Source organism: Lolium perenne, chromosome 2 (assembly GCF_019359855.2).
Source record: "Lolium perenne isolate Kyuss_39 chromosome 2, Kyuss_2.0, whole genome shotgun sequence".
NCBI lineage: Eukaryota > Viridiplantae > Streptophyta > Magnoliopsida > Poales > Poaceae > Lolium > Lolium perenne.
Genome location: NC_067245.2, coordinates 102,558,574 through 102,629,681, shown reverse-complemented (window position 1 = coordinate 102,629,681; position 71,108 = coordinate 102,558,574). Strand labels below are relative to the sequence as shown.

Sequence of the window (71,108 nt, the reverse complement as noted above, 5' to 3'; positions counted from 1 at the left end):
AACGCATCTATTGCTCTCTCGTCAGATATATTTTCTGCCGAGTTTTTGATGATGTTCCACCTTTGGATGTACTTTCTCATTGGCTCATCTGGCTTTTGTCGACATGCTCTCAACTCCTCTAACGACGCGGGTTTTTTGCACGTGGATTTGAAGTTCTTGACGAACACATCCTCGAAACTTTCCCAGCTGTCGATGGATCCTGGAGCGAGTTTCTTTATCCAAGATCGTGCGGCTCCACTCAAATGTACCTGGATGCTTTGCATAGCTGTTGCCCTGGTTCCTCCTGTCAGCTTCACCGTCTCCAAATATTCGACTAGCCAATCCTCTGGATCTTGGAGGCCGTCGAACTTTTTGAAATTATCGGGTAACTTGAATCCTGAGGGGACTCGAGTTTTTCGGACTCTCCTCGTGAAGCATGGTAAGCCGCACATATCCTCGTCATTAAGTTCTGGAGATTGCCGATGATCCCTTCTGCTTTGCCGCGCTCTGTCGACCCTTGCTTGTGCTGCTGTGTCTCTTGCTCCACTTGGTCCTTCAAAGCCGCCGCCGTTGCTGCCGCAGTCGTGGACTATTTTGCCTTGCCGTTCCTTCGGGAGGCGTTGATACAAACGCTGTCCCCATAGCTCCAACTCCTGCTACCGCCATATTGTACAGTGTTTCCCTTGGATCACCTGGAGGTGGTTTAGATGCAAGGATAAAAGCATGTGTCGCCATATACCCAGCCTCTGGTGTCTTAGGGATGATGTTTCCTCTTGTATCTATCGACATGAAGGACATGTCGAGGTTTTGGACCAAGTGCTCTCTTTCTGCTTCGGGTATATGTTGCAGCCTTGATCTTGCTCTGTTCCGCGCCTCCCTGTGGCTATCACCCGTAGTTCTCGATTGTCGACTTAGATCTGCCCTTCTCCTGCTGGATGCAGAAGCTGCCTCCTTCCTCATGTTCAACTCAGCTGTCTGTTTTTCCAATTCCCTGGCAGCTCGTGCGAGCCTATATTGATATGCTTGTAATTCCTCTGGTGTGGCTGTGGTAGCCATTGGTTCTGTACCGTTCATAGCTCTCGCGGCTCTGTCCCACGCTGCTTGCGGAAGTTGAACTCTATCTCGCGGCTCTGGCCTGACGTATTTGTTGCCCAGGCCTTGGCGCAGATTGGAGGGATCGACGTATGGATTTCCCAAACTGTCGAAAGCCTCAGATGTTTCCTCTTGATCTTCAATGGCATAAATCTGATGATACTTTGTACTCAGATCTATGTTGGGTTTGGTGACATCATCATTGAGATTGATGAAGACCTTGCCCACTGTGAGAGATTTGTCGATGAAGTCGTAACTGTCGACATCGCTTGAGCCATCGCTTATATATGAGTCCGCGGATGACTCAAACGACATGTCGTTGAAGATCTTGGCGAGTTTCTCTCTTGCTCTGGTGCTGACGTAGCGTGTTGCCGAAGTTTCTTCTTCTCCTGACTCGGTTGACGATGCATAGCTTGAAAAATCAGAATCGACCGCCGACGATCCCGACGAAACCGGAATCTCGACACGATACGATCCTTCCTTCTCGACGCGAAAGTGAAACCTTCCGAACGTCATCTCCATGGGCTCCGCCAGATACGCATATGCATCCAAACGGGAGGGTGGGTGAGGAACAAAATCGACAAGACCAGCAGCGATCTGTTTACCTCGATCCATTGTGTTGCTTGCGATTGACGATGTCGAAGATCTTGAGCGTGCCATCGAGATCAGATCCTTACGCCTCTAGTTCCCACAGACGGCGCCAATTGACAAGGTATCAACTTGTCAATGCCTATGGATTGTAGGCTAGGGTTTAGTTGGAAGTAGAGGGCAAGTAGATCTCGAAGGTTTCAGTCGAAAAGTACTCGACGATTATGAAAACTAGAGTTTGCAGACAATGATTCGATTATTTCTTCGTCTCTCGGCTCCCCCTTTATATAGGAAGTGGAGCCGAGGGATTCGTGCTATACAAGTTACAGAGTCCGGGACGGTTTCTAACTCATCCCGCCAGATTACAAATAACACTTCCTATTACAACTCTTGACTTTCCTTGATATATCTTGGGCTCCCGAATCTTTCTTATTCTTCGGGTAGTGGGCCTTCAGTAAACCCCGGGTACTATCTTCGGCAGGCCCATTTGGGATGCCTATGTCAGAGAGAGAGATTGAAATATATATATCCCTAAGAATATATATGTTCAGATTGTTATCACCAGATTTTGGCCAAATCAGGAGATGGGCCGTAACTGAGATGGGCTTGAAGGATATAGACGTGAAGTGTCTCTAAATCGGCCTTGTACGAGAGTTTGGGCTACATGGCCTGTGTATCTGTATATTATGTTAGATTTAGTTTAGAATTAAGAGATAGAGTTTAGCTCGTACACGGTTAGGTGTATTCCAAAGATAGAAAGTCTACGGACTATAAATATGTACCTAGGGTTATTGAGAAAGGAGGACAATCACGTTCACAACAAACACAATCTTGGCGCATCGCCACCCCTTGTTTCGAGGGTTTCTTTCGGGTAAGCATCATGCTGCCTAGATCGCATCTTGCGATCTAGGCAGTATAGGTTTATTCGTTATCTGGTGTTACTCGTACTGAAGCCTTGTTGATGGCGAGTAACACTACTTATCGTAGATGTTTTGGGGCTTGCATCAGTGCTTTTCTGATATGCTTGCTTAGCTATGCTTCCCCTCGATATCTAGCTGCCTTTACACCTATCTTAGGTGTAAGGGCAGCATCTTGCTTCGTCTTTATTTAGTAGATTTGATCTGTTATAGTTGCTCCTTGTTCTTCAAGGATTAGTTTGATATCCGTATGGTTAGGCCTTGCAAACGGGTTGAACGATCCGGTAGTGCGTTAGGTATGGCTTGCCGATCCTAGAAGGGATGTTCCGGGAATCGACTCCGTGTTGGTTTTGAGGCCTCTTTTAGGGTTAGTTTTCCATCATCTTTCGTATCTACTAGGCTCAACTACGCGTAGGATGCTCCGGTTATACGGTGAAAACCCTAAACTGTCGTAGATCGATTTAGCTTAATATTAATGAAGCAGGACACCCATGTTATTGCAAGATCTAATGTGAACCATGGGTCAATCGGCTCTTTGAGCCGATGAGCAGGGTAACCTGAGAGCCGATCGAGGCTCATTTAATGTTTACGTGTCTACCATGCAGGAGATTAATCGAAGCGATCCAACACCTCCCTGACCAGGTATAGGTCAGGTGGCACGCCCTTGCGACCGTCAGGACGTGTGCCAGAGCATTGCGGGCCGTTGACCGAGGGACCAGGGCCCACCAGCAGTCCTGGGAGCCTCCCGGCTCTTCGTGTTGCTCGTCGCTGCTCGCCGGCGGGTTTTGGCAGGCAACACATTCTGGCACGCCCGGTGGGACCATCTGCAGCAACCACGTCAACATCTGCAGTTGAGATGTCAGGCGAACCAGTCAAGTACGAAGATCTGCCTGAAGAGCACAAGAAGAAGTATGATGAGCTTAAGGCTCTCTTCGAAGCCGATCTCATCGGCTCTTTCGAAAAAACCCGTTCACATGGCATTAGGTTCAAAGGATTCACACCCGAAGGCGTGCTCGATGGAGTAGATCTGTCTCTTCCTTCGGAGGAGCGCACCAGAGCCCTGCGCCAGGAAACCAATTATATGGTGGCTCATTCTCTACATCGTCATTCTGAGAGCCTGGTGAACGCTTTCGAGCGTGTTGCGCTTCGTGTGGTTCAGGAAATCATGAAGCATCAGTACTCTCCGCCAGGACCTGTCCTAGGGACTCACCAAGGAGAGATACCGTTCCACACCAGACCGCAGCTGCCGTTCACGCTTGCAGCTCCATAGCAACAAGGTTCACCAGCATAAGTCGTCTACAAGGTTGGAGGTGATCCTGGCGATTACCAATTCCTGTATGAGCCGCCCAAAGAGATCCCACATGGATACGTGTGCACATACGTGCCGGACTGCAACAACTGGGCGCACACGAACCAGATTACAGCAGGAGGGAGTTCTGGAGCAGACGCTGAGAAACAGGCGTGGCTAGCTAAATATGCCACCGGAACGAGTCATGAAAGCTCAACCCCTGCAGCTCATACCGTGAATCAAATCAGTGCAATCTTGAGAGACCAGTTCGGTATCCTGCCAAAGAGGAGAACAATCGGCTATTCCAAGCCGTATCCCAACGAATATGACCTGATCCCGCTGCCGCCCAAGTATCGGCTCCCTGACTTCACAAAGTTCAGTGGATCAGAAGGGTCTAGCTCAATTGAGCATGTGAGCCGATATTTGGCACAGCTGGGCATGGTTTCAGCATCAGACCCGCTACGTGTAAGGTTCTTTGCGCAATCTCTCACGGGTCCAGCTTTTGGGTGGTACACCTCGTTGCCACCAGATTCAGTTCGGACATGGAAGCAACTGGAAGAGCAGTTTCATGTACAATATCACTCAGAAGCTACCGAAGTTGGCATTGCCGATCTGACGTAGGTGCGGCAAAGGCGGGGAGAGACGGTGTCTGAGTACATTCAGCGTTTCAGAACTGTCAAGAACCGATGTTATTCGGTTCGTTTAACTGAGAAGGAAGCAGTAGAGCTGGCAGTGGCAGGCCTTGCAGCGCCGCTCAAGGATCTGACTTTCCAAGTGGACTACAATTCCTTGGCGCACATGGTCCAGAAACTGACATCGTATGAGCAGCGCCACCCAGAATTGTACCAAGACAAGTTCAAGCGACCGATAGGCCTGGTCGAGGCAGAAGAAGTTGAAGACTCTGCAGAAGATCAGGAGGTCGCCGTGGCTGAATGGGCTCGGGGGGCAGTACCCGTGTCCTGCAAATGGGTGAAACAACCAGGGCCTGCGAAAGGGTTTGACTTTGATATAAGCAAAACTGAGCAGATTTTCGATCTGCTGCTGAAGGAAAAACAGCTGAAGTTACCCGAAGGCCATAAATTCCCTACGGTGCAAGAGTTGAACGGGAGACCGTACTGCAAGTGGCATCACACGTTCACCCACGTCACCAACGACTGCAAAGAGTTGCGTCGACAGATTCAAATGGCAATAGAGCATGGCCGATTGATCTTCGGTCAGTTTGCCATGAAAGTGGACATGCAACCGTTTCCTGGCGTCAACATGGTGGAGCTCAACCATTCCACTAGGCGTCAGCCGGGTTTCTCTTTTGATATCAACATGGCAGGGCCTGTAGACCGCCATGGTAAAGATAAAGAGGAAAGCAGTCACTCCCGTGGCAAGGATAAGAAGGAGGCCGATCCACGCGACCGGCCCCAATATGATAACAGACGGTACCTCACCGAGGAAGAAGTGAGAAGAGTGCGGTACCAACGACCCCTCTCCGCGCATCTCCTCAACAAATATGAGTATCAGTATGACCGACGCCAGCGGTACGACGTAGATGACGACAGATATCGTCGGTCTGATGCAGACAACAGAAAACATCGTCGATATGACAGAGACGGCGAAGGATATGAACACCGCGCTAAAGGGAGGTCAAGAGAGCAGGAAGACATGGACAGGCACTGGGATTGTCCTTTCTTTAAGCACTGCTGGGACTCAGGAATGAGCCGATTACCTACAATCAACAACTGCCCAGAATGTAGACAGCAGAGGAAGGGCACAAGTTAGGTTTCAGTGTTCAAGCGTCTAGGGCCTCTCCCACCTCAGAATAGACGAGCTGAGTCATCTCAAGATGAAGACTTCGAGGAGTCAGAAGATGAAGAAGAAGATAGGTACCACCGGCCAAGGTGGTGCCCTGATGGACTCAGTCATTCCCAGAAGCGTAGGGTTCAGCGGCTACGTAACTTGGAGGAAGCCGAAGCGCAATACATGTACACGTTGAGGAAAGCACGGCCCGATCTGGCCGTGAAAATTCAGCAAACATTGGAGACGGAGACGCGCCCGCCAAAGAAAGAATGGCGCCCCAAGCAGACAAAAGCCGATGCAAAGGCATCGGCTGACACAAACATGGTGTTCATACTGCCGTCGGAGTTTTATGCTCCAAGAACTGAAGAAGTGCTAGGGGCACAGTTCGACTGCGGTCCACGGCCAGTCGTCTTTGAGAAGCCACGAGAGAGGAGCTACAAGCACTTGAAGGCCCTATACCTAAGAGGTTATATCAATGGGTAGCCTGTCAACAAGATGTTAGTTGACACGGGAGCGGCAGTCAATATAATGCCATACTCCATGCTACGGCGTTTGGGACGCTCTAACGAAGATCTGATCAAGACCAACGTCACACTAAGTGATTTCAACGGCCAAGCATCAGAAGCGCAAGGCGTTCTGAACGTGGATCTAACCGTAGGCCAGAAAACCATCCCTACGTCATTCTTCATCGTCGACAGCAAAAGCACCTACGCTGTCCTGCTAGGGAGGGATTGGATTCACGCCAACTGCTGCATTCCATCCACGATGCACCAATGCCTGATACAGTGGGATGGAGACGAAGTGGAGGTCGTTCATGCAGATGACTCGATTGAGATCTCACTAGCTGGCATGAATATTTGGGATGCAGACGACCAAGAGCCGATCTCTGGAATCAGTTTGGACGGCTGTGAGCGTATCGAAGCTTCAAAAAACGGGGTGAGGCTGGTCTTATCCACCGGCCTGACAGAGTAGCAAGACCCGAGTCAGTAGACGTACGTGGCAAGGCCGATCCCTACGATCGGCCCCAAAAAATAAAAAGCGATGATCTCACCTCAAGCATGTCACGTAGTCGTCGTAGAGCACAAATAAGTTGTAAACCCTCATTGAGAAATGCAATGGAAAAGGAGGCCGATTCAGGCAATCGGCCCATATTATCCTCACCATATGTTTTTCCCGTGTTCAGCATTGATCTAGAAGGAGACGGAAAGCTAGGATATGGGTTTACATCAGCTGATGAGCTAGAAGAAATTGACATTGGTCCTGGGGATAAGCCACGACCAACAATTATCAGCAAAAAGTTAGATCCGCGCCTGTGGGGCCTGATGATACCTTTGTTGAAAGAGTACCCTGATTGCTTTTCCTGGGATTACACGGAGATGCCAGGGTTAGAAAGGAGCATCATTGAGCATCGGCTCCCTCTGAAGAAAGGATTTCGGCCGTTCCAGCAGCTAGCACGACATATGAAGGCCGAAATTCTTGTAGAAGTCAAGAAAGAGATCGAGAAAATGCTGAATGCCGGATTCATCAGGCCATGCAGGTATGCTGAATGGATTTATAACGTCGTACCTGTAGAGAAAAAGGACGGCCGATGGCGTGTCGCCATAGATTTTCGAGATCTCAATAGAGCCACTCCAAAGGATGAGTACCCAATGCCGGTAGCAGAGACATTGATCAATGCAGCTGCTGGTCATAAGGTTCTAAGTTTCATGGATGGCAATGCCGGCTACAACCAAATTTTCATGGCTCCAGAAGATATACACAAGACTGCATTCAGAGTACCAGGCTCGGTGGGCTTGTTTGAGTATGTAGTCATGACATTTGGGCTGAAAAATGCCGGCGCAACGTACCAAAGAGCCATGAATTACATCTTTCATGATCTGATCGGCAAATTGGTGGAGATTTACATTGATGACGTGGTGGTCAAGTCTGTTGCAGTGGAAGGACACTTGGAGGATTTGCGACACGTCCTGGACCGAACTAGAAAGTTCGGACTAAGAATGAATCCAAAGAAGTGTGCTTTTGGTGTAACGACCGGTCAATTCTTGGGTTTCTTGGTTCATGAACGCAGAATTGAGATCGGCCTGAAAAGCCAAGAGGCAGTGCGAACAATGAAGCCACCTACCACGAAGAAAGAACTCCAGTGTCTCATCGGCAAAATCAACTTCGTCAGAAGATTCATCTCCAATCTGTCAGGGCGAATCGAGCCATTCATGGGCTTGGTGAAAATTAAATCTGATGAGGAGTTTCGCTGGGGGGCAGAGCAACAGCAAGCATTTGACGAGATTAAGGAGTAGCTAACGAAGCCACCTGTGTTGGTTCTGCCACAGCAAGACAGGCCATTCTACATCTACTTGTCAGTAGCTGACACCTCCATCGCCTCAGTGGTGGTGCAAGTTTATGATGGTCTGGAGAGAGTGGTTTTCTACCTCAGCAGAAGGATGTTGGATGCAGAAACGAGGTACCCTGAGATCGAGAAGTTGTGCCTCTATCTGTTTTTCACCTGCACCAAGATTCAGCACATCTTGCTGTCAGCAGAGATTATCGTCATATGCAAATCAGACGTCATCAAGCATATGTTGTCGGCTCCTGTGTTGAAAGGCCGACTCGGTAAATGGATGTTTGCATTATCGGAATTTGATATCCGGTATCAGCCTGCGAAAGCAGTCAAGGAACAGGCGTTGGCTGATCTTATTGCTGAACGAATAAACACGGATATAGCAGCACTGTCTGTGCGTGCATGGGCCATGTTCTTCGATGGATCGGTCTGTGAGGATGGTTGCGGCATCGGCGTTCTACTCGTGTCGCCTCGGGGGGCAACATATTCCTTCTCCATCAGGCTACTTACCCCTTGCACCAACAATGTCGCTGAGTATGAAGCAATCTGCAAGGGAATGGAGTTGCTATTGGAAGCCGGGGCAGAAGCAGTGGAGATTTTTGGAGACTCCAAGTTGGTGATTTCCCAACTCACGGAGGAATACAAGTGTGAGAGCGAGTCGCTCTTCCCATTATGGATGCAATGCCGTGAGCTGATGGCACAGTTCAGATATATAAATTTCAATTGGATTCCAAGGTCGCAGAATACCGAGGCGAACGATCTCGCACAGATAGCATCAGGATACAAGGACGTAGCAGATGGAACCGATGTCCAGGTGCAGTTCATGGAACCAGATGACTGGAGAGCCGATATTTTCAATTACTTGAAAGATTCGGCTCGGGGGGCACCTAAACGGATAAGATACAAGGCCATGAAGTACGTCCTGATTGGGGATGACATGTTCTACAGGACGTTGGAAGGGTTACTTCTCAAATGTTTGGGACTAGCCGAGTCCAATCGGCTCTTACATGAGGTACACGAAGGTGCCTGTGGAACTCACCAATCGGCACATAAGATGAAATGGTTGATCAGGCGATCGGGGTTTTATTGGCCCACCATGCTTGAAGATTGTTTTAAGTACTACAAAGGGTGTCAAGCATGTCAGAAGTTTGGGAGCATTCAGATGGTACCCGCATTAGCAATGAACCCCATCATCAAGCCTTGGCCATTTCGCGGTTGGGGTATGGATATGATCGGCAAAATCAATCCTCCATCGAGCAAGGGCCATGTGTGGGTGCTGGCCATTACAGATTATTTCACTAAATGGGTGGAGGCCGTCCCTATGAAATCAGTGGCATCGACGGATGTTATTAATTTCGTGAATGAACATGTCATTCATAGATTCGGGATTCCCCAGACTATCACGACTGATGGAGGTTCGGTCTTCGTTTCTAAGGAGTTTAGGAAGTTCTGCGAGGATTTGGGAATCAAGCTGATCCGATCGTCTCCATACTATGCTCAAGCAAATGGGCAGGCTGAAGCATCCAACAAGAGCCTGATCAAGCTGATTAAGAGAAAAATCGACGAGTACCCTAGACGTTGGCACGAGGTTTTGTCAGAAGCTTTGTGGGCGTATCGCATGTCATGTCATGGAGCGATAAAAACCTCGCCATACCATCTGGTCTATGGACAAGAAGCTGTATTACCCTGGGAAATCACGGCTGGCTCAAGACGGATCACGTTTCAGAATGACTTAACAACTGAAGAATATGCAGCCCTGATGAGTGACAGCATTGAAGATGTGACGGAACTCAGACTATGGTCGCTTGAGAAGATTAAGGAGAACAAAGCCAAGGTAGCTCGTGCATATAATAAGAAGGTGAGACCAAAGGAGTTCCAAGTTGGTGATCTGGTATGGGAAGCTGTATTGCCGTTTGGGACTAAGGATAAAGTGTATGGTAAATGGTCTCCAAATTGGCACGGGCCGTACAGAGTCGACCAAGTTTTAAAGGGGAATGCATACATGCTCGAGCAGTTGGATGGCGTGAAGTTCTTAGTGGCTGTCAATGGCCAGCATCTCAAGAAGTATTTCCCAAGTATGTGGGATGATGGGCAGTAAAATATGGAGGCCGATGCACGAAATCGGCCAGTAAAAAAACAATTCTCTTCCCAAGTATGGGGATGATGAACAGTGGAATATGGGGGCCGATGTACGAAATCGGCCGATAAAAAGAAATATGTGTGCAAAGCAACAGGATGCTAGGTACAGCCGATGCACAGACATCGACTTGAGAATAAAACAGCCGATGCGCGGCCATCGACTCTAGAGGTACAAAATATTATGATCAGGTATCAAGTTATAGTCTGAATTTGAGGAGTGTTTGCTTGAACCTGTCTAATTTGGTAATTGAGTTTAGCATTATGGGCGTTTGATGGTGAAAGATCGATGTGTTGCTATCGGTTCTTGGTGCGTTGACCTACTTTGACAATCGGAAGATCAGAATTGGACAATTGGAGAATCAAATTGGAGGAACATGCTTCATTGATTAACAGAAAGATTTTACAAGGAAGAGCCGATTGCTCTCAAAAGGATCACCTAGTGCCTAATGCACTACTACTAGCACTACTACTGGTCCCTAATCTACGGGCCGTCGCTGCCCTCGTCATCGCCGTCTGCGCCGCTGTCGGCGCTGCTGTCGGCGACCTCCTCGTCACTGCTGCCGTAGCCCTCGGCAGGGGCCTCTTCCTCCTCGTCATTGTCGTCGTCGTCGGCATCCGACCCGGCGCGGAAGCGCTTCACCGGCGGCTCGTCGGAAGAGCTGTCATCCTCCTCTTCCTCCTCCTCGTCGAAAGAGGAGAAGCCGTCCCAGGAGAAGAGGTCATCGTCGCTCTCCTCCTCCAACCCCCTAACCACAAGGAGATGGAGGTTGTCCTCCCCGTCGGTCAGGGAGGCGTCGTCCTCCGACTCATCGGTGAAGACCCAATCCCTCTCGTCCCACCATTCTGGGGCGAGGGCTTCGTACGCTGCCATCAGGTCGAAGTCCGGCTCCGGCTCGCTGGAGGAGGAGGATTGGAAGGATAGGCCGGAGGAGGCAGAGGAGGAGGAGGAATCCATGGTGCTGGGGGGGAGGGGGGTTTGCCGATGGCTAGTACAGAGCAGGGGAATGAAGAGATGAACTGCTCGATGCGGTTAAATAAAGGGGATATAGTGGAGATTTAATGCTTGAGCAGTTTTCGAGGATGCGGTGCCAAAACTGTCAATCGTGCAGAAGTTGAGAAGACAGGGCATCATGATGGAAAGATACTGAAGCGGTTTTGCTCTACAACGCGTGACCCGATGAAGAAAAAATAGAGTGGTTTTGGAATTATTATTGCCAAAACCAGGGGGGCATGTGTTATCACCAGATTTTGGCCAAATCAGGAGATGGGCCGTAACTGAGATGGGCTTGAAGGATATACACGTGAAGTGTCTCTAAATCGGCCTTGTACGAGAGTTTGGGCTAGATGGCCCGTGTATCTGTATATTATGGTAGATTTAGTTTAGAATTAAGAGATAGAGTTTAGCTCGTACACGGTTAGGTGTATTCCAAAGATAGAAAGTCTACGGACTATAAGTATGTACCTAGGGTTATTGAGAAAGGAGGACAATCACGTTCACAACAAACACAATCTAGGCGCATCGCCACCCCTTGTTTCGAGGGTTTCTTCCAGGTAAGCATCATGCTGCCTAGATCGCATCTTGCGATCTAGGCAGTATAGGTTTATTCGTTATCTGGTGTTACTCGTACTGAAGCCTTGTTGATGGCGAGTAGCACTACTTACCGTAGATGTTTTGGGGCTTGCATCAGTGCTTTTCTGATATGCTTGCTTAGCTATGCTTCCCCTCGATATCTAGCTGCCTTTACACCTATCTTAGGTGTAAGGGCAGCATCTTGCTTCGTCTTTATTTAGTAGATTTGATCTGTTATAGTTGCTCCTTGTTCTTCAAGGATTAGTTTGATATCCGTATGGTTAGGCCTTGCAAACGGGTTGAACGATCCGGTAGTGCGTTAGGTATGGCTTGCCGATCCTAGAAGGGATGTTCCGGGAATCGACTCCGTGTTGGTTTTTAGGCCTCTTTTAGGGTTAGTTTTCCATCATCTTTCGTATCTGCTAGGCTCAACTACGCGTAGGATGCTCCGGTTATACGGTGAAAACACTAAACTGTCGTAGATCGATTTAGCTTAATATTAATGAAGCAGGACACCCATGTTATTGCAAGATCTAATGTGAACCATGGGTCAATCGGCTCTTTGAGCCGATGAGCAGGGTAACCTGAGAGCCGATCGAGGCTCATTTAATGTTTACGTGTCTACCATGCAGGAGATTAATCGAAGCGATCCAACACCTCCCTGACCAGGTATAGGTCAGGTGGCACGCCCTTGCGACCGTCAGGACGTGTGCCAGAGCATTGCGGGCCGTTGACCGAGGGACCAGGGTCCACCAGCAGTCCTGGGAGCCTCCCGGCTCTTCGTGTTGCTCATCGCTGCTCGCCGGTGGGTTTTGGCAGGCAACACAGATATATATTGAAATATATGCACGAATGATATGTGCAAGGTATGACATGCGCGCATGCACACTAATTGTATATATATTATGTGGCAACTTAATCAAATGTGTTTTCATTCGAGAGAACTTGTCAAAATTCAAGTTAATTAATTTATCAGCGCTAATTAGTTGGTCGCCTGCTTGATGCGCAATGAAGTGTCGTTGGCCTATATATATGTAGGGTTTAATTAGGGTTTTGGGTTTAGGGTTATCTAGCTAGGGTTTTAGGGTGTTAGGGTTAGGGTTAATTAGGGTTTAGGTCTCGGGTTTAGGGTTTAGGGTTTGGGGTTTAGGGTTTAGGGTCTAGGGTTAGGGTTAATTAGGGTTTAGCTAGGGTCTAGGGTTTAGGGTTTAGGGTGCAGTGTTTAGGGTCTAGGGTTAGGGTTTAAGGTTTAGTGTTTAGTGTTGTTTAGGGTTTAGGGTTTAGGGTGTAGTGTTTAGGGTTTAGGGTCTAGGGTTTAGGGTATAGTGTTTAGGGTGTTTAGGGTGTATGTTTGGGGTATAATTAGCGATTAGGGATTAGGGTTTTAGGGTTTAAGGTTTAGGGATCATCGATCGAGTGCACACACACATTATTAGAGGCACCCGCGCCTTTGCGCATAAAGTGCATGCGTATATAAGTGTGTTTTTGGCCACCAACGATATATAGATCGAGAGAGATTGAAATTTATATATATCCCCAAGAATATGTTCAGATATATATTGAAATATATGCACGAATGATATGTGCAAGGTATGACATGCGCGCATGCACACTAATTGTATATATATATATATTATGAGGCAACTAATTAATCAAATGTGTTTTCATTCGAGAGAACTTGTCAAAATTCAAGTTAATTAATTTATCAGCGCTAATTAGTTGGTCGCCTGCTTGATGCGCAATGAAGTGTCGTTGGACTATATATATATGTAGGGTTTAATTATGGTTTAGGGTTTAGGGTGTAGTGGTTTAGGGTTTAGGGTGTAGTGTGTAGGGTTTAGGGTCTAGGGTTTAGGGTTTAGGGTGTACGTTTAGGGTATAATTAGGGATTAGGGACTAGAGTTTTAGGGTTTAAAGGTTTAGGGATCATCGATCGAGTGCACACACACATTATTAGAGGCACCCGCGCCTTTGCGCATAAAGTGCATGCGTATATAAGTGTGTTTTTTGGCCACCAACGATATATAGATCGAGAGAGAGATTGAAATGTATATATATCCCCAAGAATATGTTCAGATATATATTGAAATATATGCACGAATGATATGTGCAAGGTATGACATGCGCGCATGCACACTAATTGTATATATATTATGAGGCAACTTAATCAAATGTATTTTCATTCAAGAGAACTTGTCAAAATTCAAGTTAATTAATTTATCAGCGCTAATTAGTTGGTCGCCTGCTTGATGCGCAATGAAGTGTCGTTGGCCTATATATATATATGTAGGGTTTAATTAGGGTTTAGGGTTTAGGGTGTAGTGGTTTAGGGTTTAGGGTGTAGTGTTTAGGGTTTAGGGTCTAGGGTTTAGGGTTTAGTGTATAGGGTATTTAGGGTGTACGTTTAGGGTATAATTAGGGATTAGGGATTAGGGTTTTAGGGTTGAAGGTTTAGGGATCATCGATCGATCGAGTGCACACACACATTATTAGAGGCACCCGCGCCTTTGTGCATAAAGTGCATGAGTATATAAGTGTGTTTTTTGGCCACCAACGATATATAGATCGAGAGAGAGATTGAAATGTATATATATCCCCAAGAATATGTTCAGAAATATATTGAAATATATGCACGGATGTTATGTGCAAGGTATGACATGCGCGCATGCACACTAATTGTATATATATTATGAGGCAACTTAATCAAATGTGTTTTCATTCGAGAGAACTTGTCAAAATTCAAGTTAATTAATTTATCAGCGCTAATTAGTTGGTCGCCTGCTTGATGCGCAATGAAGTGTCGTTGGCCTATATATATGTTGGGTTTAATTAGGGTTTAGGGTTTAGGGTTATCTAGCTAGGGTTTTAGGGTTAGGGTTAATTAGGGTTTAGGGTTTAGGGTCTAGGGTTTATGGTTTAGGGTTTGGGGTTTAGGGTTTAGGGTTTAGGGTCTAGGGTTAGGGTTTAGGGTTTAGTGTTTAGTGTTTAGGGTTTAGGGTTTAGGGTTTAGGGTTTAGGGTGTAGTGTTTAGGGTTTAGGGTCTAGGGTTTAGGGTTTAGGGTTTAGTGTTTAGGGTGTTTAGGGTGTACGTTTAGGGTATAATTAGGGATTAGGGATTAGGGTTTTAGGGTTTAAGGTTTAGGGATCATCGATCGAGTGCACACATATGAGAGGCACCCGCGCCTTTGCGCATAAAGTGCATGCGTATATAAGTGTGTTTTTTGGCCACCAACGATATATAGATCGAGAGAGAGATTGAAATATATATCCCCAAGAATATGTTCAGATATATATTGAAATATATGCACGAATGATATGTGCAAGGTATGACATGCGCGCATGCACACTAATTGTATATATATTATGAGGCAACTTAATCAAATGTGTTTTCATTCGAGAGAACTTGTCAAAATTCAAGTTAATTAATTTATCAGCGCTAATTAGTTGGTCGCCTGCTTGATGCGCAATGAAGTGTTGTTGGCCTATATATATATGTAGGGTTTAATTAGGGTTTAGGGTTTAGGGTTATCTAGCTAGGGTTTTAGGGTTAGGGTTAATTAGGGTTTAGGGTCTAGGGTTTAGGGTTTGGGGTTTGGGGTTTAGTGTTTAGGGTTTAGGGTCTAGGGTTAGGGTTTAGGGTTTAGGGTTTAGGGTTTAGGGTGTAGTGTTTAGGGTTTAGGGTCTAGGGTTTAGGGTTTAGTGTTTAGGTTGTTTAGGGTGTATGTTTAGGGTATAATTAGGGATTAGGGATTAGGGTTTTAGGGTTTAAGGTTTAGGGATCATCGATCGAGTGCACACACACATTATTAGAGGCACCCTCGCCTTTGCGCATAAAGTGCATGCGTATATATATAAGTGTGTTTCTTGGCCACCAACGATATATAGATCGAGAGATAGAGATTGAAATCCCCAAGAATATGTTCAAATATACGCACACACATGAATTATTAGAGGCACCCGCGCCTTTGCGCATAAAGTGCATGCATATGTGTGTTGTTCTGGCCACCAACGATAGATCGAGAGAGAGAGAGAGAGAGAGAGAGAGATTGAAATCCCCAAGAATTAGAGGACCCCCTTGCACAAGTGTTGGCCATCTATATATAATATGAATCCCAATAATGTTCATACATGATAGGGCATATGTGTGAAGCAATTTTTTTCCGAGAACTTGTAAATATTCAAATTTATCAGTGCAAATGGAAACTAGTGCACATTAGAGGACCCCCTTGCACACGTGTTGGCCATCTATGTATAGTTTGAATCCCAATAATGTTCATACATGATAGGCTATATGTGAATCAATTTTTTCTTCCAAGAACTTGTCAAGATTCAAATTTATCGGTGCTAATGGAAACTAGTGCGCACTAGACGAGCCCCTTGCGCAAGTGCTGGCCATTACATATAGTAGTTTAAATCTTAAGAATGTTCATACATGATAGGCCATATGTGCAAAGAAATTTTTTCCCGTGAACTTGTCAAAATTCAAGTTTATAATTGCAAATGGAAACTAGTCCAAAATATTACATAGAGGTCCAAAAGAACTAGACAATAACTAATAGGACCTGCAACTTTACAAAAAGGACCCCAAAACATATAGAAGAAAATCAATCGAGTCCTTCTGGACCGCACATCAGATCTCTGCTCCGCATCCTTTCTAGCAACTCCGTCGCCAGGTACGCACCACTTGGGACGGTGTCGCCGGTAGTCGCCAGGACGAAGGAGAAGAATGGCCTCAGCAACGGCATATTGGCTCTGAACTGGCCATGAAGGAAGGCGTTGGAGACGTCCATCTGATGCACTGGCCACACGCGAGAGGCGGCAAGGTGCAACACCGTGCGGATCATGCCCGGTTTGACAACCGGGGCAAACGTATCCGTGAAGTCGACGCCAGCGCGTTGCCGAAAGCCACGCACGACCCAGCGCGCCTTGTAGCGCTCGAGAGTACCGTCGGAGCCGAGCTTGTGCTTGAAGACCCATTTGCCGGTGATGACGTTGGCGCGAGGGGACCGGGGAACCAGCTCCCAGGTCCGGTTGCGCTGCAGCGCATCGTACTCCTCCTGCATGGCGGCGCGCCAATGCGGGTCGCGCAAGGCGGCGCGAGCCGAGGTGGGGACCGGCGAAGGAGCGGAAGAGGATACAGTAGCGTAAGCCGGGCCGGTCGCGGAGCCGGCTGGACCGGCCGGCTGACCGGACGGGCCGGCAGGTGGGCCGGTCGGACCGGCCGGCTGACCGGACTGGCCGGTAGGTGGACCGGAGGGCCGACCGGGTGAGGGGGCGGAGGCCCCTGGATGCGACGTCGGTTGGCACCAGTCAGGGAACCGGTCGTGACCGGGTCGGCCGGTGTCCGGCCGGTTGGACCGGTGCTGGGCCGGGTCGGGAGCTGTGAGGTACGCCGCCGTCGTGCGACAGATGCTGTCACCGCTGGCCCAGAAGGTAGACGCGGCGGACGAAGAGGCCGTGCAGACGTACTGGTCGGCGGGGTAGCGTGTAGACGGCCGCCACACGCCCGCACGTGCGCGGGTGAGCATGGGCTCGGGGGCCGCGGCGACGGGCGGCGAGACGGGCGACGGGCGATGGGGACGCTGGAGGCGTCTCGGCGCCGCGGCCGACGGGTGGCGCCGCGGCCGACGAAGACGCCGAGGGACCAGGCGGGGCTGGCGTAGAGGGGGCCGCCGCGGTCAGGTGTCGGCGCGGCCGCAAGAGGGCCAGCGGGCGCCGGGGGCGTCGTCGGAGGTGTCGCCAAAAGTCCCTGCTGAAACGGAAAAACCAACTCGTCAAAGTACACGTGCCGGGAGGTGAGGACACGGTGGGAGACTGGGTCGTAACAGCGGTAGCCCTTGGTGTTGGCGGGGTAGCCGAGGAACACACACGGGAGAGAGCGCGGCGCAAGCTTATGCGCGGCGGTGGCAGCAGTGTTAGTATAACACCGGCAGCCGAAGATGCGAAGGTCATCGTAGGCGGGCGGCGCACCGTAGAGGAGGTGATGCGGCGTGTAAGACCAACGCACACGACACGGGCGGATGTTGACGAGGAGAGTCGCCGTGGCAAGGGCATCCGGCCAGAATCGTGGGGGCATGGAAGCGTGGAACAGAAGGGTGCGGACGCAGTCGTTGAGGGTACGAAGCATCCGTTCGACACGGCCGTTCTGTGAAGAAGTGTATGGACACGTGAGGCGGAAAACAGCGCCGTGGGCAGCGAGAAGTGAGCGAATGGTGATGCTGTCGAACTCTTTGCCGTTGTCGGTTTGTAAGGCGTGGATGGGGCGACCGAACTGAGTGGAGACGAAGGCGTAGAATGCGGTGAGGGTGGCGGCAACATCTGATTTACGGCGAAGGGGAAAAGTCCATACAAAATGCGAGTAATCATCAAGAATCACAAGATAATAATTATAACCAGAATTACTCGGAACCGGCGAGGTCCAAACATCACTATGAATAAGCTGAAACGGAAAAGACGCGACTGTGGAGGAGGAACTAAACGGAAGGCGAACATGTTTGCCTAGACGACATGCTTCACAAGAGTGGGCATCCGTTTTATTACAAGTAAAGGAGAAGCCTTGCATTATTTGACGCAGAGCGGCGGAGCTAGGATGGCCAAGACGGGCGTGCCAAAGGTCGACACCGGTGGAGAGGGCGAGTGGGTGGCCGGTGGTGGTGGAGGCCGCGCCAACGGGGTAGAGATTGCCGGGGCTGTCACATCGGTGGAGGAGCATCCGGGTACGACCACCCTTGACAGAGAAACCAAAAGCGTCAAATTCCACAGTCACAGGGTTATCACGACAGAAAGACTTAACGGAAACAAGATTTTTAATAGAGTCAGGAGAAACAAGAACGTTATGTAGAGAGAGAGGAGTGGAAGTGGAAGGAAAAGAGACGGAACCAGTGTGAGTAATGGGAAGAGCATGAACGTTGCCAACGATGATGCGAGAGGAAGTGGAAGCAAGTGTAGAAAATGAGAGGTTACCGGGGTGCGCAACCATATGCGCGGAGGCGCCGGTGTCCATGAACCAGTCGCCACCGCCACCATACGCCCCAGCGGAGGGGGCGCTCTGGAGGGCGGTCAGGAGCGCGGGATCCCACGGGGTCGCGCCCGGGGGGGCGGCGTAGGCCGGGGCGGGCTGGGGCGCCGCGTAGAACGCCTGGTGGGTGGCTGGACGCGGCCGCATGATGCCCGGGTAGGGGGCGCACGGCACGGGCATGGAGTAGGCGTGAACGACGCCGGTCCACGGATTGTGACCGGCGGTCCATGGCGGAGGGGCGGTGTGCTGAGGTGGACGAGGCGCAGGGACATTGGCACCAGCATTGCCACCGCCGTTGCCACCACCGGCACGGCGACGACGGCCGCGGCGACCACCGCCAGAAGGAGCTGCCAGCCCGGTCCAGGTGCCGGTCTGACCGGCTTGGGCGCCGTCATGGCCGGTCCACAACCCGGTCTGGCCGGCCTGTTGACCGGACGGGCCGGTCCAGGGGCCGGTCTGGCCGGCCTGGTGACCGGCTGCAGGGAAGCCCGGTGGCGGACCCGTGGGGCGAGGCGCGGGTGCACGAGGCGCGGGAGTCAAAGCTCCGTGGGAGAAGCCGGCGACGAAGGCGGTGTGAGCCGCCCGAGCCCGGAGATGCTTGAGGCGGCGTTCCTCGAGGCGCAGGTAGGCCACGGCCTGCTCGAAGGTGGGCATGGTGAGGAGCGTGAGGTTGGAAGCGGCGTTGCTGAGATCCTCGCCGAGACCCGCCGACAGGGTGGAGAGCATGATCTTGTCATCGATCGGAAACTCCAAGTCACGGAGCTCGTCGGAGAGGCTTTTCAGCTTGACGGCGTACTCGTCGAGAGACATGTCGTTCTGGTGGGTGCCGAAGAACTCCTGCTGGAGGAAGGTGACCCGCTGGATTTTGTTGTCGGTGAAGAGGCCGGTGATCTTAGCCCAGACCGTGTGGGCAGAGTCGCCATCGCGGACGACGGTGCGAAAGATGTCGTTGGAGACGGTCTGGTAGAACCAGCGGATGATGGTGGCGTCGATCGCGGGCCACTCGGGGTCGTGCGGCATGGCGAGGAGGTCGATGGTGCCGTCGACGTGATCGAGGAGATCATACTCGCGGAAGAGCAGCCCGAAGTACGTCTTCCACGGGAAGAAGTTGGCAGCGGTGGTGGAGAGCTTCACCGGCACGCGCTCGGCGATGGGGATGTCGCGGATGACGGCGACGGAGGGGTCGGTGAAGGGGTTGCTGCTGCCGGAGCCGGAGGAGTCGAAGACGGAGCCGGAGGAGTCGAAGCGGCCCATGGCGGAAGCGGTGGTGGTGTTAGGAGGCGGAAGCGGCTAGGGTTAGGGTTGGGGTGGGGAGAGGCGGCGGTGGGAGGTGGAGGGCCGGCGCCGCCCGGCGGTGGGGAGGGGCGGCGGCTAGGGTTGGGGTGGGGAGAGGCGGCGGCGCCCAAGGAGGAGAGGTGGGCGTTGGCTAGGGCTGGGAGAAGGAGGCCGGCGGCGCCCCTAGAGGGAGAGGGCGACGGCTAGGGCAGGACCCGAAGGGTCTCTGATACCATGTAGAAGAGGTATTGGAGATTGCACAGCATCATATATATATAGGCGGACACATGTACAATTACAGGTACAACCCTGACAAAACACGGGGACCTATACCTATACAATATGTTACTCAACAAGCAACACGAGGTAAAAAAAACTAGCCATTGAACTTTGACTTTATTACAGTGAAGTAAGGATAGTCTTGGTAAATGAGTTCGCATTAACGACAATGTCAACACATTGACCCCTGAATTAAGCAAGCTATAATCTGTGTTCATACAGATGCTTGCGTATGCTGTGTGGCGTGCAACACCATGGTCTCCACGGTGAGCCCCGGCCCAAAGGTCATCATCACACCCCAGTCAGGCACCCCGGCCCCTCCCTGCTCCTTATGCCGCCGCCTGAGCTCGTCCAAGATGAAGATGATGGTGACGCCGAACATGTTCCCATACTCGCTCAGCACCAGGCGGCTCGCCGCCAGCTTCTCGGGCTGGAGCTTGAGCACGGTGTCGATGTGGTCCAAGATGGCAGACGATCCGGGGTGCACCGCCCAGAAGAGGTCGTTCCATTTGGCGGCGATGCCGAGTGGCCCAAACGAGTCCTGGAGGCACTGCTCGATGTTGTCCCCGATGAACCCCGGGACCTCCCTGGTGGAGATGTTGCCGCCGTATCCGCCCTTTGTGAGGTGCATGGTGATGGCATGGTCGGAGTCCGGCACCACCGTCTGCGCGGCCGACACCATCTCGAACAGCGGGCGCTCACCCGGGCTCGCCGGGTCGGCGCCGACGATGACGGCGCCTGCGCCGTCGCCGAAGAGCCCCTGGTTGACGAGCGTCTGGAAGCAGCCCTCCTTGGGCCCGCTGAAGAGCATGAGGGTGAGCTCGGCGCAGACGACGAGGACGCGCGCGCCGCGGTTGTTCTCGGCGAGGTCCTTGGCGAGGCGCAGCGCGGCGGAGCCTGCGAAGCAGCCGTTGAGATAGAGCATGGTGCGGCGCACGGAGGGGCGGAGGCCGAGGAGCGGGATGAGGCGGAAGTCGACGCCCGGGATATGGGCGCCAGAGTTGGTGGTGACGACGAGGTGGGTGATGTCGGTGGCTGGCCTGCCCCACTCGGCGATGGCCTTCTTGGAGGCTTGCGCGGCCAGCTCCGGCACGGCAGTGGCGACGATGTCCAGCCGCGCGTCCAAGGATGGCGACTCGTGGTCGATGAATTCGGGGTGGGCGCGGAGTAACTCCTCCGTGTGGTGCAGGTAGCGTTTCTGAACCCCTAGCTTCAGACCTGTGAGATGATTGACACATATATTGTCAAACTAACGATATGCTACATATGAAGGCATAAGAAACAGCCAGTAAAATAATCTACTGGCGAAATGAAAGACTATCAGGCGAATTGAGCTGGGATGGAGCTTACAGACTCTCTTGAACTTGTCCTTGAGGGCGGTGAGGTGGTCGCTGTTTTTGAGCAAACCACGAAATATCATTAGCTTAACCTTGGAGATTACAGCAAACGTGGCCATATCTGGAAAGATCCAGATGATAGCAGACACAGGAATTTGCACAAAGACCCCTAGAAAAAGAAAAAATTACAATAATAGCCCTACAGGTCCTTGAGCACATCCAGATCGTGTCCAGTCGCAATCCCCGCCGCCGCCGCCGTTGGCACCGCCGCCGGAGAAGAAAAAGACGGACTAACCACGCTCCCAGCTCAGAGGAGATACCATCGGAGACTTGCTCCTTTGTGGACCTCAATAATCGTCCGCTGTAAACAGCAGCACCATTGTCTCTGGGGCTCGTCGGTCGGGGAGGAACCCCGTCACTCCTCAAAGCGAAGCTCCGCCGCATCCCGTCAAACACGTGGAGGAAGAACGCCGGGGCCCCAACCTTCATACCTCGCCACCCACTCCAGTGCAGCAACCCTCTGGACGAAGCCGGCTCACGACGCCGGCCATCTCCAAGACGCATCTCACCCGATTCCCGGCCGGATCCGGAGATAATCCACACTGGGAGCAGCAAATCGGAGAGAACAAAAGCCCACCTCAACGACGCCGAAGCTGCCTCGCCGTCGCCGTCCGGGAAGCAGATCCGCCCGCCAGAACGCCGGATCCCAGCCGCGGATACCTTATTCGTCGCCGCCGACACGCCGGTGGCACGCACACCTATCTCACGCCTATCTACATGCCGGAATCGAAGATCCTGGGTTCCCCTACCCTCCCGCCGCCGGGGCGGCCGACGGAGGGGAGAGGAACCCGAGATCTCGCCGGCGGTGAAGGTGGAGAAGAGAAGTCGCTCCGGTTTTGCCTCTCTGTACTGTAGGTGGTCGCTGTTGGTGGCACGGAAGAAGAAGTCCGGGAACTCTTCCTGGGGCACGCACTTCTCCGGGTTCGCCGTGCCGATGGCGAGCACCGCTGCGGGTCCGTCTGCGCGCTGCGCACGCCAGATTTCGCGGACGGTGGGGGTGGCTGCTGGAACACTTCCCATGGTTCAGGTTGCCGAAACAGAAACTCTCTCGTGTTTCCAGGATGGAGCCAACGTCCTGTATATATAGAGAGCTTGCGTTCGGAGATCGCCATGACTGTGTCGCTCCGGATAGTAGTGAACCATTGACAGGTGGGGAGATGATTGAAGCGGTCGAGTGTATTTTTGCGGCGGCATCACACGGAAAATCGGTGTATTGCAGCTTGGAAGCGTCCTAAGGCTATGGCTGGCCAGTGGCTTCCGTCAGGTTCCAGCCAACCGGTGCTTAAGAGCATGTCTAACAGGTCCCGTATTTTTTCGCCCCGTATAACACGAGTAGAGGGTCCTGTATCCGGGTTTCGCCGGCCAAAAACTCGGGCGAGCTAGCAGAGCCCGTATCCCCACCCCGTAAAACAGAATATCTGTTTTACGGGGTGGGGATACGGGCTCTGCTAGCTCGCCCGAGTTTTTGGCCCCTCAAAACAGGGTTTTTTGACAAATTGCATATTAGAACCAACACACCATTCACATAAAATAAATGTTTTACATCACACAATAATCGTCTTAATTATTACAATAATGTTTCTCGGAAATGTCAACAAATGTTCTAATGGAAGAATTAAACAAATAACAAATGTTTCACACATACAACAAATAGGAAATGAATGTTTCACACATACAACAATGGGAAATGAATGTAAAAAATCATTGGCCATGCAACTGCCAATGGTGATCAATCAGATCTTGGGTGAGCTGGTGATGAGTCTCGGCATTTTCAATGCCTCGATGAGCTGCAAGAAAAGCTTCAAGCCGATCAGGGTTCCTCTCGGGCTGCACTCGGGTGCCAACATTGTCATAGAAACATGGCAAGTTTAAACCTCTTTCATCTTCAATGATCATGTTGTGAAGAATCACACAACATGTCATGACATCAACAAGAGTTTCCTTGTCCCAAAACCTAGCAGGACCCCTGACAATTGCAAACCTTGCTTGAAGGACACCAAAAGCTCTCTCAATATCCTTGCGGCATGCCTCTTGATTTCTGGTGAAGCAAGCTTCCTTTCTTGTCAAAGGCCTGTCCTTTTTCTCTTTTATGGACTTGACAAGGGTTGCATAGTTAGGGTAAATACCATCTGTGAGATAGTACCCCATGGTGTACTCATTGTTCATAACTTTGTAGTTACAAGGTGGAGCATCACCCTTAACTAGTCTTGCAAACAAAGGGGATCTATTCAAGATGTTGATGTCGTTGAGTGTCCCCGGCAATCCAAAAAAAGCATGCCAAATCCATAAGTCTTGAGAGGCCACAGCTTCAAGAACAATGGTAGCATCACGGCTTTTGCCACAATACATGCCATGCCATGCTTTTGGACAATTTTTCCATGTCCAATGCATGCAATCCAAACTACCAAGCATCCCCGGCCACCCCCTCTTTTCATTGATCTCCATGAGCCTTTTTGTATCATCCTCATTTGGAGCTCGGAGATACTTCTCTCCATACAACTTGATCACCATCTTGGCAAACATACGCACGCAATCCGTGGTTGTTTGCACACCAATGCGAAGGTACTCATCGGTATAATCTGCTGGTATACCGTATGCAATAACCCTCATGGCGGCAGAAATTTTTTGGTATGGGCTAAATCCCATGACTTGGGCAGCATTTCTTCTTTGCTTGAAATAATCGCAATTTGCCTCGCAATCTTTGACGATTTTCTCGAACAAAGTCCTACGCATTCGGTACCGTCTACGGAAGAGGCGGGGAGGATAGGTCGGTACCTCGGCGAAGTAATCTTGCATCAGCTGCTCGTGGCCGAGCGCGCGGTTCCGCGGAATGCACATACGCCCCATCACGGATCATTTCCGCTGATCTAGCAGCTTCATGCGGTCCTCCGTTTGCTTCAAGCCGAACAGCAGCACCATCATCTCCGTCTCGTCGTCGTTGAGCAACTCGTCGATGTCGGAATCATCCGACGACGACCAATCGGTGGACGTCGCGTCCAAATCCGCCATGTGCACATCCTCCGAAGCCATCTACCACGGTGTACCATACATCAGCCCCAAATCCGACCAATTTACCGGCGGCAACGAAGAAGAACGCGGCGGAATACTCACCGAGGTGCGGCGGAGGTGCGGCGGGCGTGCGGCGGTGCGGAGGGACGCGGAACTTCGGCGGGGGTGCGGCGGAGGTGCGGCGGGCGTCGAAGAACCTCGACGAGGCTGGGCGGACGGCGGAGGGGCACGGATCTGACGGATTGCGGCGGCGGCGCGCGGGTGGCGGCGGCGGCGCGCGGGGGAAAACGGGTGGGAGGAACTGAAATGTCCGCGCGCGCTTTCGGAATTGGGATGCTGGCTTCGCCCACTATCCCCGCTCCCACCCCGCACAAGTAGGGGGTGAGGACCCGCCCCGTACTCGAAAACAGCAAAAAACGATTCGGGGGCCGTTTTTACGGGGCGTGCTAGACGGCCGGGTAGACGCGAAACCCTCAAACCGGCGGTTATTATACGGATTTGCCCCTTTTACGGGGTCTGTTAGACCTGCTCTTAGTTGACACGGCTCCGTCATTCTTTGCACTGACTTTCTTCCATGAGACTTCCACCGGTTCGTCCGGAAACTCAATTGTTTATGGCCCGGCTGCTCGATCCCATCTGGATGCTACTTACAGACTTACAGTACAGTAGTATTCTCTTAGGACGGCATTAATGATTACGAATATCTTCTGTTGACAAAACATTTGGTTCACATGATGTTCAACAATCAAATGTGATCGGGCCAAGAACCTGTGCCGAGCCTTCGGTCCAGGTGGGTCTTTGGCATATCGTTGAAGAAGCGCTGCATGTTGATAGGGACGGAATTGCCATCCTGGAATGTTATTTGTATGAGTCGGAGTGTGTGGCATTTTGGAGACCGAGCTAAATGTAGGCTCTTTATTTTTGAACACTTAAAATTCGTATTTTAAAGTTTTAAAAAAATTCGAAGAAAAATTCTAGAGGTAATCAATGATGCACTACGGGAAAAAAGCTCAGTGCCGTGCACGGGTCTTTGCCGTGTGCTTCCAGTGCCCTTTGCCGTGCAGAAGTTCTTTGCCGTGCGCCTCGCGCACGGCAATGAATTCTTTGCCGTGTGGCTCCGGGGTGACGCACGGCAAACCAGCAGCGCACGGCAAAGAGCCAGCACGGCGCTCGGCAAAGCATCCCCGCACGGTAAAGCAGCCAGATGGCGCACGGCAAAGTAACCCCCCACGGCAAAGAGGCCACGAAGGCGCACGGCAAAGATGCATGCACGGCAACGACGGCTTTGCCGTGCAGGCCAACCCTTTGCTGTGCGTTTTTGCACGGCACAGAGTACAGTTTCATTTCTTTCCCTTCTTTTGTAGTATTCATATTTATATTAATACTTATATTTGTTGTAAAATTAGTTTTTACTTTTTGTAGACTATTTGTTAGTGTTACTTAATACAATCTGTATACCGATAAAACAAGTAATCTACATCTTCATCGACCCCTCCCCCCAACATATCAGGGTTTCGGAGCAAATTAACGGGGGTTCGGTGTCTGCTAAGTGTTATCGCCCCCACATATTTGGTGCAATTTCTTGCAGCTTTACACCTTCCACCACACTTCCACACATATCCTAGGTCCACATGCAAGTTTTGGTTGCATTCCGGTGCTCCGGCGGTCGTTCCCCCCCCGATAACGGTGGTCTACGTGCCTCGGGGGGTCTACCCCCCTAGATTTCACCGCGCGAGGTTCCACCAACATACTTTTTGATAGGTTTGGTTTTGGTTAGTCCATATACACATGGAAAGGTAGGTTTGGCACCATTTGGCACATTATAGCCTCCGGTATACCCGCAGCGGGACACTTCAGCCTACAAGTCGAGGAATCTTCCAAGTGTTATCGCCCGAAAGAGAGGAATCTCACACATGGGAGCTATGCCTTGCACCATTTGGTGAATCACACCTTCCAACACACTTTCACACATATCCTAGGTCCACATGCAAGTTTTGGTGGCATTCCGGTGCTCCGGCGGTAGTTCCCCCCCGAAAACGGCGGTCTGCGTGCCTCGGGGGGGTCTACCCCCCTAGATTTCACCGCGCGAGGTTCCACCAACATACTTTTTGATAGGTTTGGTTTTGGTTAGGCCATATACACATGTAAAGGTAGGTTTGGCACCATTTGGCACATTATAGCCTCCGGTATACCCGCAGCGGGACACTTCAGCCTACAAGTCGAGGAATCTTCCAAGTGCTGTCGCCCGAAAGAGAGGAATCTCACACATGGGAGCAATGCCTTGCACCATTTGGTTAATCACACCTTCCAACACACTTTCACACATATCCTAGGTCCACATGCAAGTTTTGGTGGCATTCCGGTGCTCCGGCGGTAGTTCCCCCCCGAAAACGGCGGTCTGCGTGCCTCGGGGGGGTCTACCCCCCTAGATTTCACCGCGCGAGGTTCCACCAACATACTTTTTGATAGGTTTGGTTTTGGTTAGGCCATATACACATGTAAAGGTAGGTTTGGCACCATTTGGCACATTATAGCCTCCGGTATACCCGCAGCGGGACACTTCAGCCTACAAGTCGAGGAATCTTCCAAGTGTCACGCTCGAAAGAGAGGAATCTCACACATGGGAGCTATGCCTTGCACCATTTGGTTAATCACACCTTCCAACACACTTTCACACATATCCTAGGTCCACATGCAAGTTTTGGTGGCATTCCGGTGCTCGGCGGTAGTTCCCCCTCGAAACGGCGGTCTCGTGCCTCGGGGGGGTCTACCCCCCTAGATTTCACCGCGCGAGGTTCCACCAACATACTTTTTGATAGGTTTGGTTTTGTTTAGGCCATATACACATGTAAAGGTAGGTTTGGCACCATTTGGCACATTATAGCCTCCGGTATACCCGCAGCGGGACACTTCAGCCTACAAGTCGAGGAATCTTCCAAGTGCTGTCGCCCGAAAGAGAGGAATCTCACACATGGGAGCTATGCCTTGCACCATTTGGTTAATCACACCTTCCAACACACTTTCACACATATCCTAGGTCCACATGCAAGTTTTGGTGGCATTCCGGTGCTCCGGCGGTAGTTCCCCCCCGAAAACGGCGGTCTGCGTGCCTCGGGGGGTCTACCCCCCTAGATTTCACCGCGCGAGGTTCCACCAACATACTTTTTGATAGGTTTAGTTTTGTTTAGGACATATACACATGGAAAGCTAGGTTTGGCACACTTTGGCACACTATAGCCACCGGTATACCCGCAGCGGGACACTTCAGCCTACAAGTCGAGGAATCTTCCAAGTGTTATCGCCCGAAAGAGAGGAATCTCACACATGGGAGCTATGCCTTGCACCATTTGGTGAATCACACCTTTCAACACACTTTCACACATATCCTAGGTCCACTTGCAACTTTTGGTGGCATTCCGGTGCCCCGGCGGTCGTTCCCCCCCCCGAAAACGGCGGCTCAGGTGCCTCTGGGGTCTACCCCCCTAGATTTCACCGCGCGAGGTTCCACCAACATACTTTTTGATAGGTTTAGTTTTGTTTAGGACATATACACATGGAAAGCTAGGTTTGGCACACTTTGGCACACTATAGCCACCGGTATACCCGCAGCGGGACACTTCACCTACAAGTCGAGGAATCTTCCAAGTGTTATCGCCCGAAAGAGAGGAATCTCACACATGGGAGCTATGCCTTGCACCATTTGGTGAATCACACCTTCCAACACACTTTCACACATATCCTAGGTCCACATGCAAGTGTTGGTGGCATTCCGGTGCCCCGGCGGTCGTTCCCCCCCCGATAACGGCGGTCTGCGTGCCTCGGGGGGTCTACCCCCCTAGATTTCACCGCGCGAGGTTCCACCAACATACTTTTTGATAGGTTTAGTTTTGTTTAGGACATATACACATGGAAAGCTAGGTTTGGCACACTTTGGCACACTATAGCCACCGGTATACCCGCAGCGGGACACTTCAGCCTACAAGTCGAGGAATCTTCCAAGTGTTATCGCCCGAAAGAGAGGAATGTCACACATGGGAGCTATGCTTTGCACCATTTGGTGAATCACACCTTCCAACACACTTTCACACATATCCTAGGTCCACTTGCAACTTTTGGTGGCATTCCGGTGCCCCGGCGGTCGGGCCCCCCCCCCCCGATAACGGCGGTCTGCGTGCCTCGGGGGGTCTACCCCCTAGATTTCACCGCGCGAGGTTCCACCAACATACTTTTTGATAGGTTTAGTTTTGTTTAGGACATATACACATGGAAAGCTAGGTTTGGCACACTTTGGCACACTATAGCCACCGGTATACCCGCAATGTGGACACTTCACCTACAAGTCGAGGAATCTTCCAAGTGTTATCGCCCGAAAGAGAGGAATGTCACACATGGGAGCTATGCTTTGCACCATTTGGTGAATCACACCTTCCAACACACTTTCACACATATCCTAGGTCCACTTGCAACTTTTGGTGGCATTCCGGTGCCCCGGCGGTCGTTCCCCCCCCCCCCGATAACGGCGGTCTGCGTGCCTCGGGGGGTCTACCCCCCTAGATTTCACCGCGCGAGGTTCCACCAACATACTTTTTGATAGGTTTAGTTTTGTTTAGGACATATACACATGGAAAGCTAGGTTTGGCACACTTTGGCACACTATAGCCACCGGTATACCCGCAGCGGGACACTTCAGCCTACAAGTCGAGGAATCTTCCAAGTGCTATCGCCCGAAAGAGAGGAATGTCACACATGGGAGCTATGCCTTGCACCATTTGGTGAATCACACCTTCCAACACACTTTCACACATATCCTAGGTCCACTTGCAACTTTTGGTGGCATTCCGGTGCCCCGGCGGTCGTTGCCCCCGATAACGGCGGCTCTGCGTGCTCTCTGGGGTCTACCCCCTAGATTTCACCGCGCGAGGTTCCACCAACATACTTTTTGATAGGTTTAGTTTTGTTTAGGACATATACACATGGAAAGCTAGGTTTGGCACACTTTGGCACACTATAGCCACCGGTATACCCGCAGCGGGATACTTCAGCCTACAAGTCGAGGAATCTTCCAAGTGTTATCGCCCGAAAGAGAGGAATCTCACACATGGGAGCTATGCCTTGCACCATTTGGTGAATCACACCTTCCAACACACTTTCACACATATCCTAGGTCCACATGCAAGTGTTGGTGGCATTCCGGTGCTCCGGCGGTAGTTCCCCCGAAACGGCGGTGCCTCACATGCCTCGGGGGGGTCTACCCCCCTAGATTTCACCGCGCGAGGTTCCACCAACATACTTTTTGATAGGTTTGGTTTTGGTTAGGCCATATACACATGGAAATCCAGGTTTGGCACACTTTGGCACATTGTAGCCACCGGCGGTCGTTCTCTCCCGAAATCGGCGGTCTGCGTGCCCCGGTGGTCACTACCCCGTAGATTTCACCGCGCGAGGCTTCATCCGTGTAGTATATCATGATAATGACATTATTAAATAATACACATGCTAAAATACAGGTTTAATATAATTTTGAAATATATTTGAATCTTAACGATAAGTATAAAATGGTGAAGAGGTCTTTGCCGTGCACAGGCACACGGCAAAAGCCGGCTTTGCACGGCAAAGAAGTCTTTGCCGTGCACAAGCGCACGGCAAAGTGTTGGTTGCACGGCAAAGGTGGCGAGGCACACGGCAAAGAGGTGGGGCACGGCAAAGGTGGCGAGGCACACGGCAAAGGGGTGGGGGCACGGCAAAGGTGGCGGCCCAACCCTATCCACACCCACGCACCGACAGCCACACGTACACAAACACACACCACGCACGCGCCCCGCTCCCAGCTGCCGCACCACGCACGCCGCCGTCGCGCCGCCGCCACCGCCTACCGTCGCGCCGCCGCCAACGCCGCCTCGCCCCGCCCTCCACAGGCTCGCCGCCGCCGCCTTGCCCTGCTCCCCATCGCGCCGCCGCCTCCCTGCTCCCATCGCGCCGCCGCCGCCTTGCTCCTGCTCCCGTCGCGCCGCCGCCACCGCCTCCCTCTGCTTCCCGTCGCGCCGCCGCCTCCCTGCTCCCATCGCGCCGCCGCCGCCTTGACCTGCCTCCCGCCTCCCTCCGCCTCGCCACTGCGCCCCACACGCCCGTCGCCGGCCGCCGCCTCGCCCTGCCCCCCACACGCACGCCGCCTCCGCCTTCGCTTCTTCCTCCTCGCGCAAGAGCGCGACCTGCCCGACGCCCCCACACCGCGCGCCTTCCTCGCTGCCGGCCTGCTCACGGCGCTTTCGCTGCCTAGCCCTCCAATGGCGGCAGGGTGACTAGGTGAGCTTTTTTTGTCATTTTTTGTGTAGTATATGATATAGTTGTATGCTAATTAGCATTTTTTATGTAATATAGGATTTAGTGTGTAATTTAGGATTTTGTCAATTTGCATGCTAATTAGCATGTTTATTAGGATTTAGTGTGTAATTTAGGATTTTGTTTAGGCATGTTAATTTAATAGTTTATCTAGGTAGCTAAAATAAATATGGTAATGTGATGCAAAGAAATTATAATTTAAAGTTGTCAAATAAATTTTGGAGGCTTGCATAGTAATTCATTTTGTCGCTATGCAGGCGATGCTTCGAGGAGGACACGGGGGGCGGCGTCGCGAGGGTCTCTGAGGGGGCGTCCCGGATCTTCTTCGAGGTGGTCACGGGGGTCTTTGAGGGGGCGTCCCGGATCTTCTTCGCCGGCTGTCGATCACGCTTCGAGGGTGAGAATCCATTCGCCTCTCTCGTACCTAGGTTTTTTTTTGGTCTAGATCACCAAGTATGTCGCGTTACCTAGGCGTCTCTTCCCGACCGTAAGGGTTACGCGGATAAATATGCATTAGTGGTCTCGCATATTATGAAGCGTAACTCTTACGGCATTTATCGGGACAGTCGGCGGATGCGTAGTTGGGTACGTTCTCCTGCTCTACCCCGATCCGAGTCGGGATTTCGGCAGCGCCTCCCGTTGTTCTCCGGATGCACACCCCTCTCGGCTTTTTGGCGAGACGTGTATCGGGAGAGCAGCGGGGAGGTGCTGCCAAATCCCGACTCGGATCAGTGCAGAGCAGGGAGAACGTACTCAATCTACGGATCCGGCGGCTGCTAGGAGCCCACCTAGTAGAGATTCAGGTTGATGCATGCGTAAAAAGGAAAAATTAAAATGCGGATCATGTTTGATAAAAATTCTAAGTTTGTCTGTTTTGGTGCTGGTTAGAGGATGGATAATCGTGACTCGGATGTACGATGGCGGTGTAATTGGTCCGTGGAAATATACCGAGGAATGGGGAGAAAAGACCAAGCAGTTCGTGGATGAGCGTTTGACATCCCTAGCGAGACCCAGACAGTTTTTTGCCCTTGTAGTAAGTGCAACAACCAAAAAACACAGGACAAGGAAACTATGAGTCTTCACCTGATCAAGTCTGGGTTCAAACCGTCCTACAAGATTTGGACTTTTCATGGAGAAAAGGCGAAGAAACGTGCTAGGAAGGAGGTGCGGCAGATTCAGCCTACGAGAGAATATGATACTGGGTTTGATAGGTGCCTAGAGAACTTGGCTAATGGTAATGTGCCCGAAAGCCCTCATGTAGAGGCGGAGACATCTAGGGATGCGGAGACAAGTGAGGAGCCGGAGGAAAACACAAAGAAGTATTACGAGGCTTTGTTTGCTTCAGAAACCCCTACACGTAAATACAGATGTTACCCAACTAGATGCCATCGCTCGCCTTTTGGCCTTTAAGTGCCACAGAATCTGTGCGAGAGATGGGTTCGATGAACTTCTGGTCCTCGTTGGCAGCATTCGCCGAAAGGGCACCTCTTGCCGCAAAACTTCTACTATTCGAAAAATTGCTCGTTGACCTCAAGATGTCATCTCAGCAGATACACGCTTGTCCAAAGGGATGCATGCTATTCAGAGAGGAGCATGCTAACACAAACTATTGCATCCATTGCAATAGCTCTAGGTACTTTGAGGTTGACACCAATGGTGATGGTCAGAAGAGGCAGACCACGGTTGCCAAGAATATCCTCCGCGATCTTCCGGTCCTACCGAGGATCCAGCGCTCTTCATGACCGAGGATACCGCCTGCCAGATGAGGTGGGCTGTAGAAGGGATCAGACCAGACAGCTGGCAAGATGATACATCCGTCGGATGGTACCGCATGGAAGAACTTTGTCAAGAAATATCCCCGAAAGCCGGTGACCCGAGGAGCGTAGCAATTGCGATATCAACCGATGGGTTCAATCCATATGGTATGTCGGCTGCGGTATACGCTTGTTGGCCGGTGTTTGTTATTCCCCTGAACCTACCCCCTGGCGTCTGCACGAGATCAGAGTACATGTTTGTGTCGATGATAATCCCAGGACCGAAATACCCGGGTAAGAACATGAACGTGTATCTGGAACCACTGATTGATGACTTGCTTCTTGGGTGGGAAGATCGCGGGATCCGAACTTATGACGCGGCAAAGAAGGAACACTTCGATATGTATGTCTGGTACCACACGTCTCTGCATGACTTGCCAGCACGTGCTTTGTTCTGCGGGTGGTGTACACATGGGAAGTGGCCTTGTCCGGAGTGTGCAAGCCGTGACTTTCTTCTGGCTAAACAAGGGTGGCAAGTATTCCTGCTTTGATGAAGCTCGACAGTTCCTTGAGCAGAGCCATGAATACAGGAGTGATGTAAAGAGCTTCAAAAAAGGCCGCGTTGTCCATGCACCGAAGCCAATTCCGAAGACCGGACAGGAAACCAAGGCCGAGTTAGACGCTCTCCAGCCTAACCCTGATGGGAATGGTTTCTTGGGATATGGGGAGACACACCAATGGACCCACAAGCCGTGCTTCCGGGAAGCTTCCTTACTTTGAGTTTCTGGAGCTCCCGCATAACATTGATGTAATGCACACCGAGAAGAATATCAGTGAAGCCATTTGGAGCACCATAGTGGACACTGAGAAGACGAAGGATAACATAAAGGCTCGAATTGACCAAGAAAAGTTGTGCGATAGGCCAGAGTTGAACATGAAGCCACCTCAAGGTGCCAAAAAAACTTGGACTAAGCCACACGCTCCGTTCTGCCTCACAAAGGCCCAAAAAAGGGAGGTCTTCCAATGGATGAAGGACTCCTTGTTTTTCCCTGATGGGTTCGCAGCCAACTGGATGAGGGGTCTTAGCATTGAAACGTTGCGAGTACAAGGACTGAAGAGTCATGACTACCACGTATGGATTGAGCGGATAATGCCGGTGATGATCCGAGGCTATGTCCCTGAGAAGACTTGGCGAGTGCTAGCGAGGTTGAGTTATTTCTTCCGCCAGATTTGTGCTAGGGAGTTAGACACTAAAGTGATTGAGAAGCTGGATGAACAGGCACCCATGTTGCTTTGCGATCTAGAGAAGATCTTTCCTCCAGCGTTCTTTAATCCGATGCAACATATGATCCTCCACCTCGCGAAGGAATGCTTAAAGGGGGGGGCCGAATTGGGGCCGTTGGCAGTTTGGTCCCGAGAGAGAAACACAAAAGCTTCGTCAGATGACTGGCAATAAATGCAAGATCGAAGCATCCATAGCCGAGGCAGTCCTGAACGTGGAGGTGGCAAACTTCACCACTAAGCACTATGATCCCAACATTCCCACAAAGCACAACCCGGTCCTCCGTTACAATGCCGCCAACAATGAAGATGTACCCAAGCTTAGCATCTTCATAGGGCTTGGCGGCAAGTCAAGTGGCTCGAAGCCGTACACAACGAATTTACATGAGCGGGAGTTGATCCACTCATATGTCTTGAACACCATGGTGGAAGTGAAGCCGTACATCAAGTAAGTGCTAACCATTTAGTTATTCGCAAACATTCATCGTATGTTCGTGGCTAACTCTTCCTCCGTTCACTGTTGTAGACAATTCACGACTAAATATTGGAGGTATACCCACAGGGATCCTACCTCGGAAGAATCCAAGGAAATTTTCGATAAGGGCGGCGGTCACGGTTTAGCTGGTTCTGTGGTTTGGTACTATCCTATCCAAATTTGTTTGTACACTGTCGACATTTCGGCCGACATTTCTTGTTCTAAACTTGTCGTCCTAATCTTGTAGGCAAGAACTGACAAAGACATGAATCCCTTGCTACGAAAAATTGCTAGGGGCTTCAACCATTCCGTCGACTCGTTCGATTCTTATGACGTGAACGGGTATCGCTTCCAGACCCATCAATACACAACAAGCCGTCCAAACAAGAAGACAATAAATAGCGGGGTGGTATGTCAAGGTGATGATGGACTCCATTACTATGGAAGAGTCGAGGGTATATACGAGCTGAATTACGGGTTTGACAAAGGGCTAAATCCCGTCGTATTCAAATGCCTTTGGTTCGACCCACGCCGCGTGAGACGGGATCCTGAAATTGGATTGGTTGAAGTTGAAAGAAGCTCTGTTTATAAGGGAGAGGACGTGTACATTTTGGCCACCCAAGCCTTCCAAGTATTCTATCTCCCGTACGCGTGCCGAAACCCGACCAAACGTCTACATGGATGGGATGTTGTGATGACGGTTCCTTCACGCATTAGGCCACCCCCGCCAAACAAGGATGATTACCGCCGCGTAGACCCCTCAGCAAGGAGTGTTGATTTTTATCAAGAAGAAGGGCTCCCCGGTCATTTCACTATCGACTTGTCAGCCGTTGTTGATAACATGGTCGTAGACGATGAGCAAGAAGAAGATGCGGTTATGGAGGAAGACAATGAAGAATATGAAGCTGAGGATGTGTGTGCCGTAGAAGACCTTAGTTTGCTCGAGGCGTTCAAAGCAGGCATTGACCTAGGTCCAAATGGACCACCTCCAGGTTTCGTCGATGATTATTGGTTCGCTGAGCCTGATGATGATGAAACATGTGGTCCGATTACGGATGTCGACAACGGCTACTGATCTATGTAGTTGTAATTGTGAGGCTATCCTATATATGTACTGAACTATGTGTTATTTGTAATAAACTATGATCTATGTAGTTGTAATTGTGAGGCTATCCTATGTACTGAACTATGTGCTATTTGTAATAAACTATGATCTATGTACTGAACTATGTGCTATTTATTGTTGATTTCACTAATATTCATCTGTTTACATTGCATACTAATAAACCACTCTTTTCATTGTGTTTGCAGGTGATTGAAACATGCCGCCAAGAAAAAGAAAGGGAGGTTTCAAAAAGAAGATCAAGGCCGTGGCTGAGCTTGTGGGACTTTCGAGTGGTTCGTCGTCGCAGACACGTCCTCCTAGCGCTCCTCCTAGCGCTCCTCCTAGCCCTCCACCACGGAGGAAGAATGCCCAGCCACGGCGACTTCGTACCCCTTCTCCTAGTCCTCCCCCAGCCGAGGATGATGACGAGGAGCAGTGGGGTGGGGAGGACGAGGAGGACGGTGAGGAGCACGGTGGGCAGGACGAGGAGGCCGGTGGGGAGGACGGTGGGGAGGACGGTGGGGAGGACAGTGGGGAGGACGGTGGGGAGGACGGTGGGGAGGACGGTGGGGAGGACGGTGGGGAGGACCTCGAGGAGGATGAGGGGCTGGGGGGTATGCCGCAGGAGCTAGACCCGACCCTAGTTTGGTCTCCGCCGGTGGAGGAGGTGTACGTTGCAGCCGAGGAGAGGCTGGAACCACGGGACAAGAAGCCGTATAGGCGCGGGATTACGAAACTCCCCAAGCTAAAAACTTGGGCCTTCCGCGATGTTGTTCTCGTGCCCGCTGGAAAGAGGTACATGCTGATTTTGGCATTCCATTATTGAAATTTTTATCATTATACATATTTTTATCACATGCATACTGATTTTGGCATTTCGTTGTGCAGCATGTTCAAGTATGGCGACCCGAGGAGGAAGCCGACACGTGAGTACCCGAACATCCTTGGAGGCATAATTAGGAAGCATTTCCTGGGATTGTCAATCTCCCTACCGGTGGCCGCGACGTGGCTTGGACTTGGAAGCACTACAGCTACGCGGAAGATCCTAGCGGCAAGTACGGAAACATGCAAGAGCGGGTTGTCCGCCACTTCTGGGTACGTGACTTTTGGCTTCTTAGCATTCAAACACTTCTTGGCTACCAATAGTTGCTCTAATTCATCTTATTTTACCTATGTGCATGGTTGCGAGAAATACTTCAAGAGGGCTGAGGGCAAGGAAATTGCGTGCGACGTTATCTTACACGAGTTGTGCAGGGTGAGGGTGATCGGCATGCACTACGAGGCACGTGTCCAAAGGCGTCCGCGACTGGCACGCCGAGCGCAAAGTTTGGATGAGTAAGGCTGATTGTCGGGATACGCTCATGGCACCATGGCAGTACCTGCAGGTATTAGCATCGATGTGTTATTTATTTCCGCATTTTCATGTAGTTTATGTTCTAATAATGGGTCTATCTTGTGTATGTAGCACCCTCCTCAGTACGTCGGGGAAGACAGGGCGTGCTTTCTTGCGATGGTCATATGGTGGACATCACGCGAGTACGCCGGAAGCACGAGGAGGGCAAGCGAAGCGTTCAGAGATGGGAGGTGGATCACATGTCCTGGGCAGCAAGAACTTGGCCCTTACCTTGCAGGATGAGGTGAGCAAGTGGTTTCTTCATTCTTTCGTTTTATGTTATTGCTAGCCTGCAAGTGTCTCCCTCTTCACTTAATTGCATGTACTCTTTGCAGGAAGTGAAGATGTGCGTGGCACCAAACTTGTTTGGCTTTTTCCAAAAGTCGAAGACCAGGAAGGAGCCGCATCCTGAAACGGGGTCCTTGTGGGTCAAACGACCTAGCGGAGGGCCAGTGTGGCGCGTGCATCGCTCGAAGTTCAAGGACAAGCACGGCGAAGACGCCACCCAACCACCGAAGAGTTTGACGTTGAGGTTGCGGTGCTTGCGGGACAAGGCAAGAAGGGTGGCCGCCTATGGATTGCCGACGGGTTAGTCGACCCAAGTACCATTCCATCTCTACGCCAGATCCGTCGTGGGCGTACGAGCGAGCAGCCTCGGTAGAGACCCGCCCACGGGCTTCGGACCTAGCTATCGAGAAGTTACGGGTAAGTTCTTCGTCGATCCTCTACGCTTCATTACATGTTTTCCATTGCAATGTTACTGACATCGCGGCAACACAACGTAGGCGGAGATGGAAGAAAGGGAACGGAGGCACCAAGAGGAGCAGATGCAGATGCAAAGAAGCAGCTTAGGGAGAACATGCAGATGCAGCAGCAGATGTTGCAGCAGATGCAACAACAAAGCAGATGTTCCAGCAGATGTTCATGAACCAGACCGTGCTGACTTCACCACCGGGGAGTAGTGGTCCTAGCACGTCGTGTCCTCCTATGTTCCCACATTTTGTAAGTGGTTAACTTAATATCTCCGTCTCAATCTTGTTTGTTGTCTAACCGAACTTTGGATATTGCAGATCCCCGCGCCCGATCCGCTGTGATGGCGCTCCTCCGAAGCGCCAAGTCGAGCCCGCCGACACCGGCTTGACCGTCAACAATACGGGCATCATCCGGAGCTGCAGCAGCTTTCTAGGTGAGTTCTCCTACACTTCTAATTCTTCCATACCATGTCACTTGTGAATTTTAGCCATTCAACCATGTCAATTTTATAAGATGTTCAATTTTACCTATTCCATGTTAATTTTAGCCATTCCATGTCATCCTTAGCCATTATGTTGAATTTTAGCCATTTCATCCAAATTCTAGCGATTATGTTCAATTTTAGCCATTCCATGTCAATTCTAGTTCTTCCATGTCAATTTTAGCCATTCCATGTCAATTTGAGTTCTTCCATGTCAATTTTAGCCATTCCATGTCAATTCTACTTCTTCCATGTCAATTTTAGCCATTCCATATCAATTCTACTTCTTCCATGTCAATCCTAGTTCTTACATGTCAATTTTAGCCATTCCATGCCACTTATGCATAGATATCTATGAACTTGTAGGAGGTGGAGAAGGACAAGGAAGTGGAGATGGACAAGGAAGTGGAGAAGGACAAGGAAGAGGCCAAGGTTGATGTTGCTTGTGTATGAACTTGTTGTGCGACTTGGAACATTCTATGTTGGAGACTTTGATGTTGATGTTGCTTGTATGAACTAATTATGCGACTTGGAACTATTGTATGGACTTTGTTGGATATGAACTATGTTGTTGATGATGCAATACTCTATATATTGTGCTATATGTGTATCTGGACTGTTATTTGTATTTGTGAATTGCATATGCAGGGATTAATGGGGAAGCAGGAAAATTCTGGCAAAATTTGCACAATCTTTGCCGTGCACATGCACACGGCAAAGGCCACAGCACACGGCAAGGGCACTCTTTGCCGTGCACATGCACACGGCAAAGGCTGCCCACGCTGCCCACCTGACGTTGCTGTACCTACCTTTGCCGTGCATGGTGGAAGAGAAGCACACGGCAAAGCCAAATCTTTGCCGTGCGAGTTGGAGAGGAAGCGCACGGCAAAGAAACTCGCACGGCAAAGAGGCCAAACGCACGGCAAAGGAATCCGCACGGCAACGAGGCCACAGCTCACGGCAACGCTGCGTCGCTCGGCAAAGCCTTTGCCGTGCGACTTTCGCGCGACACACGGCAAAGACCCCTTTGCCGGGCGGATCTTTGCCGAGCAGTCTTTGCCGTGCACGGCCGCACGGCAAAGGCTTTGCCGAGCCGGTTTGTCCCTTTGCCGTGCGTTTGGGCTGCACGGCAAAGCCCTGTTTTGCCGTAGTGATGAATGCTACGATGATGTAAAATCTCAATACAGGCTGATTTGCATTCTAGACTACACAAAATTGACAAAATCTGAGAAATTTAATAGTATTGACATGTACAGTATTCACTATAAAAATTGTCAAAAATTGTAATTTTTGTATAGCCTAGAATATGAAGTTGTTTGTATTGAGATTTTACACCATTGTTGTATACATCATTGGCTATCTCTAGAATGTTTTTTTAATTTTTTTGAAACTTTAAATCACGAATTCTGAGTATTGGCAAATTCAGAGTTATTCATAGCTCCTCTATTTCATGATGATCATGCAAGTTTGAGTTGCCGGGGATTCTAAAAAATCAGTTGTGAGCTGTGTGAACTATAAGAAAGCCGCCGCCCTGAAGTGAGACCTATGAAAAATATGAAAATCTCTTGGTTCGAGCCGCTGCTATGAAGTGAGAACTATGAAAAATCTGAAAACCATTTGGTTGGAGCCTGTTTTTAAGATGTTCATCCTAGGATGCTTAAGCAACACTTAGACAATAGAACGCCCCCAACGTCTTAGAGCTTTGCCCCTATTAGGTCCACTTTAGACGCTTAAGCAGTCACTTAGGCGGTAGAGCGCTCCCAAGGCTTTAGGCTAGCCATAGTGCTAGTATCATAGCTAGTATCATGCATGTTGGTCTCACAAAAATTATGATGTGGCAGCTAATTAAAGAAGAGAGAGGAGATTACAGGAACATAGGTGAATATTGTATCATAGCGTATATCACGAGAAAATTTAATGCCAAACAAATCTTGTACACATATTTACATTGAGATTTTAAAAAGCAATAAATATAGTATGCCTATGATACTAATCTATGATACTATCCACTATAGAGATAGTATCATACAGTAGTATCATATGCATGATACTATATTATAAGACTTACTGTCTTAAAAACGATGGTTGGAGCAGCTGTCAAACCGTTGATGTGGTACCAATTGTCACAAACGCACCTAAACCCGAATGCTTTTTTATATAGGTTTTTTGCGGAAACAAGAAGACGAATTACACCGGAGATATTACAGAAAGAAACCCAACAAACACAAAAATACAGCTTCGTCCTTCTGCAAGTTGACCACGTCGTCGACACGCCGTTGCCGTCGGTAGCGCGCCGCCGCCGCTGCCTCCCTCGATGCCTTGGATCGGAGGCAGTCCCCAGGCGAGCGGGAAGTCGCCGAGCGCCGGCCCCAAAGGACCTACACCGTCGAGCGCCGCCGCAGTCGGTCCGATGCGCCTCATCTTCTTCTTCAAGATCTTGACCTGCAAACTCCGCCGCCCTCGGAGCTTAACACGGGGAAGACGCCCACGGCACCTCCACAGAGGAGCGAGGACGAGGTTGACGACGGATCGGCGTCGAAGCTCCACAGAACGTCGACTCCGGAGAGGAGATCCGCCACCTGCAAACCAAACACCAGCCGACGACATCTCCGCCTCCAAGACGCCACCGGCCAGCACCAAACCTACCCCTACACTATGTACAGGCCTAGATCCGTGGATTCCCCTACCTCCCGCCGCCGGAGGCGGAGGAATCCACGGATCGACGGCGAGCGAGGTGGGGAGACTCGGGTCGCCCAAAAGTTCGCCTTTCCTTTGGACGGGAGAAAGGGGAACGGCCAAGGTCCGTCAGCAGTATAGCTTCGGTGCTTTTTTATATAGGTTGGTTGACTATACAACTGTAATATAGACTGATTTTGATGTAATTGACCATTTTAAGAAGGAAAATATCATCTATACCTATCTAATAATAAGAGCAAAAGAATTTCTAGTTGGTTCATCTATTATTGCTCCTAATTTTCGTCAAAATTACATGGCCTGCTACCGCAAGTCGAGAAATCGGATCGTCAAATATGGCCAATCGTACGCGTGATGAGCTTTCGATTGGTCCCTGGTCGAGCCCTTCCGTTTGAAAGATCGGGCAAGAGGTCAAACCAGAGCCGGCCTCCGCTTTCCCTATGTTGAACCTTTTTATATATGGGAGCCATCTGCTGTTCTGCATCAAAATCAAAACGATCCACCCTTCTCTCGGCAAGCAGCAAGCACCCCTGAGCGCCGCCCCAAGCAGCCGGCGTGCGGCCGGTCAAGTCTCCATCCACGGCCGCCCCTGGCCTGCTGCTTTCTCCGGTCATATCTTGAAGATCATGCTGTTGTAGTCGCTGCTTAGAGCATCCCCATTTAAGCGGTCTCTTGTTGAGATACATATCTTGTATATCTGGATGTGTATCCTCTGTAGTTATTGTATAGCGATACATATCCTTGTATTTACTATTGGGCCCGCCTCCTTCCTTGTATAGTCGAGGACGTGGCCTATATATGTACCGTCATATGCATCCGATCAATACATCGAGCATTGCATCTCCTTCTACATGGTATCAGACACCTCCTAGATCCTAAACCCTAGCCGCGCGCCGCCTCTCCTCCCCGTGCGCCGCACCCCCCCTCCCCCAACCCCTAAACCCTAGCAGCGCCGCCTCTCCTCCCTCTCCAGCCGCCCGCCGCCTCCCCTTCTTCATCATGTCAACCCCTAGCTCCAACCCCTTCGCCGACTCCTCCATCCCCGACCCCGGCCAGCTCCGCGCCGTCGCCATCACCGACCATGTCCCCGTCAAGCTGTCCACCACCGCGGCCAACTACATCGCCTGGAAGACGTACTTCTACCTCCTCTTCCGCGAGTACAACCTGCGCGATCACATCGACGGCACCGCCGACCTCCTCGCCTGCGACGCCGACTGGCTGGCCATCGACGCCACCATCATCCGCTGGCTCTTCCTCACCGTCTCGCCGGACATCTTCAAGACCTTCGTTCGGGAAGGCGATGATGCCCGCACAGTGTGGGGGAAGATCAACGGCCTCTTCACCAATAACAAGCTCCAACGTGTTGTCTTTTTGCAGCAAGAATTCTTCGGCACACCCCAGGGCGATCAAACCTTGGACGCCTACTACCTGCGCCTCAAGGCAATCTCCGACGAGCTCCAGGACCTTGGGTTCCGGATTGGCGACGAGCTTCTCCTCTCCACCCTCACCGCCGGCCTCAGCGAGGACCTCGGCAACGCTGCCTCCAACCTCACCCTCATGACCAACCCTACGTTCGAGCGGGCGGTCGACTACCTCCGGCTGGAGGAACGCCGGCTGAAGGGTGTGCGCACCCGGGCGGTTCACACCGCTCTATGGGCAAGCGGCAACAGCGTTCTTCCTCATGGCGGAGGAGCTCCACCGGCGCCCACCCCCGCCCCTCCACACTCTGCGCCTCAGCCGCAACAGCACCAAGGAGGAGGGGGCGGTGGCCGCGGCCGTCGCCGTGGCCGTGGTGGTGGCCGTGGCGGTGGCCACAACGGCGGCCCTGGCATCGTCGGTCCGCGGCCCGGGTACTCACACCCCACTCCGCCATGGGCGGGCGGACACAACCCCTGGACGGGGGTCGTGCACGCCTACACCATGCCCGTTCCGCTCCCCCCCGTCCCCGGCACCGTCGGCTCCCGTCCGCCGACGCACCAGGCCTTCATCGCCGCGCCACCGCAGGCTCCCGCCGGCCTGCCCTACGCTCCCGTCTACGGCGGCATGATGCCGCAGGCCCCGACGGCCCACTGGGACCCCGCGCTGTACACCGCCCTTCAGCACGCCCCCTCGCCGGGCGCTTACTCAGGCGGTGGAGACTGGTTCATGGACACCGGAGCCTCCGCACACATGGCTGCTCACCCGGGTGACCTTTCCACTTCATCTCCGACATCCACTTCCTCTCGCATCATCGTCGGTAACGGTGCTGGTCTTCCCATCTCTCATATTGGCTCCACTCATTTTCCTTCTAATTCCACACCATTGTCTCTTAATAATGTCTTAGTTTCACCACATCTTGTTCAGAATTTAGTTTCCGTCAAAACTCTTTCTCGCGATAACTCTGTAACTGTGGAATTTGACGAGTTTGGTTTCTCTGTAAAGGATGCCCGTACCCGGATGGTTTTGCACCGCTGTGAGAGTCCCGGCGACCTGTACCCCGTTCAGCCGTCTCCCTCCACTCACGCTGCACCTCGGGCGCTCTCTGCCGGCGTCGACCTTTGGCACGCTCGTCTTGGCCATCCCAGCTCCACCTCGCTCCGCCAAATAATGAGAGGCTTTTCTTTTTCATGTAATAAAATGGTGGCTCACTCATGTGACGCCTGCCGACTAGGCAAACATGTTCGGCTTCCTTTCAGTACTTCATCCACAGTTGCATCTCTTCCTTTTCAATTACTTCATAGTGATGTATGGACGTCCCCTATACCGAGTAATTCTGGTTTTCTTTATTATCTTGTTATTCTCGATGATTTTTCTCACTTTGTCTGGACTTTTCCTCTTCGTAAGAAATCTGATGTCGCTTCAACACTCACCGCCTTTTATTCTTATGTATCTACACAGTTCGGTCGTCCCATCCTCGCCCTCCAAACTGACAACGGCAAGGAATTCGACAACACCACCATCCGCACCCTCCTCTCCACCCACGGCACCATCTTCCGCCTAACTTGCCCATACACCTCCCAGCAGAACGGCCGCACCGAGCGTGTCCTATGCACCCTTAATGACTGCGTCCGTACCCTCTTGTTCCACGCCCACATGCCCCCTCAGTTCTGGCCGGACGCCCTCTCCACCGCCACCCTCCTAGTCAACCTACGCCCGTGTCGCCCTCGCTGGAATTACACACCACATAACCTCCTGTTTGGCTCACCCCCCTCATACGACGGTCTCCGCATTTTTGGTTGTCGTTGTTTCCCTAGTACCGCTTCCACCACCCCTCACAAACTTGCACCTCGCTCCATTCCGTGTGTATTTCTCGGTTACCCGGCTAACACCAAAGGCTACCGTTGCTATGATCCGGTCTCTCACCGCGTCATCACGTCCCGGCACGTGTACTTTGATGAGCACTGTTTTCCCTTTGCACAGGAACAGGTGAGGACTTCTCCTCCCGCGACTGACAGTCCGCGGCGTCGCGGCCCTACCTTGGTGGAGGTCCCTGGCTCGGCAGCGCCTCCGCGCGCTGCCTCTACTACAGCTGCGACGCCTTCCGTGACGCCCTTGAGCCCTACCTCGGGCTCACACGTGGCGCCCTCGAGCCCCGCCTCGGGCGTCGCCGCCTCGCCCCCGACACCGCCCGCGTCGCCCTCGAGCACTGCCTCGGGCACCGCCGTGTCCTCTGTGCCCTCGACCGCGTCGCCCTCGAGCCCCAGCTCGGGCGATGCTTCGCCTCCGGCCCCGCCTCCGCCTCCTCCGCCGCCGGCGATGGGCCCCCTCACGCGCGCCCGTGCGGGGATTCGCGTCCCGAGCACGCGGTACCCCTCGGACGAGTACGTCTGCACCGCGTCGACTTCCGCGGCTTCACCAGCCACGCCGTCGCCTATGCCCACCTCTGCCCGGGCTGCTCTCCGTGACCCGCAGTGGTTTGCGGCCATGCATGACGAGTTCGACGCCCTGCAGCGGAACCAGACATGGACGCTTGTTCCCCGCCCCCCTCACGCCAACGTCATCACCGGGAAGTGGGTCTTCAAACACAAGTTCCATCCGGACGGTACCCTCGACCGCCACAAGGCGCGGTGGGTGGTTCGTGGTTTTCGCCTGCGCGCCGGCGTCGACTTCACCGACACCTTCGCTCCGGTTGTCAAGCCCGGGACGATCCGCACCGTTCTTCAGCTCGCGGTCTCCCGTGCATGGCCCGTGCATCAGATGGACGTCTCCAACGCCTTTCTTCATGGCCATCTCGACGAGCAGGTCTTCTGCCAGCAGCCCACTGGGTTCGTCGACAGCGCCCACCCCGACCATGTGTGCCTGCTCTCGCGCTCGTTATACGGGCTCAAGCAGGCCCCACGCGCCTGGTACCAGCACATCGCAGCGTTTCTTCACCAACTCGGCTTCCGCTCCACCCGCTCTGATGCATCGCTGTTCGTGTACAACAACGGCGCCTCCACCGCGTACCTGCTGCTCTACGTCGACGACATCATCTTAACGGCCAGCTCCACGGACCTACTGCGCCAGCTCACCGATCGTCTTCACGCTGAGTTTGCCCTCAAGGACTTGGGGCCTCTGCACTACTTCCTCGGCATCGAGGTCATACGTCGCACCGACGGCTTCTTCCTCCATCAGCGCAAGTACGCCCATGAGCTCCTGGACCGCGCCGGTATGCTTAATTGCAAACCCGCGGCCACGCCTGTCGACACGAAGTCCAAGCTTTCCGCCACAGACGGTTCCTTGGCCACGGACGCGTCATCTTACCGCTCCATCGTCGGTACCCTGCAGTACCTCACCCTGACTCGCCCCGAGCTGCAGTATGCTGTTCAGCAGGTGTGCCTTCACATGCACGCTCCGCGGGATTCTCATTGGGCTGCGGTCAAGCGGATCCTCCGCTACATTCGTGGTACAATGGACTTCGGTCTCTCTCTCCACGCCTCCACCGCCACGGACATCGTCGCCTACTCGGACGCCGATTGGGCAGGCTGCCCTGACACGCGTCGCTCCACGTCTGGCTACTGCGTCTACTTCGGCCCCTCGCTCATCTCCTGGTCGTCTAAGCGACAGCCCACGGTTTCTCGCTCCAGCGCCGAAGCGGAGTACCGGGCTGTTGCTAACGCAGTTGCTGAGGTCTCCTGGCTGCGGCAACTCCTCGTTGAGCTCTCATGTCCCGTCGCCAAAGCCACCGTGGTCTACTGTGACAATGTCTCTGCCGTCTACCTCTCCGCCAACCCGGTTCACCATCGCCGCACCAAGCATATTGAGCTGGACATCCACTTTGTTCGGGAACAGGTGGCGCTTGGACACATTCGAGTACTTCATGTGCCCACCTCCCAACAATTTGCGGATATCATGACCAAGGGTCTCCCTACAGCATCTTTTGAGGAGTTTAGGTCCAGTCTATGCGTTCGACCAGGCGACGCTTCGACTGCGGGGGGGTGTTGAGATACATATCTTGTATATCTGGATGTGTATCCTCTGTAGTTATTGTATAGCGACACATATCCTTGTATTTACTATTGGGCCCGCCTCCTTCCTTGTATAGTCGAGGACGTGGCCTATATATGTACCGCCATATGCATCCGATCAATACATCGAGCATTGCATCTCCTTCTACATCTCTAAAGATATTTGGGGCGCGTCGGATAAAATTTCGTTTCTAGCCGCTCATCCCAAATCCTTTCCGTCTCGCGCGGCTAATAGAGTGTCCGACGCCCCTAGCCCGTCCACGCTACACAAGGGACGCTCCGGGCACAACGAAATGCGAGGCAAGGAGTGGCGGAACCGACGCGTTAGCGACTCACGAACGAAGCGTCGCAACTTTGCCTTCAAGGCGACGGAGGGGCAGGCGAGACGTCTCGTCGGCGCTGCGCAGCCTCCACGCGTCGCCGGCGTGCGCACGCCACGGCGCGTTCCCGCGCTTTCTTCCCGCCGTTTCTAGCCTTCCCGCGCTATCTTCCCGCCTCTTCTGGCGACGCCGGCATCTATAAAAGCTCGCCCCCGCCCAATGGTAACAACCACAGCCGGCGGCACACCTTTCTCCGCCGCAAGCACAACCCTCGTCGCATAAACACCACTGCGCAATGATGAACCGCCCGGGCGCCGACCAGTTCCCTCCACCACCACCTCCACCACCTAAAGCACCGCAGTTCGACATCGACCCGGAAGCTGCGGAGAACGAGGCGTGGAAGGAGGCGGAGGTGGACACCATAGCAATGTTTGACGCTGCCACAGCGGAAGAGGCGCGGCGGCGCCGGACGGAGGAGATGGCCGAGCGGTGGCGTGCAGAGCGGCATCACCTGCACATGGAGTGGCATCTCTAGCACCGTGAACGGATGGAGGCCATTGAGCAGCGGCGGCGGGAGGCGGTGGAGCGTCAGCAGCGGGAGTCGGCGCTAGCGGCAACAGAGGCGGCCTAGGGGGCACGGGCAGATGCGTTGGCGGCGGAGGCCGATGCGTTTGCGGCGCAAATGGAGGCACAAATGGAGGAGGAGGAGGAGGAGCAGGAGGACGAGGCGGAGGAGGTGGACGAGGCGGCGGAGGAGGAGGAGGACGACGATGACGACTTCGAGTGGTCCGATCGGAGGAGGCGTCGGATCAGCAACGAGCGCTCGTCAAGTCCTTTGAGTCGGAGAAGAAGCTCCAGGACGACGCCTGTGTCCGTGAAGACGTGTAGATCGCCGCGCCGTCGAGCTCTCCCTCCAGGCGGCGCAACAGGGGAGGGCAGGCAACGACGCGCTGCTGGAGCAGCGGCATCTAGCCTCCACCCTACGTAGGGAGAGGCGGTGTGCGGAGCAGGAGCTGCGGCGGAGGGGAGGCGACGATGGGGCGAGGCCTTCGAACGCACCGTCGGGCGGCCAGTAAGCTAGGGTTAGATAAAATCTAGCCGTTTTCATTCAAACTTGTAATATATAATCAAATTTGAATGAAAACCTTTATTTGCGTGCACTTTTATTATTTGGGGTGCGTTTTTGGGGAACGCGGCTGGGGACCGACGTCCCCCAAACGCGGCACGAAGAAAAACGCGTCTCACAAAAGCTCGATCTGACGCCCTTTAAAAACGGGTTCTTTTGTGGTACCCTCAAATAAATAACAGCCCTTCATTTTCGTCCATCCAAAGGCCCAGAAAAATTCACTCCTCTCTAAAACGTGGGAGGTATGTATCATACCTGGGCAAAATTTTGCAGCAAATAGAGAAAAGGCCTAGCCGGGCCACGGCTTACTAGACGAACACGGCCCAATAGACAGCCCAGGCCCATGTGAAAAACGTTAGTTGGTGGGGAAACCGGGAAAGGGAGGACGGTCATAAGAGCATCTCCACTCGTCTCCCCACAGAGCCCCCACGGCCACATTTTTTCATCCGGACGGCGAAAAACGGCCCAGTCAGGCCCCCGGTTCCTCGTTTTGGTCCGGATTTGAGCCTATTTTCGTCCGGACTCCCCATGGCATCCTCGGTTTCCCGGGGGTCTCCCGGGGACTCCGGATGAAGCTAAACCAACCGCCCACGCCCACGTGTCTCCTCTTTCGTCCGGATTCCCCGAGCCATCCTCTTTTTCCCCGAGAAACGCCGCTTGGGGAGCACACGACTGGGAAACTACTCCTCCCCACGCCAAATCTTCCTCCAATCCGGACGAAAATTTCGCCGGATTTGGGCGTGGGGAGCACCAACGAGTGGGGATGCTCTAACCCTAGCTCCACCGGGAATTCGCTGGGTGGGTGCCGCCGCCGCTCCACAACTCCGGCGACGCCGCCGCCTTGCTTCCTACCACTGGCGTCTACGCCGAGATCTCCACCTACATTTACTCCGCCGCCCTCTAAACAGCCTGTCCCGGCCGCGGCACCCTTGGACTCGCCACCGAAGATCGACGGCGCCATCCTCTTCGCTTGCGAAGAAGGCCGAGGTCTTCACGGTGGTCGGGGAGAGGTGCCTGGCTTTCATCTCCTCGCGAAGCCCGTGCCGGCTCGGCGGTGGCGCACGATAATGGAGGTGGCCGATGCTGGTAGGCGAAATGAAAGGCGTCGCCGGCGCGTGATTCGGTGGTCCAGGACATCGGCGGCGCTTGAGCTTCTCCGGCGTCGGTCCTTCCCGGTGTTCCTGGTCGACGACGAGCTGGACAGGACCTCGTTGCACTGCCGCTGCAGCTGCGTGCGACAGGACAGGTTTGGCGTGCAATTGTCGTCGCCTAGGGTTCAGTGGCGAGATGCCCACGTCGCCCAGGTGGCTGGCGCTCACGCAGGGTGCCGGGAGGGTGTCCCTGGGCTCTCAGCGGCAGCCTGGTAGCCAGCACTGGGTCACTGAGCGAGTGCTAGCTCTCTGAAGAAGACATCAACAGGCTCCTTAAGGTTTGTGCTACCACTTTCTGAAATGAGTAGTGAAATTGCAGTATAGAATATTGGTACCTTTTTACTACACCTTTTTGTCATTATTGGTTGAAGAACAATTATCTTGATGCATTGAAGTTTACAATTGCATAGAATACATGACCATTAGATAAGAGCCAATTTCTATTGATGAAACACAAAGATTGTTGCAAGGAGGGTCCACCCTGCATCAAAAGAATAAGTCCCTGGATGACATGAATGAATGCAAAGACAAAGGTTACGACTCAACCTCTAGCAAAATTTATGTAATAATTGATTAAGCTTCGCTCTAACTGAACTTGTCCACTATCTAGTGAAATCTGCTTGCATGTCATGTTACTTTTGCAATTGCATGGGGTCCAGAGTCTTAAGGCATCATGGCGCAAATAAGCTTAGAAATAAATCTCCGCAGTCAACAAAAGCCTCAAACGAAATAATTAGAGAAAAGAAAATGGGATGTGACTTAGTATGGTAGACTAATATAGATACTTGGCAGGACTGACATGAAAGATATCGTTTTAGGCTCTAGTGGGAACATGTCATTACTTTTCCACCAGTTGCATTAATACGTTTGTCTACAAATTTCTATGTTCACTGTCCTCTAATGTCCAATTAGTTGATGTAGTAACCTTGGCTTGGGCTGCAGCTCCAGATGCCTCTTCGCCTACTTACCCCGATGTCCCTACATCCCAGTGAGGACGGGGCGCGTCGGGCTGCTCCCTGGCCGAGAGTGGTGCCCGTTCAGTCGTAGTGCCATACATCATTATTGGGTTAGATTAAGCTGAATTACTTGGCGCATCCTCTAGTTAATTAAAATATTGTTCTTAGTTGAATGTGTTATCTGAAATGGTAGTGTTGGGGAAACTACAATTGTCGGCGGCACGTGTTTGGGTCATCACCGGCGCGCCGCCTTCTCCTCTTCTGTCTTCTGTACATCCATGTTCTCGTTTGCGTGCTACTCCATGTAAGTGACTTCGTGATACCAGTTTTCCATTACCACACAAATCATATGCATGAACAAGCTTGTCATCGTGGATCCAAATGACATAATTGCACTAGTTTTAGAGTTCCATGCCTCCCAAAGTTTCCTATTGGTTTTATATGTTGGGTTACTTGACAATTTGAGATCAAGGATGACATAGGATTAGACAGCAAGTTAGACTGACACTTTGCCCCCAAAACAATTGATTACGTTTTGGAGGAATGAGTTTAGATTGCCTATGTGCAACTATGTGTCTGCAATTGTGGGTCTGTGCGTGTGACTGTATGTGTGGGGCTTGATGGCCTCTGGTCTTGATCAGTACAGCTGCATCTAGTACACTGTTCTTCACTATAGAATTTCCTTGAATAATATACTTTGCTTATTGTGACTGTCAATTTCTGGAGGCAGCTATTTTTACCTTCTGCCTCCAGTTTATTTATTTTTCAAGATGTAACAATACCCATTTAAAGGGCATTAATATATTTACTTCCATTGAATGTGGCAGTTTTCTTCGGTAGTTAGTCTACTTACTATTTGCACATTATCACTTATTAGACTTTAGGAGATTTTATATGGTCAACGCAACTTTGAGTTTCAAAAAACACACTTATATATACGCATGCACTTTATGCGCAAAGGCGCGGGTGCCTCTAATAATGTGTGTGTGCACTCGATCGATGATCCCTAAACCTTAAACCCTGAAACCCTAATCCCTAATTATACCCTAAACGTACACCCTAAACACCCTAAACACCTCTTTTTGAAGTAGTAATTTTTTTCATCTACTTGTGTGCAGGGTGATCAATCTTCTCGCTCTGCCAAACCTCCACAAGAGCCACCAAACAATATCCTCTTCATCCAGAACAGTGCTGACCAGACATCGAGCATGATGGTGGAGGTCCTGTTCCAGCAGTACCCTAGTGGTGATCTAACTGACTTGTAAAGAAATAAAAAGGTGTTTAGTCTCTTGCAACAGTTGAGACATAATAATAGCATTTGTCTGAAATTGTGGAAGTACTCATGATTAGCATACACAAGTCAGATTTGGACAAGGAAATGTGTCACTGGTTAAAGCTGCTCCTTTCTCTACACTCTCGCAGCCCTGATACTTTATACCCAGTAGCCCATGAAGCAAAGTGGCTTGAAACGTGTTCGCAGTCTATGTTCCATTTCTAATCATAGAACATCATTATGAACTTTTGCAAAAGCAGGTTATAATACTACACCAGTTGCACACCTCAAGAATGACGTATCTGAATATTTCAAGGTCTCCGTACCCGCAAGCACCACCTTCAAAGTTTCAGACAAACATTGCATCAGATAAAAACCCTTTCTTGTTTCTAGGTAACAGAGTACATAGAAGAATTGACACTGAACACATAATGTAAGACATTCCATGTGATATCTTCAAAATTTAGATTATAGTTTTGATGAATCTTCAGAAGGAAAAAAAAAGCAGAGTCGATTTCAGTGTGTAGCACCAATTCATCATTCATATACACAAACGCCTCAACTGAACACTCCCGGACAACACTCTCTCTGATTGCTTTAAAAGGCTGGAGCTCCTCAAGTGCATCAGATGTCCTACGAGACATGACAGAACTTGTCGAGCCTGCCGCATTAGACTTGGCCCTTGACTGGGACGAATAACTAGAATCTCGCAGCGGGTTTGCACTTTCCAGCAAATGAACCAGAGAGCCTCACTGATCTCTACCTTCTTTTCCATCACTGCTCCTGTAAGAATGAGCTTGCATTAGTTGAATGAACAGGCATGTCACACGATTTAAGAGAACATATCATCATATATACATTAGGAAATAAAGATACATAATTTATATGGCAAGATCATTTCCCGCTCGAGAGCTAAGCATATAATCCGCGAACCAAATAAGAAAATGTGTTTCGTGTTTCAGAGCTAAGCCTAAAATATGCAAATCAAATAAGCAAATGCCTGACAATCACCGTATTTGGGAAAAGCTGGCAACCATTGCTTCATCTAGTTGAATCATGGCTGATAAGGAAGGTACCTAGCAACTCCTACTGCCCTACAGCGACATGATAAACTAAACTCATAAGTAGTCATCTCACACACTCACGCGGAAGTAATAACACATTAAGTAAACCATTCCTTCATCTAGTTTAGCAACATGATAAACTAAACCATTCCTTCAGGCTAGAGACTGCGCCTTCCTTCAAAATCACACAAAGTAGCAAGGCATGAGCATTTCAGTGTATCCACAAAAATCTGAGAGAACAGAACATGACTAAAATTATAATACCACTCATGTTCTTATGTTTAGCTACATTAATAAAAATTTAGTACGAAATACAAATATGCTCCACTTCCATTATGCCAAAACTATATGTGAACAACCAACTAATGTATTTTTTTAGCTACATCAATAGAGAATCTACGCATATACATACCATAGCAGCTAGAGCCTAACCAGGGCATCTCAAGCTAATACAAGCTAATCAGAAAGTACAAACCTGTCAAACTAAATTCTATTTCATGATTTATACTAGGACAAGTGCATATCATATATAAGAAATCATTAGAGCATCTGATCTACTACACAATTTAACCAATCAATTATCCATTCACCAAAATACAAGCAGCTAGAACCTAATCATTAGAAATTTGTTATTCAATTCAGAAGCACAAACTTTTTGTTACATGAAACTGTGTTTTACTTGCTGAACATCTAGCAGATAAAAAAAAATCAGATTTTCCTATGAACTAAATGGAAAACATGGTAAGATGGGCAATGTGTCACCCTGCCTACATAATAATTTATACAATATACGCAACGAAATGGTATTGTGCCGACAGCTTAAACTGACTAATTACGGACTAGCTCATGTTGATGATTCCATGATATGCTAACTAACAAAATCTAAACCAGCTGAACTTAGTCTTACAAAAATTCCTCATCATAGAGCCATTTTTTTTACAGTTCAGTTTAGTCAATGAATTATGATGGATCGTCACAGCTTAAAAAAACCTGCAGTTACCCCCGATAACACATCAAACTTAGATTCTTGTTTCCTAGTCCTTACAAAATAATAGGATGCCTCGAACAGCTATGGACTAGTTACTGAATTCTATGTCTGCTGCCTAGCCATGACTAGTTACAAACCTAGGACTAAGCTAATACCCACACCACATGAACAGCACACTCATGGCTGGAATACCGACATGGGCAAAACAAGTTGCAGCCCTGCCGCCCACAATACGGTGTTTATTGTGGCTGCGTATCCGCGGATGCTCGCCATGGCATTCAAGCCTTCTAGATGCACCAAGTGGCAAGCCAGACAAGTAACACTGAATGGCCAGGCGCCCTGGCCGGTGTGGTGCACCGTGCCTATTTTTCCGTTGGCTGGGTGGAGTGGTGAAAAATACGCTACCTCGAATCGGAGTCTGTCGATGTCGCGGCGCGCTGACCTGGTTCCGGCGATGCAGGACCGGGCCGATCCGGCGGCGGCGGGGGTCGCCCTTGATGCCGGCTGCGGCGGTTGCCCTTGATTCAAGAGTACGGGGTGTCAACGGCGGCGGCGGCGGTCGCCCCCGATGCAGGAGGACGGGATCTCGATGGCGGAGGCGGCGGTCAGTGTCGACGACGGCGACGATCGCGCTCGACGCAAGAGGTAGGGATGTTCGCGGCGCGGTCGGGTTCCAGGACGACGGGATGGTGTTGACGTTGCCGGCTGGGCTGATTATTGGGCCTGTTTCAGTATCGCTAATATCAATTTTTTTCTCTTATCTACCATTTGTTGGCTATCGGTCCTAATCTAAATCTGTTAATCTTAACCGTTGGTTAAATCATACCTCTCCTCATCTCAGGTGTGGTAAAAGGTACCGTAAAAGAAGCCTTAAAAACCGCTTTGGAGGACGCGGCTAGAGATGCTCTTAATTGCGTCTTCCAAGGAGTTGCCGGTCGGGCTCACGCTCGTCGGTTTCTTGGCGGGATCAGCGTCAGCCACGCGTCACGCATGGGTCGTTCTTTTTCTTTAAAGATCTAGCAATCGCTGGCTTCCTTTGATTAGCAGGAAGAAATCTTTACAGATACGTGCCCGAAAATGCAAGTACATCACTGGACAAGCAGAAAAGGGAGGAGCAACCAAAAAAATGAAACAGAAACGGGGGCGCCAGCCCTGATAGACTCAGGGAGGATCGAACGTGAGCTCTCTAAGCGCCTTGGCGTTGGCGAAGGCCCATTCTCTGCTTCATCACGGATGCATGCGATGATGAATGTTCTGGATGAGAACTTGCCCTTGAAAATTCTTGCATTGCGTTCCCACCATAAGGCTGGTGCCAATGGGGACGGGAGTGGAGGCGCTACCGCCCAGCGCGGGGCGAGAGGCAGGCGGGAGAGGGGCGGGACGGTAGCGTCGGGCGGTGGCGCGGGCGCCCGGCGTTAGGGCGCGGTACCGCCCGCCTATAGCCCGCGTTGGAGGCGAGAGCGGGGCGAGAGGGAGGCGATAGCGGTGCTAGTGGGGGCGGTACGGAGGCGGTAGGGAGGCGGTAGGGAGGAGAGAGAAGTGAGAGCTGGCATTATAGCCCGTGCACTGGCACCGTGGGGTGAGATCGAGTGAGGTGAGAGTGGGGTGAGAGTGAGGGAAAAGCTGACGTGGCGAGGCTATAGTGGGGTGATGCATTGACACCAGCCTAAGCACCAGCAGATGAGAGTGAACAAGGACTTGATTCCCTTTCTGACTCTCGGCGCTGCCTTCTCAGTTATTTGGTGCCAAACATCCGACATGCTACTCTCATTCTCCCACACCGTCGGAGCCAACGGATCGCAGTTTGTCCAGGTTGCCTTGCCCGCCCAGATCTGTTTGGCGAAGGGGCACTCAAAGAAAATATGCCAGAACGTTTCCAGATTTTTCACACAGAGCGGGCAAAAATACTCATTTGGCCATTGACGACGTAGGAGCCGATCTGCGCACTGCGCACAAAGCCGATTCTGAAGCACCAGCAGAGGAAGATCTTGCATTTAGCCGGCGCCCATTGTTGCCGAAAAATTTCGGGAGCCGCGGATCTAATCTGGCCCTCGAAGTGAAGCTTGTACGCGGAGCTAGCGGTGTAGGTACCACTCTTGGAGATCATCCAAGTAATGCCGTCCGGGGTGCGTTGCCGTAGCGTTGTTGCCTGGACCAGCCTCCAAAAGCCGATGAACTCGTTAAGGAGGTTTGGAAGAAAGTTATTGCCAAGATCACGGACCTAGTTGTTGTTGAGAAGAGCTGTGGCCACGGTCTTGTTCTTCCGGTGGGAGAGTTTGAAAAGATAGCGTAACTGTTGGCCTAGGGGAGATGCTCCAAGCCAGGACGAACGCCAGAACAGGGCGCGGTTGCCGTCGCCGATGGTGACCCGAGTCGCCGCATGGAAGAGATTAAGATGGCCCGCATCGCATGGCGTTTGCAAGCCCACCCATGGACTTGGCGGCTCACTCCATTCAAGCCAGAGCCAGCGTAGCTAAAGGGCGCGAGCAAAAAGGGACAGGTTTGGCAGGCCGAGCCCACCGAACTAGAGAGGCGAGCAGATCTTCTTCTAGCTGACCTTGCACTTCCTTCCTGCTGTCGCGTTTTCCTCGATATCCCAGATGAAATTGCGCCTAATCTTGTCAAACTCCTTCAAAAACCTCGGTGGGATTTTTAGGGCTGTCATCGCAAAGATTGGTAGGGCACTGAGCACAGATGAAACAAGTGTTGCATTGTGATCCAAATTCATATACTAAAGGGAGGCTAACTTCTGACGAGCGGAGCGAGGCCCGTCGCCGGTACGGTACGGATCGTTGGCACCGCCTATATATACATCTTGTAAGCCGCCGGCTAGGTTTATCAGATTATAAGATAACCCACGGCGTTTGTAAACACCTCCCGATATAGTGAAGTTTTGCTGGCTGGTGCCCGTGGTTTTTTCCCCTTCTGTGTTGGAAGGGGTTTTCCACGTTAAATCTTGTGTCCCCTGCGTATGTTCTTGTTTCGTTCTTCTTTATTTGTTTGTCGCTTTTATAACAACAAGCGCCTTGCGCCCGCCCGTGTTTATCCAGCGCTCTTTCCAGGAAGCGAGATGCGATCTCACCCGGTCCAACACATGATGGAGATGGATGTGCCGTAACCTGCACAGACAGAGCGGCAGTCCAAGATATCTGATGGGGAAGTTCACTTGTCCCCCTGCGACATATGTCGTTCTTTTTTTGTTTCTACTTTCCAAAACACAAAAGGATCAAAAATATTTCTATTGTTTCTCTTCATTTGCTTCTTTAGTTTCTAAGTTTTAGTTTGTTTCATTTTCTAGTTATGGTTTGCTATTGGAAAATCCAAAAAGATTTTTCTTTGTGTGTTGATTCAAAAATTGAAAACCCAAAAATATTTGTTGCTCTTCTTTGGTTTGTAAAGCTTGCTGCAGGGCTCAACGGTCTTCCGTGACTCCATTGGAGCTTGGTTATCATTTCATATTATTCAAGCCACACAAGTGAAGGGCAATAATAACGATCTATGAAAATTCAAGATGTGGTGACAGGATGGTATGAACTCTATTTGTTTTTGTTTTTGTACATATACTCATTTATGTGGACATGCTTAGTTTGTTCGTGTAAGGTGTATGCTACTTAATGATGCTTAGTAGTTTTTTGCTCTCTCATGACTAGTTCCAATTTACTAATAGTAGGTAACATGTCATATAGGTGTTTGCTTGCATTGCTCTATTCATAAAACGGTATGACATTGTGGTATCCTCCTCTGAATGTTTCATTTGAATCGACTTAGCACATGCTCATGCATGCATAAGACTAAACAAAAGTTATTTAAGACTTGATGATTTATCTTGCCTCAGAGTTCTTGTATTACTTTTATGCTTCCGTTAATTTTATCCCGTCGCAAGCATAATTATGACAGTTACTACTTTTTTGATTGTCGCTTCCCAGTCTATTGCTAGGTTTCACTTGTATTGAGTATGAGTCTACTCGTGCATCCAACTTCCAAAAACCAAAGTTTGCCAATTGTGTCCATCATACATACCTATATGTGGTATTTTACCACCATTCCAAAGTGAATTGCTTGTGTGCTCCCTTTAAACCTTCAAAGATTATTACCTGTTTTGTGTTTTATTTTAGCTCATGAGGAAGTATTAAATGCTTTATTGTCTTTTCATGACCTCACACCTTGAGTAGCATATATAATGTGCTACTCCCTATTATTGCAAAAAGAGCAAGGCAATTGGGTGCCCAGTCCACAAAATATAAAATAACCAAATAACCAAATAAAGCTCTGCACACTATGTACTGGAGAGTTCCTAAATAATGGTGTGCAAATGGAGAACTACATGGGAGCCGCTCTTGAAGTCACTATATGAAAGGATGATAAATCATTTAATGTCAGTCGTTCACATAGACATACATACTTCTCAAAATATATTTTCAACACCTCTATATTATTCAAAATAAAAAAGCTCTAGCACATGAGTAATCTTGCTTCCCTCTGCGTAGAGCCAATCTTTTACTTGTTATGTTGAGTCACCATCCTTCCTTTGAGCACCTTCTCAAAAGCATAGCTGTCATTCTTAGTGTAATATGTTTGTCCTAGAATAAGATTAATTGTGGTGTAACTGTGATGCTTGAATCTTTCGATATTTTTACTTCTCGTCTTCTCTTGAACTTCAGAGGTGCCTTGGCATTTATGTTTTGCTCCACAAATAAGCGAGATACCACTTTATCATATCATGTTATGAGCATTGCAATCCTGCAGATAGTTATGTTTCATGTTGCTTATTATTGTGTTGGTATCTTTTCATAGCTTGCATAACTATTGAGTAGCCTTAGTTGCATACTTCTTATTATGAATTGCCTAAGTACTTGATCACATAGTGAAAATATATACATCATATGAAGCAAATAGGTTCATGAAAGTTTCTTTTATCGCACTCAGTTGTCACTAAATTATTTGAGGACCAACAATAAGCTAAGCTTGGGGAGAGTTGATACGTCCAAAACGTATCTACTTTCCCAAACACTTTTGCTGTTGTTTCCCCTCTAGTTTGTGTGTTTTGAATACAACTAACACGGACTAACGTTGTTTTCAGCAGAATTGCTCTCGTGTCTTGTTTTTGTGCAGAAATCCAACTTTTAGGAAAATTCCCGGAAAATATCGCGAAGTTCCTATTTTACCTGAAGACTCACAGAGCCAGAAGATGAGACGGAGAAGGGCCACGAGGGGCCCACACCTGGCCTACGCGCGGGCCAGCCGTGGCCACGCCTAGGGGTGGTGAGGCCGCCTCGGGAACCCTCTCGACCTCTCCTCCTGACTATATTAAACATCTAACCCTAAAAACAGAGGGGGGTTTGACGTTTTTCCAGAAAGAGTTCCGCTGCTCCGCCGCCACCAGAAACCCCAATCCGGGAACCAGAGAAACTCCGTTCTGGCACCCTGCCGGGACGGGGAATTGGAGGAGATCATCGCCAACGCCATCACCGACGCCTCTCCATCAACCATCCATGATTCCCCCATCCATGTGTGAGTAATTCCCCCGCTGTAGACTGTAGGGAATGGTAGGGATTGGATGAGATTGTTCATGTAATAGTGATGACCCACAAGTATAGGGGGTGTATCGTAGTACTTTCGATAAATAAGAGTGTCGAACCCAACGAGGAGCAGAAGGTGTTGACAAGCAGTTTCGATGAAGGATTCACTGTAAATGCTCACAGACAAGTTTTCAGGGGGTTTTGATATAGCAGATAAATAAAGTACAAGTAAATAAAATGCGAGAGTAATAGTTGCAGCAAGTGGCCCAATCCTTTTTAGCACAAAGGACAAGCCGGTTTGTTTACTTATAATGACCAAACGTTCTTGAGGACACACGGGGATTTAGTCTAGTGCTTTCGCTTCATATAGTTGATTAATCTTCATTGTTTTGATAAGTGTTGTGTGGGTGAACCTATGCTAATGCATCGCCCTTCCTAGGACTAATACATACTTGTGATTATACCCCTTGCAAGCATCCGCAAATACAAGAAAGTAATTAAGATAAATCTAACCACAGCCTTAAACTCTGAGATCCTGCTATCCCTCCTGCATCGATATACCAACGGGGGTTCAAGTTGCTGTCACTCCGGCAACCCCACAATTAGCAAACGAATACAAGATGTATTCCCCTAGGCCCATAAAGGTGAAGTATCATGTAGTCGACGTTCACATGACACCACTAGAAGAATAACACCACAACTTAAATATCAAACCATTAAATATTACTCAACATAGTTCACTACTAACATTTAGACTTCACCCATGTCCTCAAGAACTAAACGAAATACTCACGAGACATCATATGGAACATGATCAGAGGTGATATGATGATGAATAACAATCTGAACATAAACCTTGGTTCAATGGTTTCACTCAATAGCATCAATAACAAGGAGTAATCAATACCGGGAGAGTTTCCCCTATCAAACAATCAAGATTCAACCCTAGATGTTACAGCGGTGACGAGGTGCAGAGGTGAAGATGATGGTGTCGGCGGTGGAGATGATGGTGATGATGATCCCAATGAAGTCCAGCTCGATGATGATGACGATGGCGTCGATTTCCTCCTCCGGGAGGGAATTTCCCTGGCGGATTCCTGCCCGCCGGAGAGCTCTTTTCTCTCTGGTGTTTTTCGCCCCGCAGAGGCGGCTGTGACTCCTCGCGATTATTCTCTGGAGCTTAGGTTTTCGGGGCGAAGAAGTACGCGAAGGAGAGGCGGCCGAAGGGGGCTGTGGGCCCCCTCCCCACAAGGCGGCGCGGCCAGGCCAGGGCCCGCGCCGGCCTATGGGGGGGCCCATGGCGGCCCTCCTCGGTCCCTCCTTTTGGCTGGCTTCGTCTTCGGGAAAAATAAGATCATCGGTGTAATTTCTGTCAAATGTTGATCTTCAGAAATATTGCGTTCCGACGGTGCTTTTTCCAGCAGAATCCTGACTCCGGTGAATGATTCTCCAATAATCATGAAACATGCAAAATAGGTGAAATAACATAAGTATCATCTCTAAATACGAAATATATCAATGAATAACAGTAAATTATGATATAAAATAGTGATGCAAAATGGATGTATCAACTCCCCCCAAGCTTAGACTTCGCTTGTCCCCAAGCAAAAATGAACTCAGTAAACGAGACCACATGTTTATGGAGTGAAGAGTCGATAAATAAAATACGGACAAGAAGCATCACATTTATTAATTCACACAAGACATTCTAGTAGACAACTTTCTCATATAATTCAACTTGAAACAAGTAGAAGGACATCACAAATAAAGGTGCATAGGTAATCATAGTTGGTGATGGCAAACTTCGTTCTTGGTCAAGGAACAATTAACATATTGTACTTATTTGTCGAGCAGCGCTCTTATATTAAAGCTTATATGGCAAAACTTGCATACCCAATCATAATAATCTCCTCATAATCATTGATAACTTTCAAAGATATATTCATTCGAATAAAACTTGTACTAAACAGGGAAGAATAAAAGGCATGATTAAATAGATCACAATATAAATTGTTGGATCACAACAACTCAATTGCTTGCTCGGGATAGAGGGAAATAGGTTTACTGACTCAACATAAAGTAAAAGATAGGCCCTTCGCAGAGGGAAGCAGGGATCAAATCATGTGCTAGAGCTTTTTAAGTTTTGAAATCATATAGAGAGCATAAAAGTAAAGTTTGAGAGGTGTTTGTTGTTGTCAACGAATGGTAGTGGGCACTCTAACTACCTTATCAACCAGACTTTCAAGAGCGGCTCCCATGAAGGACGTTATCTCTACCAACAAGGTAGATCATCCCTCTTCTCTTTTGTTTACACATGTATTTTAGTTTCATTATTTATAGATGACACTCCTCCCAACCTTTTCTTTCTCAAGCCATGGCTAACCGAATCCTCGGGTGCCTTCCAACATTCTCATTCCATGGAGGAGTGCCTTTTTGTAAAATTTAGTTGCTTACTGATTGATCAGGGAAAAGCATGTGAAGAGAATCATTAATGCAAGTTAATTAATTGGGGCTGGGAACCCCTTTGCTAGCTCTTTTTGCAAAATTATTGGATAAGCGGATGAGCCACTAGTCCATTGTGAAAGTCTGTCAAAAGTAAATGACAAGATCGAAAGATAAAACACCACATACTTCCTCATGAGCTATAAAACATTGACACAAATAAGAGATAATAACTTTTGAATTGTTTTAAAGGTAGCACATGAAGTATTTACTTGGAATGGCGCAAAATACCACATAATAGGTAGTTATGGTGGACACTCATGGCATGGGTTTGGTTTAAGGGTTTGGATGCACGAGAAGCATTCCCTCTCAGTACAGGTCTTTGGCTAGCAAGGTTGATTAGCAAGCATAAGAGTTGAGGGAAACAAACAAATATACATGTGATAGAAACAATCATGCATCTTACTTGTAAGCACAAACAATTTTAACTTCAGAATACTAAGCTCATAGTTGATCAAGAAAGAAAGATAATGAACTAACATATCTACATGTATTTCCTCTTTTCTACTTAAACTCAAAGTGTTGTTGCTATTGACCAATGCTAAGTTTGCCACAACCAAATAGATTTACTTGATGCTCCCAAAGTGATACCAATACTAACAACAAGATCAATCATATAATAGAGATTGCAAATTAAAATAAGGTGTGCAAAAAGTAAATGATAAATCTTCTCATTAATATTCCATAACGATAACTCACACCAAGGGATACATAGATAACCAACTAAAAAGAGAGATACTCCCACACTGCAAACCATCTTATATGATAACTTCCCTACTCATGATATGACACTACTTGATAGTAAAAAGGTAAAAGATAGTGATGATGTGATACCGCGGCACTCCCCCAAGCTTGGAAAAAACCAAGGGGATGCCAATACCGATGATGAATTACTCCTTCGGCGGTGGTGGTGAATTCTTGATGAGCTTCTTAACAAGCTCCTTTAGCTCATCAATCTCATAAGTGAGGTTGCGGATCAGCTCCGAGTTGTGCTCAACGCGGTTAAGAAGTATGTCAAACGGTGAGTCCCAACTCTTAGAGTTGTTTCCCCACTCCTTGGCTTCTGGTTTCATCCTTCCTGCAGTGTTAGAACGATCCATATCCCAACCACTAGGCAATACTACCCTGGGAATCCTTTCAATTTGACGACTACAAATTAGAGTGCGGAAAGGGTTGTCAATGCCTGGAGGAGATGTCCTTGGAGCTAGGAAGCGACGTGGAACTCCTCCTCCGGTGCTAATCCGTGCGCTTTTCTTGGTGTTGAACGGATTTGCTACCACTCCGATGCTTGCGACGGTGGCGCGCGGGTGTACTCGCGGAACTTCCTCCACTTCTCCTTCATCCTCACTCTCGACTTCTTCCTTGACTTCTTCCAACTCGGGATCTTGAATATCTTCCTCCGAAAACCCTTTGCCCTTGTTGTTGGAGACCATGGTGCTTCTGGATCAAAAACAGATCCTGGCAGAAAACAGCTCGAAACAAAACACGACGAGAAAACGATATACGGACCTCCAGGGGTCCGGGGGATTATATAGCAGAAATTTTCGCGACAGAAGGAAAGTACCAGATCGAAAACGAGTGGAAGAGGGACTCCGAGGCGCCGTCCTCATAGGGCGGCGCGGCCAGGCTGGGGCCCACGCCGGCCTATGGGGGAACGCCCTCGTGCGTCTCCTCCTTTTCTTTTCGATCTCGTAATTTTTCATATTTTCCGAAAATAGCAAAAACATTGTTCGGAAAGTTAAACGCGGACTTTTTATTACCAGAACTGTTACCTATTCAAAGTCGAACTCTGCAGAACTATCAATTTGACCTTTGATGAAAGCTTCCGGAGTCACCACTTGGATAACATCAACATCTTCATTATAAGAATCTCCCGAAATATAGTGCTTGAGCCTTTGTCCATTCACTACTTGTGTGGCATCACCTTGCAAAGAACTAATTTTAATTGCCCCTGAACGATACACCTCCGCAATGACGTATGGTCCTTCCCATTTTGAGAGCAATTTCCCTGCAAAAAATCTGAGACGAGACCGATACAATAGGAATTTATCTCCAACATTAAATTCTCTTTTAATAATTCTTCTATCATGCCATTTCTTAACCTTCTCCTTAAAAAGTTTAGCGTTTTCATAAGCTTCACTTCTTCATTCATCTAAAGAACTCAATTGTAGCAATCTTTTCTTACTGGCAAGTTTGAAATCTTTATTAAGTTCTCTTACAGCCCAATAAGCTTTGTGCTCTAGTTCTAAAGGTAAATGACAAGCTTTTCCATAAACCATTTTATAAGGTGACATACCCATAGGATTTTTATAAGCAGTTCTATAAGCCCACAATGCTTCCTTTAACTTACTAGCCCAGTTTTTTCTAGATTTATTAACAGTCTTTCCCAAGATAGATTTAATTTCTCTATTTGATAATTCTACTTGCCCGCTAGTTTGAGGATGATAAGTGGAAGCAATCCTATGATTAATACCATATTTAGCAAGAGTTTTTCTAAAACCGCCATGAATAAAATGAGAACCTCCATCAGTCATAATATATCTAGGTACTCCAAACCTAGGAAAAATAATATCTAAAAGCATTTTTAAAGAAGTCTCACCATCAGCACATTTTGTGGGTATAGCTTCCACCCATTTAGTAACATAATCAACAGCAACAAGTATATGAGTATTACCTTCTGATGAAGGGAAAGGACCCATGAAGTCAAATCCCCAACAATCAAATGGTTCAATAACAATAGTATAATTCATAGGCATTTCATTGCGTCTGGAGATATTACCAACTCTTTGACATTCATCACAAGATAAGATAAACTTCCTTGCATCTTTAAAGAGAGTCGGCCAATAAAAACCTGACTGTAGAACCTTTTGTGCGGTTCTATCTCCAGCGTGATGTCCTCCATAAACACTACCATGACACTTACTCAATATCTCTTGTTGTTCATATTCTGGGACACATCTTCGCATAATACCATCCACTCCTTCTTTATATAAGTGTGGGTCATCCCAAAAATAATGCATCAAGTCATAAAAGAATTTCCTCCTTTGCTACGCTGAAAAGGTTGGAGGCAAATACTTCGAAACGATAAAGTTAGCATAATCAACATAGAAAGGACTATCTCGCGAGCTCACCTTTATTACAGCCAATTGTTCATTTGGAAAACTATCATTAACAGGAACAAGATCATAAGCAATATTTTCCAATCTAGATAAGTTATCAGCAATAGGATTATCAACACCTTTCCTATCTATAATATGTAAATCAAATTCTTGGAAAAGAAGTACCCATCTAATAAGCCTTGGCTTAGTATCTTTCTTTTCCATAAGGTATCTAATTGCAGCATGATCAGTATGAATCGTAACTTTTGAATCAACAATATAAGATCTAAACTTGTCACAAGCAAAAACTACAACTAATAATTCTTTTTCAGTTGTAGCATAATTTCTTTGAGCAGCATCAAGAGTTTTACTAGCATAATGAATAACATTCAATTTCTTATCTACTCGCTGTCCAAGGACAGCACCTACAACAAAATCACTAGCATCACACATAATTTCAAAAGGTAAGTTCCAATCAGGAGGTTCAACTACAGGAGCAGTTGTTAAGGCTTTCTTTAGAGTTTCAAAAGCTTCCTTACAATCATCATCAAAAACAAAAGGTACATCTTTTTGAAGAAGATTAGTAAGAGGCTTTGAAATCTTGGAGAAATCTTTAATAAATCTCCTATAAAACCCAGCATGACCAAGAATACTACGAATACCTTTAACATCCCTCGGATAGGGCATCTTCTCAATTGCTTCAACTTTAGCTCTATCAACTTCAATACCTCTCTCAGAAATTTTATGTCCCAATACAATTCCTTCATTAACCATAAAGTGGCATTTCTCCCAATTAAGAACAAGGTTAGTTTCCTCACATCTCTGCAAAACTTTATCAAGGTTTCGCAAGCAATTATCAAAAGAATTCCCATTGACAGAAAAATCATCCATGAATACCTCTACAATCTTTTCACAAAAGCCATGAAAAATAGCAGACATGCACCTTTGAAAAGTAGCAGGAGCATTACATAAACCAAAAGGCATACGCCTATAAGCATAAGTTCCATAGGGACAAGTGAAAGTGGTTTTCTCTTGATCTTTAGCTCTAACAGCAATTTGTGAAAACCCAGAATAACCATCAAGAAAGCAAAAATGAGTATTTTTAGACAACCTTTCTAACATTTGATCAATAAATGGCAAAGGGTAATGATCTTTCTTGGTAACGTTATTAACTTTCCGAAAGTCAATGCACATTCTATACCCTACAACTACTCTTTGAGGAATGAGCTCATCGTTATCATTAGGCACAACAGTTATTCCTCCTTTCTTAGGAACACAATGCACTGGACTAACCCATCTACTATCAGCAATAGGATATATAATACCTGCTTTAAGAAGTTTTAATACCTCATTCCTTACCACATCCTTCATCTTAGGAATTAGACGACGCTGATGTTCAACAACGGGCTTTGCATCATCTTCCATGTTGATGGCATGTTGGCAAATAGCGGGAGAAATCCCCTTCAAATCATCCAGAGTGTAGTCAATAGCTCCTCGGTGTTTCTTCAATATTTCCAATAACCTTTCTTCTTCAAATTCTGAAAGCTTAGAACTAATAATAACAGGATATATTTTCTTATCATCAATATGAGCATACTTAAGATTATCAGGTAATGGTTTCAAATCGAAAACAGGATCTTCCTTTGGTGGTGGTATTGTACCTAGATCTTCAACCGGCAAGTCATGTTTAAGAATAGGTTGACGAAGGAAAATTGCATCAAGCTCATTCCTTTCTTCCCTAAAGACTTCACTCTCACTATCCTCCAGATGTTGCTGTTCAACTCTAAAATCATTATTAGGCAAATCAGCTTTATAAGGAGTTTTGGCAAATTTAGAGAAATTAAACTCATAAGATTCACCAGCAAATTTAGTCACAATTTTTTCCTTCTTGCAATCTATAACAGCTCCACAAGTATTTAGAAAAGGTCTACCAAAAATAATAGGACAAGTCTTACTAGCAGCAGAACCAAGTACCAAAAAGTCAGCAGGATATTTAATCTTACCACATAGAACTTCCACATCTCGAACAATCCCAATAGGAGAGATAGTTTCTCTATTAGCTAGCCGAATAACCACATCAATATCTTCAAGTTCACAAGAACCAATTTCATGCATGATTTCCGTGTAAAGCTCATAAGAAATGGCACTAATACTTGCACCAATGTCGCATAAACCATAATAACAATGATCACCAATTCTAACAGAGAGCATAGGAACACTAGCTTTCCTAGACTTATTAGGATGCGAAAAAATATTAGAAGCATCTTCACAAAAAATGATATGACCATCTTCTACATTTTCAGTCACAAGATCTTTAACTATTGCAATAGCAGGTTCAACCTTTATTTGCTCTTCAGGTTCTATAGGTTTCTTTGCACTTTTATTTACCGCACTAGTTATAACAGAATACTCCTTCATTTTAACAGGAAAAGGAGTTTTTTCAATATAAGCTTCAGGAAGAATATGATCAACAGTTTTAATCTCAACACATTTACCTATAGGTGAATCAGTTTTATCTTTGTAAGGTTCATGATACTTATCAAAATTATTCCTAGGCAATTCAAAATGAGAGGCAAAAGCTTTATAAAAATTTGCAACAACTTGAGAATCAAGACCATAAGTAGCACTCATATTACGAAATTTATCAGTATCCATAAAAGTTTGAATGCATTCATAATCATAATTTATACCTGACTCTCTACCTTTGTCGTTCTCCCATCCTTCAGTATTCTCTTGGATCCGATCAAGAAGGTCCCATTTAAACTCTTCTTTGTTGCATGTAAATGATCCAGAACAAGTAGTATCCAGCAAGGTTTTATCTTGAAAAGAAAGTCTTGCATAGAAATTATCAATGATGATATTACCAGGAAGCTCATGAATGGGGCATTTGAGCATTAAAGACTTCAATCTCCCCCATGCTTGGGCAATACTCTCTCCATCATGAGGCCAGAAATTATATATGCGGTTCCGGTCTTTGTGAATTTCACTTGGAGGATAGAATTTAGAATAAAATAGAGGCATAATATCCTTCCAATCAAGAGAATCCCCATTCTTCAGCAATTTATACCAATGCGCCGCTTTACCAGACAGCGATATAGAGAATAGTTTTTTCCTAACTTCATCCATAGCAATACCTGCACACTTGAATAACCCGCATAATTCATGTAAAAATAGTAAATGATCTCCAGGATGGACAGTTCCATCCCTTTCATAGCGGTTATCCACAACATGTTCAATAATTTTCATAGGTATTTTGTATGGAACCTCTTTCTCACCTGGCGCCTCATCCATTACCGTTGCAGTAGTAGTAGATTTACCAAATAGGAATTCAAGAGAAGATCTCTCCATAATGAATTATAGCAGCAGGCATAAATAAAATCAGCACATACAGTAAAAGTTTCCCTTACCAATTCCACTTAGCAATAGCTCTTCACTCCCCGGCAACGGCGCCAGAAAATAGTCTTCATGACCCACAAGTATAGGGGGTGTATCGTAGTACTTTCGATAAATAAGAGCGTCGAACCCAACGAGGAGCAGAAGGTGTTGACAAGCAGTTTCGATGAAGGATTCACTGTAAATACTCACAGACAAGTTTTCAGGGGGTTTTGATATAACAGATAAATAAAGTACAAGTAAATAAAATGCGAGAGTAATAGTTGCAGCAAGTGGCCCAATCCTTTTTAGCACAAAGGACATGCCGGTTTGTTTACTTATAATGACCAAACATTCTTGAGGACACACGGGAATTTAGTCTAGTGCTTTCGCTTCATATAGTTGATTAATCTTCATTGTTTTGATAAGTGTTGTGTGGGTGAACCTATGCTAATGCATCGCCCTTCCTAGGACTAATACATACTTGTGATTATACCCCTTGCAAGCATCCGCAAATACAAGAAAGTAATTAAGATAAATCTAACCACAACCTTAAACTCTGAGATCCTGCTATCCCTCCTGCATCGATATACCAACGGGGGTTCAGGTTGCTGTCACTCCGGCAACCCCACAATTAGCAAACGAATACAAGATGTATTCCCCTAGGCCCATAAAGGTGAAGTATCATGTAGTCGACGTTGACATGACACCACTAGAAGAATAACACCACAACTTAAATATCAAACCATTAAATATTACTCAACATAGTTCACTACTAACATTTAGACTTCACCCATGTCCTCAAGAACTAAACGAACTACTCACGAAACATCATATGGAACATGATCAGAGGTGATATGATGATTGAAGGAGATATGCCCTAGAGGCAATAATAAAGTGGTTATTATTTATATCTTTATGTTTATGATAAATGTTTATATATCATGCTATAATTGTATTAACCGAAACATTAGTACATGTGTGATATGTAGACAAACAAAGAAGTCCCTGGTATGCCTCTTAACTAGCTTGTTGATTAATGGATGATTAGTTTCATAATCATGAACATTGGATGTTATTAATAACAAGGTTATGTCATTGTATGAATGATGTAATGGACACACCCAATTAAGCGTAGCATAAGATCTCGTCATTAAGTTATTTGCTATAAGCTTTCGATACATAGTTACCTAGTCCTTATGACCATGAGATCATATAAATCACTTGTACCGGAAAGGTACTTTGATTACACCAAACACCACTGCGTAAATGGGTGGCTATAAAGGTGGGATTAAGTATCCGGAAAGTATGAGTTGAGGCATATGGATCAACAGTGGGATTTGTCCATCCCGATGACGGATAGATATACTCTGGGCCCTCTCGGTGGAATGTCGTCTAATGTCTTGCAAGCATATGAATGGGAGTTCATAAGAGACCACATACCATGGTACGAGTAAAGAGTACTTGTCAGGAGACGAGGTTGAACAAGGTATAGAGTGATACCGAAGATCAAACCTCGGACAAGTAAAATATCGCGTGACAAAGGGAATTGGTATTGTATGTGAATGGTTCATTCGATCACTAAAGTCATCGTTGAATATGTGGGAGCCATTATGGATCTCCAGATCCCGCTATTGGTTATTGGTCGGAGTAAGTACTCAACCATGTCCGCATAGTTCACGAACCGTAGGGTGACACACTTAAAGTTGGATGTTGAAATGGTAGAACTTGAATATGGAATGGAGTTCGAATATTTGTTCGGAGTCCCGGATGAGATCCCGGACATCACGAGGAGTTCCGGAATGGTCCGGAGAATAAGATTCATATATAGGAAGTCATATTCCAAGTTTGGAAATGATCCGGTGCATTTATGGCAGGTTCTAGAAGGTTCTAGAAAAGTCCGGAAGAATGGCACTTTGGAAAGTGGAGTCCCGAAGAGACTCCACTTGCATGACCAGCCAACCCTAAAGGGGAGGAGTCCAAGGTGGACTCCCCTAGGGTGGCCGGCCAGCCCACCTCAAGGAAAGGTGGGAGTCCCACCTTGGGTAGGACTCCCTCCTTGAGTAGGTTTCCCACATATGGGAGGTTTTAGTGTTGGGGTCTTATTCGAAGACTTGGACTAGAACTATTGGGGCTTCCACCTATATAATGAGGGGCATAGAGAGGGGGCTGACCACTTCAAGCCTCAGCCTTGGCCGCACCCCTTAGAGGGCCGGCGCCCAAACCCCCTCTCTCCCCAAACCCTAGCGGTCTCTCTCCTCCACCATATCCCGCACGCTTAAGCGAAGCTCCGCCGGATTTCTCCACCACCACCGACACCACGCCGTCGTCTTTGTCGGATTCAAGAGGAGCTACTACTTACGCTGCCCGCTGGAACGGGGAGGTGGACGTCGTCTTCATCAACAACCGAACGTGTGACCGAGTACGGAGGTGCTGCCCGTTCGTGGCGCCGGAACCGATCGTGATCAAGATCTTCTACGCGCTTTTGCAAGCGGCAAGTGAACGTCTACCGCAGCAATAAGAGCCTACTCTTATAGGCTTTGGAATCTCTTCAAGGGTTAGTCTTAATCATCCCCTCGTTGCTACCGTCTTCTAGATTGCATCTTGGCTTGGATTGCGTGTTCGCGATAGGAAAATTTTTGTTTTCTATGCAACGTTATCCTACAGTGGTATCAGAGCCGTGTCTATGCATAGATGGTTGCACGAGTAGAACACAATGGTTTTGTGGGCGTTGATGCTCTTGTTATCTTTAGTTTGAGTACTTTGCATCTTTGTGGCATAGTGGGATGAAGCGGCCCGGACTAACTTTACATGACCGCGTTCATGAGACTTGTTCCTCGTTCGACATGCAACTTGTATTGCATAAGAGGCTTTGCGGGTGTCTGTCTCTCCTACTATAGTGAAGATTCAACTTACTCTTCTATTGACAACACTAGTATCACCGTTGTGGTTCATGTTCGTAGGTAGATTAGATCTTACTCGAAAACCCTAAACCACGTAAAATATGCAAACCAAATTAGAGACGTCTAACTTGTTTTTGCAGGGTTTGGTGATGTGATATGGCCATGATATGATGATGAATATGTATGAGATGATCATTATTGTATTGTGGCAACCGGCAGGAGCCTTATGGTTGTCTTTAATTTTCATGTTGAGTAGTATTTCAAAGTAGTTGTAATAGTTGCTACATGAGGTGAACAACCATGAAGACAGCGCCATGAATCTTGACGCTACGCCGACGATGATGTAGATCATGCCCGTTGATGATGGAGATCATGTCCGTGCTTTAGAGATGAAGATCGAAGGCGCAAAGACAAAAGGGCCATATCATATCACATATGAACTGCATGTGATGTTAATCCTT

The 71,108-nt window shown here is 49.0% G+C and overlaps 3 protein-coding genes and 2 long non-coding RNA genes across 5 annotated transcripts; 3 read left to right on the top strand and 2 right to left on the bottom strand.

The window, feature by feature from the left end:
• Positions 1 to 20,356: 20,356 nt before the first annotated feature.
• LOC127333788 (bisdemethoxycurcumin synthase-like) lies at positions 20,357 to 22,700 on the bottom strand. Its single transcript, XM_051360221.1, has 3 exons — positions 22,516 to 22,700; positions 21,619 to 21,659; positions 20,357 to 21,486 (listed from the first exon to the last, which is right to left on the bottom strand). Exons 1-3 carry the CDS (start codon positions 22,683 to 22,685, stop codon positions 20,483 to 20,485), a joined length of 1,215 nt encoding a protein of 404 aa, XP_051216181.1. The 5' UTR covers positions 22,686 to 22,700; the 3' UTR covers positions 20,357 to 20,482.
• Positions 22,701 to 31,350: 8,650 nt separating this feature from the next.
• LOC139835191 (uncharacterized) lies at positions 31,351 to 36,887 on the top strand. The gene is made up of 4 exons (XM_071825132.1): positions 31,351 to 31,410; positions 35,835 to 36,423; positions 36,517 to 36,723; positions 36,818 to 36,887. The coding sequence occupies exons 2-4, from the start codon at positions 35,846 to 35,848 to the stop codon at positions 36,885 to 36,887; spliced, it is 855 nt and encodes a 284-aa protein (XP_071681233.1). The 5' UTR covers positions 31,351 to 31,410; positions 35,835 to 35,845.
• A 5,061-nt stretch (positions 36,888 to 41,948) lies between these two features.
• LOC139835552 (uncharacterized) lies at positions 41,949 to 44,833 on the top strand. Its single transcript, XM_071825412.1, has 4 exons — positions 41,949 to 43,185; positions 43,273 to 43,364; positions 43,827 to 44,069; positions 44,384 to 44,833. The coding sequence occupies exons 1-4, from the start codon at positions 41,949 to 41,951 to the stop codon at positions 44,831 to 44,833; spliced, it is 2,022 nt and encodes a 673-aa protein (XP_071681513.1).
• A 3,763-nt stretch (positions 44,834 to 48,596) lies between these two features.
• Positions 48,597 to 51,339, top strand: LOC127333789 (uncharacterized). Its single transcript, XR_007871519.2, has 2 exons — positions 48,597 to 49,250; positions 51,047 to 51,339. It is a non-coding gene; the product is annotated as an uncharacterized lncRNA (long non-coding RNA).
• An 80-nt stretch (positions 51,340 to 51,419) lies between these two features.
• On the bottom strand, positions 51,420 to 53,979 carry LOC127328885 (uncharacterized). The gene is made up of 2 exons (XR_011751803.1): positions 53,659 to 53,979; positions 51,420 to 51,984 (listed from the first exon to the last, which is right to left on the bottom strand). It is a non-coding gene; the product is annotated as an uncharacterized lncRNA (long non-coding RNA).
• Between the last annotated feature and the right edge of the window lie 17,129 nt (positions 53,980 to 71,108).

Bases quoted from the DNA above. Each gene is read 5' to 3' on its own strand.
- LOC139835552 (XM_071825412.1), top strand. From the start codon at position 41,949: ATGTCAACCCCTAGCTCCAACCCCTTCGCCGACTCCTCCATCCCCGAC. The intron at 43,365-43,826 runs GTAAAGGATGCC...GTATCTACACAG, and splicing joins TTGACGAGTTTGGTTTCTCT to TTCGGTCGTCCCATCCTCGC. The intron at 44,070-44,383 runs GTCAACCTACGC...CGCGACTGACAG, and splicing joins TCTCCACCGCCACCCTCCTA to TCCGCGGCGTCGCGGCCCTA.
- LOC139835191 (XM_071825132.1), top strand. From the start codon at position 35,846: ATGCCGCCAAGAAAAAGAAAGGGAGGTTTCAAAAAGAAGATCAAGGCC. The intron at 36,424-36,516 runs GTACATGCTGAT...TTCGTTGTGCAG, and splicing joins CTCGTGCCCGCTGGAAAGAG to CATGTTCAAGTATGGCGACC. The intron at 36,724-36,817 runs GTACGTGACTTT...CATGGTTGCGAG, and splicing joins GGGTTGTCCGCCACTTCTGG to AAATACTTCAAGAGGGCTGA.
- LOC127333788 (XM_051360221.1), bottom strand. From the start codon at position 22,685: ATGGGAAGTGTTCCAGCAGCCACCCCCACCGTCCGCGAAATCTGGCGT. The intron at 21,660-22,515 runs GTACAGAGAGGC...GCTCAAAAACAG, and splicing joins ACCAACAGCGACCACCTACA to CGACCACCTCACCGCCCTCA. The intron at 21,487-21,618 runs GTAAGCTCCATC...ATCATCTCACAG, and splicing joins GGACAAGTTCAAGAGAGTCT to GTCTGAAGCTAGGGGTTCAG.